The 56144-nt window shown below is 41.1% G+C and overlaps 2 protein-coding genes across 16 annotated transcripts; one reads left to right on the top strand and one right to left on the bottom strand.

Moving 5' to 3' along the window:
* The first annotated feature begins 6331 nt into the window (after positions 1–6331).
* rhobtb2.L (Rho related BTB domain containing 2 L homeolog) lies at positions 6332–50976 on the top strand. Of its 9 annotated transcripts, none has more exons than XM_018253536.2 (11): positions 6332–6489; positions 6771–6860; positions 35310–35511; positions 36678–36781; positions 37090–37275; positions 38186–39090; positions 39263–39381; positions 44199–44349; positions 46486–46574; positions 48553–48658; positions 49384–50976. In XM_018253536.2, exons 2-11 carry the CDS (start codon positions 6811–6813, stop codon positions 49587–49589), a joined length of 2118 nt encoding a protein of 705 aa, XP_018109025.1. In that variant the 5' UTR covers positions 6332–6489; positions 6771–6810; the 3' UTR covers positions 49590–50976. The 9 variants fall into 9 exon arrangements, with proteins under 9 accessions (XP_018109025.1, XP_041442956.1, XP_041442957.1 ...); XM_041587022.1 differs by lacking the exons at positions 6332–6489; positions 6771–6860 and adding exons at positions 27765–28644; positions 33372–33401; XM_041587023.1 differs by lacking the exons at positions 6332–6489; positions 6771–6860 and adding exons at positions 27765–28624; positions 33372–33401.
* LOC121401588 lies at positions 17914–24667 on the bottom strand. Of its 7 annotated transcripts, XM_041587028.1 has the most exons (4): positions 24001–24659; positions 23111–23394; positions 19784–19787; positions 17914–18451 (listed from the first exon to the last, which is right to left on the bottom strand). In XM_041587028.1, the coding sequence occupies exons 1-4, from the start codon at positions 24306–24308 to the stop codon at positions 18193–18195; spliced, it is 855 nt and encodes a 284-aa protein (XP_041442962.1). In that variant the 5' UTR covers positions 24309–24659; the 3' UTR covers positions 17914–18192. The 7 variants fall into 7 exon arrangements, with proteins under 7 accessions (XP_041442962.1, XP_041442959.1, XP_041442964.1 ...); XM_041587025.1 differs by having other exon boundaries at positions 17914–19787; positions 24001–24666; XM_041587030.1 differs by lacking the exon at positions 19784–19787 and having other exon boundaries at positions 24001–24665.
* Positions 50977–56144: the final 5168 nt, after the last annotated feature.

A 56144-nucleotide genomic window follows, 5' to 3' on the forward strand; every position in this document is an offset into this window, starting at 1 on the left:
TATTTTGCACTTGCTTGTTAATTGAACACTTAGCCATTTTAGCTTGGCCGTGTCCCACTGAAAGACCGAGTTAATATTTAATGGCCGTTTGTCCCGGAAGCATTAGTTTAGCTGCACAGTTATAGATTTATTGGCACTCGTAATGTACAGAAGAGGATCACAGACGGATATAACAAGTACTTGAAATAAAACAATGTAAGTTAAAGGTTGAGTTGTCCTTTTCCGTATTATGACTTGCAGATGTTCTGCTTTGAGCTGTCTAATGTGTAGATCAGGGGAAGGGGGAAGAGTTGTTGTTCACCTTTGAATTTACTTTTAGTATGATGTAGAGAAGGATATTCTAAGACAATTTGCAATTGGTTTTCATTTATGGTTATTTATGTTTTTTTTAGTTATTTAGATTTTTAGTCAGCAGCTCTTCAGTTTGCAGTTTTGGTTGATAGGGTCGGAATTACCCTAGTAACCAGGCATTGATTTGAATAAGAGACTGGAATATGAATAGGAGAGGCCTGAATAGAAAGATGACTCCGATTTGAAAGCTGAAAAGAGGCAGAAAAAGAAGGCATATAATTAGAGAACTATAAAAAATAAATAATGAAGACCAATGCAAAGTTGCTTATAATTGGCCATTCTATAACGTATTAAAAGTTACCCCTTTAAACATTTACATATGTTATCCAGAATGATCAGGGTCTGGGGTTTTCCGGATAACGGATCTTTCTGTAATTTGGATCTTCATTCCTAAAGTCTACTAGAAAATCATGTCAACCCAATAGGCTTGAAAATTGGTTTTGCTTCCAATAAGGATCAATTATATCTTAGTTTGGATCAAGTAAAATGTACTGTTTTATTATTACAGTGAAAAAGGAATAATTTTGAAAGATTTAATTACTTGGATAAAATGGAATCTGTATTTTAGTAATGAGGAGAATAATGATTGGTTTGGATGGGCTTGGCCTCCCCTAAAAGAACATATCTCCTGTTTATCATTGTATCATTGAACCTTTCCTATAGAATGCGACCAGTTAATAATAAGTGATGTGTTGTTTGACATTTGCTATACTGCATTACTCTAGAAATGTCATTCTGAATTTCTTCCGTTTTGCTTTTCTGCTATTTTTAGATGTCGATGATTAGAAAATGGACCGCACCTATGCAGAAAAAAGTTAAAATCCAATTTTATTTATGGCTGGACCGCAGTTAAAATCCAATTTTATTTATGGCTATTAAAAGAACACAAAGATAAATAGACGCATCACCTCCTGACGCATTTCAGACACATCTGGTCCTTGATCATTTTTTTTTTTATTTTTAGATGTCACCTCCCCTGCAGAATATAGAAATATAATTTTCCATAGCTGTTCTTCACAGGGAAATAAATGTAGGTCGAGTGGGGAAGTCAAGAACTATTGTGACAAGATCACCCCAGTCTACCCTAAGGGGCAGATATACATATGGTCGAATATCGAGGGTTAATTAACCCTCGATATTCAACTGCCGAAGGTAAATCCTTCGACTTCGAGTATCGAAGTCGAAGGATTTACCGCAATTCGTTCGATCGAACGAAAAATCCATCGATCGAACGATTTTTCTTAGACCAAAAAAAGCTTGCAAAGCCTATGGGGACCTACCCATAGGCTAACATTGAGGTTCGGTAGGTTTTAGATGGCGAAGTAGGGGGTCGAAGTTTTTTTTAAAGAGACAGTACTTCGACTATCGAATGGTCGAATAGTCGAACGATTTTTAGTTTGAATCGTTTGATTCGAAGTCGAAGTAGTAGTCAAAGGTCGAAGTAGCCAATTCGATGGTCCAGTAGCCAAAAAAAACATTCGAAATTCGAAGTTTTTTTTATTCTGTTACTTCACTCGAACTGAGTAAATGTGCCCCTAAATGTACCATGGTATATGGTTCCCATGGATCTGTCATTATTCATCCGCTGCAAATTCAGCAGGCTCTGGCCGTAGCCCCCAGGCAATGCCGGGTCAAGTCTAAGGGGTGTCCTAGGTAAGCCAACACCCCCTATTGCCCACCACAGTTAGGTGGTGAGAAAGAGAGAGAGTTGGGAGAAGAACAGGAACATACAGGTGACCATTAGACATTACATTGCCACACTGGGGGGGGTTATTTACTAAACTCCGAATGCCAAAAACCCCTAAAAATTCTGTTTTATATACTATAACATACCCTTTTTTACTGGAAATAAAACACACATTTTTTGGGATTTATTACACCCCGAGGATGGAAAAAGTCTGAATCCGAAAATCCGCCATCTCAGACCTGCCAAGGTTGCATATAAGTCAATGGGAGAAGTCACAAAGATATTTTGACTGCGCTGGGTTTCGTGCAAAAATCCGAAGATGTGGTTTTAGGGCAAAAAAATAGAAATCGCACGTTTTCAGAAAAATCGTTTTCAGAAAATATTGAGATAAATTCGGAGTTTGATAAATGGGCCTCCAAGTGTAGTCTAGCAGATGAGCAGAACTATTGGTAGGCAGGTAGATGAGGCACATGCTTCTTCTGCCTACCCCTAGTTCTGCCCACTAGAATTATATAAATTGACCTTTCATAAAAGGGACTTTGCACTATGTAATCTTTCAATATTTCCACAAACTTCTGATTTGACCTAAAAAAAAGGCAGTTCTATGCTTTCTTGGGGGAACCCAAGGGGGGGGACAACCCAGAAATATATGGAGACTGGAAGGGCAGAATCAGGTGATTATAGGATTGCTTTACTTCTTGTTATATACAGCAGCACTAATGTATGGGATAAACCTATTTAGACCGTAGTTTTAAGTAGTGTTTTCCATTTGTTATGTAACGTTCAGGCTGGGAGTTCACCATCTAAGGTGGCAGTTAGCCAGCTTTCGGTGGTTTAGATGTCAGCTTGATTTAAGCTGGAGTATATAACAAGCCATCTCATAATATTCAAAGCCTTAGAGAAAAAGCTTTAGCATTGCAGAGGGTTTCATTAAGTCTATTGTGGTAAAACAATGTACTATGATAATCTCTATTATGAAGCAATAGAAGCACTTAACAAACACAACAACATCGGATGCCTTTCTTTGTTGACCTGGACAGTCTGGTTTGGAGAGGTTCTGGCAAGTGCTGAGATGTCCACTTTTGGAAAACAGACAGGATTGTAGAAAATCTTTGCAATGTTCTTTCCTTCCTTGTTGGGGTTTTCCCTTATTAATACATACCTCTCTTCTTGTTGGTCCATTCCCTCAGGCTGGAACTTGAAGAACAATTTGGAATGAATAAACATCAGTGTAGGATTGTTCCATCTTTTCTCCTATAAATGTGCCTGTAAATTTTATATGAATGGGAGTTGCCCCTTTCTCAGATGTAAAAATGAAATACCTACCCCTATTTTCACTAATCACATCAATCCTCTTGCCAAAATCTGTCACATAACATCAAGACACTCTCATCCTTTTGACTAACACTTGAAGGGGCCCATTCACTAAGTTCGAGTGAAGGAATAGAGGAAAAATAGTTCGAATTTCAAATGTTTTTTTTGGCTTCTTCGACCATCGAATTGGCTACTTCGACCTTCGACTACGACCTTCGAATCGAACGTTTCGAACTAAAAATCGTTCGACTATTCGATAGTCAAAGTACTGTCTCTTTAAAAATTTCTTCGACCCCCTAGTTCGCCACCTAAAACCTACCAAGGCCAATGTTAGCCTATGGGGAAGGTCCCCATAGGCTTGCTGACAATTTTATGATTGAAGGATAATCCTTCGATCGATGGATTAAAATCCTTCAAATCATTCGATTCGGCAGTCGAATATCGAGTTAATTAACCCTCGATATTCGACCCTTGATACATCTGCCCCCTCATTTGTGCTCTCATAAAACCCCAATATCTAGAACACCTTTTTAAATAGGTTGTTCCCCTTTCAATTAACTTTTCGTTTGATGTAGAGAGTGAATAGGAGAGACCTGAATGGAAAGATGCGTAATGAAAAGTAGCAATAACAACACATTTGTAGCCTTACAGAGTATTTGATTTTTAGAAGGGGGCCAGTGACCCCAAATGGAAAGCTGGAAAGAATCACCAATCACCAATTTGAAAAGAAAATTTTTTGTGTCAATATCACTTTAAGGTTGTGGACACAATAAACTGTTTCACTTTGGATTTGAAATATTTTATTTGGTTTTCACAATAAACCATAAAAATCAATATGATAACAAATAGTATCCAGTATAAGAAGATTACTGTTTCACGTTGATTCAACTGCGTGGTGGAATATTGCCTTTATTTGAGAGCCTCCTCCAAAGAATTTTCGGTTTGTCCGCTCCCCGTGCTGAGGGCTCCGGGCGGTGCACCTGGGCCTGTTCCCTTATGTGACGAGTAATCATCTTACTACTTGGAGACCCCTCTTCAAGGTTTATTAATCCTAAAATAAGGTAGGTGTTAATGTGGACTGTACCCCTACCTGTGGATTGTACCCTCACCTTCAATTACAGCCAGATGGAGAAAGAAAAATAGAGGCACTGGAGATCTTAGCTCCCATGATGGCATTTAGTGAATACCAGGGCTTGATTACACCAACAATTTTGATTATGGTGGATGTTCAATATTTTATGTAAACCCACAGAGAGCCATAAATGGTTCAAAAACATCCCCAAATCATTTCATGCTTTGTATTCCATTAATTCCTTTCTATACAATTGGCCATAAAACATAATGCGACCCACAGAATAGAATAGGCAAAGGGCTGGGTGCATTTTCCTTCCATATACCCTAAGGGCTATGTCTTTTTTAGGCAATGTCTTGCCTAAATAGGGCATTGCGCCTTCAGCTGCTGCTTTTTGTGCTGCACAAATTGTTGTACCGGTATGGGACCTGTTATCCAGAATGCTCAGGACCTGGGGTTTTCCGAATAACGGATCTTTCCTTAATTTGGGTCTTCATACCTTAGGTCTACTAGAAAATCATATAAATATTAAAAAAACCCAATAGGCTGGTTTTGCTTCCAATAAGGATACATTATATCTTAGTTTGGATCAAGTAAAAGGTACTGCTTTATTATTACAGAGAAAAAGGAAATTATTTTTAAAAATCTGGATTTATTTGATAAAATGGAGTCTTTGGGGGACGGCCTTTCTGTAATTCTGAGCTGTCTGGATAACGGATCCCACTCCTGTATTTGTCCCTACATGTTTGGCGTCACACAGGACTCTTTTGAAACACGGAGTAACAAATACATGACTTGCGGTAAAGCTGTGTGTGATTGTGTGCTCCTTGTGCATATTTATTAATTCTGTATTAGTAGAGTAACTAGATGTTACTGGGCCCCACAGCCAATGGCGGAACTACCGGGGGAGCAGGGGGTGCGAGAGGACCAGGGCCCGCACGCCCTAAGGGCCCCCCTACAGCCCGCTCACCAGTGAAATCCGTTGTGTAGGGAGGGGCGGGGCCCGGCTGTGCGTCACACACCAGGGCCCGCCCCCCTCTAGTTACGGCACTGCCCACAGCAAATTCATTTTAGGGGCCCCAACATACCCAAATATATGTTGAAATTGTTCATTGCTTAGGGCCTCATGGGGCCCTCTATAACTTCCTCTGTAGTAACACCCCTGCTCTGTATGTGGGGCTGCCTGGGTTGGCTTCATCTAAATGCTGGATGGTTGGTAGACATGCAGGATGAGGGCTTTCTGGTCAAGAGCTATCAGTGCGCAGGACTTCTGGGCATGGAAGTCAGCATAAAAGTTTGGAATTAACATGTTAAAATTGGTTTATATAATCCCTCATATATCAGCCAAACCTAAGCCCTAATATGACACTGGGACAAACCCATTCAATAAACCTGCCTTAGCTTCATCCTCTGTACAGTGTCCAAATGTAACTGCCTTCAAAGGAATTGATCAGGGTAAACACTGAACTGTTCCTTTAAAAAAACGATGCACCTAAAATCAACTGAAGAGCATTTGAATAAACAACCTCATAAAAGCAGGCTAAACACATTGTGATCGTATTTGTTAAACTGCATTTTTTCTTGGATCTCAATTTGCATTGTGTTTGAGGAGGAGCAGCAGTGCTCTTGCTAATGGCAGTGGGTATTTAGCTGCTGCACATGCCTATTCCTGAATGCTGACAGGAGGGAAAAGTGGCATTGCTGTGCAAAGCATGGCAGATCTCTCTTCTGTCTATTAATAAATGCTGTGTACTTGAGGTGTCCTGCCTTCTCTCCTTCGCAGTTTTGTAGGGCAAAGGATTGCAGCAGAGCAAGTTGGGTATGAGTGCTCCACACGCCCTCCAAACTGGATTGGTCCGGAGGTGTAGCCCCTACCTGTGTGACACAAGGGAAAAAGGTGTGGCTGAAAAACTTTCCAAACCACCTGAAGTTCTCCGCTGGCTACAATTCTCACCGGTATACAACTTCTCAGCATCTCCTGTATCCAGGACACCAGCAGAGGATACATATCTAGTTCTGCACTCTGGGTTTGCCCATCGTCTGTCCTGTCTGTTTGTTCTTATAAGTAAGTCCAACGCTCAAGACTGACATTACTACATGTTTGGGTGTGTGTTTGTTTTGTACTTTATATAGCTAATCGTATTTTGGGTATGTGCATTTAAAGAACTTCACACGGGGCTATTATTTGAATGCATTTAGAAGGCTTTATGTTACACTGTTTGGATAAATAGTACACAGCAAGCCCACGGCCACATTCATGTTGCACTGAAATTAATGCTGTGTTTAGTGTAGTTTGTGTACCAGAAAGCATTAATAAAGTCCCCTCCATCTGCATTTATGTTACAGGGCCATCGTGCTGTGAGCTGTCCATACTGACTGCAGGAAGATGGAGGAAGAGGTGAGAGTCCTGGAGTTAACTGACTTCAACTATGAAGAGTAAGTACAACATGAAACTGGATGCCCATACACATTTTCCAAAATAATCAAATACACTGGTAAGGTAATTAATACATTTGCTGTGTAGGGAAGTGCAATTAAATACAGATACGTTTATAAAGAGATTTAGGTATTCAAGTATATATGATTACAGGCTTCAGAATAAGCTAAAGAGGGAATGGCAAAAATATTGGGTATTGTCCACATTCTGCTAATCATCAGACACTCAACCAGAGCACCAGGCAAGTGAGCAGACATACTAAACATTGTGCACATTCTGTTGCTCATTATGAGAGTAAGCAGACATGCTGGGTATTGCGTGCATTCTGTAACTCACCAGACACCCAAACAGAGCACCATGAGAGTGGCCTGACAATTGACATGCTGTGTATTGGGCACATTCTGTTACTCACCAGCAGGTCTGGATTGAGAATTAAAATAGGCCCTGGCATTTCAGGTACACAAAGGCTTAATCAGCCCACACAGAGGCCCAAACAGCCCCTACCAGCCCACTATGGCACCTTATAGCAGCCGCTCTGGCATTTGCCAGAACCCACAGATTGCCAGTCCAGGCCTGCTCACCAGACACTTAACCAGAGCACCATGAGAGTAAGCAGACATGCTGGGTATTGGGCACATTCTATTACTCACCAGACACCCAACCAGAGCACCATGAGAGTGGCCTGACATGCTGGGTATTGGGCACATTCTGTTACTCACCAGACACCCAACTGGAGCACCATGAGAGTGGCCTGACATGCTGGGTATTGTGCACATTCTGTTACTCACCAGACACTTAACCAGAGCACCATGAGAGTGGCCTGACATGCTGGGTATTGGGCACATTCTGTTACTCACCAGACACCCAACCAGAGCACCATGAGAGTGGCCTGACATGCTGGGTATTGGGCACATTCTATTACTCACCAGACACCCAACTGGAGCACCATGAGAGTGGGCAGACATGCTGGGTATTGGGCACATTCTGTTACTCACCAGACACCCAACCAGAACACTAGACGAGTGGGCAGACGTGCTGTTACTCACCTGATGCTTGGCCACAGCACCAAGAATGGTGGACAGATGTGCTAAGTAGAAGTCAGTACAGGAATGCATTCTCAAGTCTTAGTGATGAGAGTGGAGTAGCCAGGAAATATGTTATATTATTTTTTTCTTAAGCTGTCACTAACTGACAGATATACACAATTATACAAAAACAACACATCTCATTAATAGCTAATTGTTCTTTAAAGAACGGCATGTGTGGGTGCATTGTCTCTAGTAATTGGTTGACTTGCAGGTATAGTTGGCCAATGAGTGATTCATACTGTTTACTCTTTGTGCATCCGCTGCAGCTCCGTTCATATATAATGAATGGGAGAATCTACTGAGTAAGGTATAGAAATGTTTACGATAATAATTATAATAATAGACAGAGAGAGAAAGAGGATGAAGTACCAAGGACAAAAGGGGACACCGGGGGAAATGGATGGAGTGTGAAAGAGAAATTATAAGAAGACTTGATGTATAAATGGGTTATTGGAGAACTTCTGTTGTGTATTTACAACATTCTTTTTTTCCATTCTTCCATTTTATAGTCCAGTTTAGAGAAATAAAGGGGGACAGAAACAGATTAAGGGGCAGATTTACATAGGGTCGAATATCGAGGGTTAATTAACGAATATCGAAGTCGAAGGATTTACCGCAAATAGTTTGATCGAACGATTAAATCCTTCGAATCGTTCAATTCAAAGGATTTTAATCCATCGATCGAATGATTTTTCTTCGACCAACAAAAGGTTGCAAAGCCTATGGGGACCTTCCCCATAGGCTAACATTGAGGTTCGGTAGGTTTTAGATGGTGAAGTAGGGGGTCGAAGTTTTTTTTAAAGAGATAGTACTTCGACTATCAAATGGTCAAATAGTCGAACGATTTTTAGTTCGAATCGTTTGTGTCGAAGTCGTAGTCGAAGGTCGAAGTAGCCAATTCGATGGTCGAAGTAGCCAAAAAAAAACATTCAAAATTCGAAGTTTTTTTTATTCTATTCCTTCACTCGTAAGTAAATGGGCCCCATAGTAAATTTCACCACTCTCTGTTCACTTATATTAAATTTTTTGGGACATATTTCTCAATGGGTAAAAGTGAGAGTTCACGCTTCGATGAATATGACCCTACAAACCCTATACAATTGAATCTGTGAAATTTCCTTTTGTCCAACTGTGGTGAGCTCCCGACCCATTGTGCTTTTTTTTTTTTTTTAGGGTCAGGGGACATGCTCAGATTCGGGGAGATTAATCACCCGGCGACCAATCTCTTCTTCTTCGGGCGACTAATCGACAAATCTCTTCTTCTTCGGGGCAACTAATCTCCCCGAACTGCCTCCCGCCTATTAGAATGTAAATCGCCAGCAGGATGGCATTTGGAGTGCTTTGTTTTCCGAAGTCGAGGAAACTTCGGGCGACTACAGAAAACAAAGTGCTCTGAGTGCCATCCCCGAAGAAGAGGAGATGTGTCGCCTGGTGACTAAACTCCCCGAATATGAGAGTATGTCCTGACAGAATTTCAGTACTATCTCTACTACTGCATTTTAGACGCTACTCGTTTTGTTGTTATAAGCTATCTGATTGGCTCAGGTGAGCAGAAGGTGTCATATGATCATTTACACTAAGAATAATAGCTTGAGGTAAGCAGGGTTTGGACCATAACTATTGTCTCAGCAGACTTGTTGTGATTGGATGTTCAATAAAGCTTGGTCTTCCAATGTGAGTTGGGTACATATGTCCCCTAAAATGAACTAGGGGATTTTTTATTTAAGGGTTGAATTCTCCTTAAAGGGAATACATTGATAACGGTAATGATTTAATATCATTTTAAATGTAGTAAACTTACAGATCTAAACTGTGCTTTTCTTAAATTTGTTGTCCCATTATTATTTAGCTTTTTACCAATCAGACTTTTAGGGGGTTATTTATCAAAGGTCGGGTTATGTTTTCCATGAGAAATTCATATTTTCAAGGGTATTTTTTGGTCAAAAAATTTTCTGGGTAAAAATATTTTTTCTAAGATTTATTATTCCCCAAACCTGGAAATAGCTTGAATCTGAAATGACACCATCGAAAATCTGTTGAGGTCATGTAGTCAGTGGCAGAGGTCCCTTGAACCATTTGAAAATGTTAATAGTCTTCATGATGTTAGAGTTTTTTTGGTGGGTTTCACTCGAAAACTCTATAAATTCTAGCGCTTCAGGGGTTTTTTTTACCGTTTTTTTGGTGGGTTTCGCTGAGTGATCAGGGCCGGATTTACATAGTGGGCGCCCCTAGGCCCACTGCCGATCGTTGCCCCTGTCCCCTCCTCTTTATTCGTGCAATTTTTCATAAACTGGAATGGAGCAATGGGGATTGGCGTATGGGAAATTAAAAAAAATTATTGTATCCCCAGTGTTTTTGGACCAATGTGGGTGTGGTTTGGCAGCATGCCGCCCCCCTAAAATCCTGCCACCCTAGGCCTGGGCCTAGGTGGCCTTTCCACAAATACGGGCCTGTGAGTGATTCAAGGTTTTTTTTGCTGAAAACTCAATCAGTTCAAGTATTTGAGATTTTCACCCCAACTGCGCTGATTTGAGTTTTTAACATTCAAGTTTTTTTCTTAAATTAGAAACCATTACAAGTTGATTGGGAGTTCAATTGAGATCTAGAAAAGCTCACAAAGCTCTAAAATTCGACCTCTGATAAATAACCCCCTTAAAAATGTGTGTTAGAAATCTGTCCTCCTCTTAGTAACCCTGTCAAACTGATGACTGGAAGATGACCTTGTGCGTAGATGAAGAGCAAGTAGAACAGGTTGTATCTGTTACTGTTATGTCACTCTGCTGCTTCTCGGTATGGCACAATTTAGCTCTGGGCACAAACCTTCATAGGGTCTCAGCTCCATGCACTTTGGTCTTTGCTCTTGTGCTGCACAGTTCACTAGTCCTGAGGCTAGTATTAGTTTCTGATGATACAGGTATGGGAACATTATCCAGAATGCTTGGGACCTGGAGTTTCCTCAATATTTTACCTTTCAGTTATCAGGAACACAATGCTTTAAAGGAGAACTAAACCCTAAAAATTAATATGGTTAAAAATGGCATATTTTATATACTGAACTTATTGCACCAGCCTAAAGTTTCAGCTTGTCAATAGCAGCAATGATCCAGGACTTCAAACTTGTCACAGGGGGTCACCATCTTGGAAAGTGTCTGTGACACTCACATGCTCAGTGGGCTCTGAGCAGCTGTTGAGAAGCTAAGCTTAGGGCTCGTCACTAATTATCCAGCAGAAAATGAGGTTGGTCTGTAATATAAGCTGATGCTACAGGGCTGATTATTAAATTCTGATGCTAATTGCACTGGTTTCTGTGCTGCCATGTAGTAATTATCTGTAGTAATTACTAATCAGCCTTGTATTGCGACATTTCTATTCTAGGGGGCAGATTTATCAAGGGTCGAATTTCGAAGTTAAAAATACTTAGAAATTCCAGACCATTAAATTGAAATACTTCGACTTCGAATATTGAAGTCGAAGTTTTTTTCAGCGAATTTGGGTATCCTGCGGTCGAAGTAAAATCGTTTGATCGAACGATTCGAAGGATTTCAGCGATCCATCGAATGATTTTACTTCGACTTCCAAAAACTTAGAAAAATGCTCTAGAAGGTCCCCATAGACTAACATAGCACTTCGGCAGGTTTAATTTGGCCGTTTTTTTTTTAAAGAGACTTTCGATTATTGAATGGCCGAATATTCAAATTATTTTACTTCGAATCGTATTCGAAGTCGAAGACGTAGTATCCTATTCGATGGTCGAAGTATCCAAAAAATTACTTCGAATTTCAAATTTTTTTACTTCGAAAATTCCCTCTAATTCACTTCGACCCTTAATAAATCTGCCCCTATGTGTACTGTATACTGTGAGTAGGTCCCTTAGCTCAGTAAGTGACAGCAGCACAGAGCATGTGCAGTGAATCAGCAGAAAAGAAGATGGGGAGCTACTGGGGCATCTTTGGAGACACAGATCTTTACTGCTAAAGGGCTGTGGTTGCCTTAGGCTGGTACAGAAGCCCATTACATAATGTACAACATTTATATCCTACTTTTTAAGTTAAGCTTTAGTTTTAGTTCAGTTTAGTTTATTTAGTTAGCTTTAAGATAAAATGTCAGCATTGTACATAGACATAGACCTCAGCTGAAGCAAACAGTATTGTAGCTCCCTGTATGTGTAAAGAATTCAGAGAAGTAATTTTCTGTGCACGCAGTACAATGTGCCTCATGCCGTCACCTTGAATGGAATGGAAATTATAGTTTTGGTGAGTAAAATAATTTAAGATTTGTCTGTAGAGGAAACTCTCCAGTGTTTTAAATGTTAATTAATTCTCTCCTCTTTAAATTCAATTTGGAAAATCATGTTAACATGGCACATTACAGAAATATTGTTCTACGAAAAAAAAAGCAACAAAAACACTGCAGAAAAAAGAACTCCAAGAAAACGCCCGTTGTTCCGTTGCATTTTACATGAAACATACTGACTTCAATGTATTTTGGCGCAGATAAAAAAGCTTCAAAAATGCACATTGACTGCAACGCATTGTGTAGATTAAAATAAATTCTGCGAAAACCACATTGACTTCAATGCGTTTCACAAATTTTGCGCTCCTTTATCAAAGATTAACTAGGTGGGACTATTGTATCTCCTTGCTTGGGTCACCACATTCCATAGTAATTCAAAATGTACACATGCCCTCTTTATGCCTAATATCAGAAAAAGAGACACAAGTGACAGTAAAACTTGCAGAGAAATTTACTGTCACGGGAAAACATGTTTTTAATAATAAATAAAAATGCTGCTCCAGTAGAATTCTGCCCTGAAGTCAATTTTTTAAAAGAGCAAACAGAATTTTTCATATTTAATTTCGAAATTTGGCATGGGGCTAGGCATATTGTCAGTTTCCTAGGTGCCCTTGGGTCATGTGACTTGTGCTCAGCCACTCTTTACTGCTACACTGCAAGTTGGAGTGATATCACCCCCTCCCTTCCCTCCCCAGCAGCCCATCAGCAGCTTATCAACAGAACAATGGGTAGCGAACCAGATAGCAGCTACCTGACACCTCTGCTGAAGGATTTGTTTTCATTGCTTAAAGGGATACTGTCATGGGAAAAAAAAATTCTCAAAATGAATCAGTTAATAGTGCTGCTCCAGCAGAATTCTGCACTAAAATCCATTTCTCAAAAGAGCAAACAGATTTTTTACATTCAATTTTGAAATCTGACATGGGGCTAGATATTTAGTCAATTTCCCAGCTGCCCCAGGTCATGTGACTTGTGCTCTGATAAACTTCAATCACTCTTTACTGCTGTACTGCAAGTTGGAATGATATCACCCCCTCCCTTTCCCCCACCAGCAGCCAAACAAAAGAACAATGGGAAGGTAACCAGATAGCAGCTCCCTAACACAGAACAGCTGCCTGGTAGATCTAAGAACAACACTCAATAGTAAAAACCCATGTCCCACTGAGACACATTCAGTTACATTGAGAAGGAAAAACAGCAGCCTGCCAGAAAGTATTTCTCTCCTAACATGCAGGCACAAGTCACATGACCAGGGGCAGCTGGGAAATTGACAAAATGTCTAGCCCCATGTCAGATTTCAAAATTGAATATAAAAAAAATCTGAGTAACATTATTAACTGATGCGTTTTCTGATGACAGGATCCCTTTAACCACCTAGTGGTAGCCATGAAAATGGAACCATAACAATAAAACCCTGCTTTTTTCCCTGCTAGGGAGAACGACCTAGGTTGTATTAAAATACAAAGGGAAGGGGAGAAACAATAGCTGTCTTAACGCCGTTCTATTCTGAAGTGGTGGCTCCTTCTCAAAGCTCAGAATCAGGCACAATGCACAATGAGATATTACAATTAAAATAATACATTTGTTGGTTCAAGAATCAAATTTTAAATATGTAGAGTGAATTATATGCAGTGTAAACAGTGTAATTTAGAAATAAAAAGTAAACCATAAAAATCATGACAGAATCCCTGTAATCACTATATTTTGGTTAAGGTTAGGGCTGCCACCAAAAAGTGTTTGATCCATCCTAACCTGGTCCTCAAATTATTATGATCTCAAATTATTATTAGATTATGATTATCTGTAAAAAACATAAACAATTCTGTCTACATACTATCTGTAGAAATAAAATACAATAAAATGTCCATATTCCGAATCTTCAAAGAGCCACAACCAAATAAGCATACTTTAGATTGCAAAGTCAAAAATGCCACCAACAGTAAGTTTAACCCAGAAAACCATTTTTTTTAAAAAATGGATAAATAAGTCTTTATATTACTATAATAATGGTTTACTATGTCAGCATTTTATGGATCTTCTGAAAATCAATTCAAAACTTCTATCTCACTGCACCTTATGTCCTACATAAATATGAATTCCAGGGGCAGATTGATGCCCCACAGACCAAATCATGTGACATGTATGGACCCTAAAATGAAAACAGCGCATATGAATTTTGTTGGCTGACATTTCATCTACAGCAAAGTCATCATACAGCAATTACTGTATATATGGGCGGTAAAAGCCCCAACAAGTAAGTTGACCTCAAAATATATATTTTAAAAAAGTACACGTTCTGTCAAATTCAAAAAGAGAACATTTTCTAATCCAAGCTACGAAACTGCACCGTAAGAATTTTTTAAGGGAATTTCTGAAAATCTGCTTTCACTTTATAGCATCTTTAGGTACAAAAGTAAAACATAAATCCCCTGAGGCTGTTGAATGCAATATGAATAGGATTATCAAGATACATGACATGTCGAGATCAAGATAAAAATAATGTTTCCAATATAATTTTTCATGGCTGGCACTTCACCTACATCAAGATAGTCCCATTGTCTGCAATTAAGGGTTGCGCCGAATCCAGGATTCGGTTGGGGATTCGGAAAAGATTCGGACTTTTTCAGCAGGATTTGTATTCGGCCGAATCCTTGTGCCTGGCCGAACCGAATCCTAATTTGCATATGCAAATTGTGGGGAGGGCGTGATTTCAGGTGACTTTTTGTTACAAAACAAGGAAGTAAGCCAATTTTTTTCCACTTTTTCCTTCCCCGCCCCTAATTTGCATATGAAAATTAGGATTCGGATTCGGTTCGGGATTCGGCCGAATCTTCCAAGATGGATTCGGGGATTCGGCCGAATCCAAAATAGTGGATTCGGTGCATCCCTACTGCAATTTATATTTTGTTAGAGCCCCTAACAGTATAATAACCCCAGAAAAACATATATTTTCCATGTACACAGTCTTAGAAATCCTAAATGTGTAGATTGTTAGTAAACCAAAGTTGGTGGTATTTATAATATGTCTAATAATAATAAATTATTTTAAAACTTGCATTTTGCAGCATATTATCCTCCACATGTCCTTTGGTACGAAGATAAAAATATGAATTGCAGGGGTCTTCTGAACAGATTGATACCCTGTATGCATAGGTTTATAAAACCTCACAATTAAAATATTCTGAAGTGTCCCTGATAGGAATCCCATTTACTTTGAATGAGGAGCTACAAACTCCACAGCACTGAGGGAAATCTCATAGTGATCTGCCTCCGAAAATTGTACTTTGCACATTGCACTGTTGTATTAAATGAGGCAAATAAAAAACTCTTTATACATAATTTCTCATTTCCAAACCACAAGAAGCTTAAATCTTTAGGTAGTAGAATAAGCTTACCCCTCTCTACGGTGGGTCCGGGTACTCATGCCCCAGACCTTCAGCAAAGGGGGGTAAGTCACAAAAATTTGATTGTAGGCAGGCATCAATAGTCCGGAACACCATATAGTAGAATCCAGGAGTAAAACGTTTAAATCATACAAAAAGTTTTATTTTACATTATGCATAAACATAAAAAAGGCTTTTTTTTTATTTTTATACATAATGTAAAATAAAACTTTTTGTACTATTAAAACGTTGGGCTCCTGGATTCTACTTTATGGTGTTCTGGACTGGTGCCTCCCTACAATCAAATTTTTGGTACATGATTTCTCAACATTGTTTTCATATTTAAATCTTGATGAGAGTTTAGCCTTCACATCCTCTTCAGTTCCCCTCCATCCTAAAGCCATGCTTCCTTCTTCACCCCAACCGTCCTCTCCTGCTACTGACCATCCTCATGTCCTCATCCTCTTACCATCCTTTGTGCTTTTATTTTCACCCCTCTCAGACTCTACCCATTTGCTGCCTCCCTTGCACCTTCCTTCGGTTCTCTCCTTTACCTTCCTATCCCTTCCTTGTCCTCAACATCTCCAATTTGTCTTTCAGTTTTTCCAATTTTTCTCTCTGGCTCCTCTTGGGTTCTTGCTGTGTTTTTCCATTCCTACCTCTGCTCTTTCTCATTTGCTCTCTCTTCCAATCCTCTCTCCCCCCTCCACAGTCCCTGTGTTTGTTTCACACTGGCTCAGACTGGGAGAGTCTGGAACAGGCAGGATAGGGGTGTGGGGAATTATTTGTGCTCACCGGAGGAGCCGCAGGATACAGGCAGCAAAGGGGATCATTACACCGTCTGATATTTCTAAAGGGCAGGTCAGCTCAGGTGTGTGTGCCAAATATAGCAAGTGTTTGGAGTGGGCTACCAAGTGCCCTTTATAGGGCTACGTCAGGGTGTAGTAGCAGTGTCCAGAGCAGGTGACTTGCAAACTGACTGTGAGTAAAGAAAATGCCTATTGCAGAGAGAAGACAAGGCAGTGGCCAGACAGAATTAGCACCCTTGCAGTAAGGATCAGGCTCTGGTCACTCAGGGTCATTCAGGGATTCTGACCATCTTGCTATTTTCCGAACAGCTTGTTAGATTATCGACTTATGTTTTTTTTTTTTGTAGGCAGTTTAATATAAAGCAACAGTAAAATTGTAGCCTTGCTCGTTATAGAAACAAAATCTGATGCAGACAACAGTAAATGATGTGTTTATTAAAGGGGAAGTTGGTCTTTATTGTTAGTGTTCTGCTGATGGAAATAATGTATACTAGATTGAGGTTGGTCTTAATTTTATTTGTGTTTTTTTATTAATTCTGGTTGCTGGGGTTTGGCCACCCCCCACTCTCCATTCTTGTCATGTACCCTGCCATTCCCGTGCCTTGCCAACTTAGCAGGGAGTATACAACATGGGCAATGTATTAATGGTTCTGCAGGGGTGCTACATATGGCAAGGAACAGCTCATGCTGGATGCTGTAGTTCAACAAGACCCAGAGGGCTGCAATGTACTTACCTTTTAGTGTTATTATCAACTTGACCTCATCACCACTTTCCATACCCACCCCGCAAATACACACACACAGATTGCAAGTTCCTCGCTTAAGTATCCCATGCATGAGGCACTTATTAAGGTGGCAGCGTTCAACACCAGTATCCAAAATGATTGATTGCCATGTTTTTAGCACTAGTGGCATGTTCAGAATGTTTGTTATTTTTGGCAGGCGAGAATCTGACAGCTAGAAATTGTTATGGCCCTCAAGCAAAATTCACAGGGGCCCTGACCAGTCCTCACAACTGGAAGAAATCACCGGGCCAGTCACTTCTAACTGACTAGTACATATACTAATGAATGATAACTATAGGCGGTTTCATAAGCCGCTGTCCCCAGTCAGGACTGGTTTTAGAAAAGAACAGAGAGGGAATCTACCCTGGGGCGACATGTTTGACGACAAAATTTCTTTGTTGAAAGTACAAATTAATTGAGGTTAAGAGACAAAACCAGCGACTTTAGTGCCCATAGTAATAATCTTATATAACTAATAAATACATACATGCAATTGGCCTTTTCAAGGTACAATCTGGACTTTAAACATACCCACTAATTTCATAAATACTAAAACAACCTCATGAAATCTTCTGAACTGAACAGCTCATATCACATATACACCCGGACTATTCATTCTCAGCACATTAGGCCAAGGATCCCCCTATCCCCTGGGGCATCTCTCATCCCCCTCAAAAATGACACAGAGACTTAATTGGTGCAAAATATGTGTGGAAGTCACTTTCTTTATTTATTACTTTTTGCTAAAAAGGACTAGGTACCCCCTGACCCCCAGCTGCGGCTCCTATCACCAACCTGGGCATTGTGCCCACACCGTAATAGACAACCACAGGGAGCAGGGATCATGGGGCCAAGCGCCCTCTGTGACCAATCAGTCGCCCATCCTCCTGCTCCCAACCGTGTGCATAACTGGCGCTAACCCCAGCCCCTTGCATGACTCAGACAAGACCGTGCAGTCAAAGTCTGCTCCACACTAGTGACTCTCCAAAGGGTAGGCCTGCACTGTAACCGTCTTTTCTCCTGGAGCCGCACTGCCGCTGACCCCCACACATTTGTAGCCGCAGCTGATTTCAGGGAGTACCTTTGACTTCACATATAATAATGCCCCAGAGGAAGGCGAAAAAACCCTTCGGTGTGTTTTTCCAATTAGCACCGCAGGGGAAAATTCCTTCCTGACCCCATCTAGGCGATCGGTCCGAAGACCCTGGAGCACCTTCTTAGCCTCCATCCACCTACAGGGTGGGAGGGTGGGAAACAAAAACAAAAATTAGTCTGCTGCTCCTGGCTTGGTTTCCTCCTTAAGCATCTGTCCCTTCTCTGCACCAGCCCCCTTTACCTCCCCCAGCCCGCCCCCTTTTTTCCCGCCACCAGGTATCTCTCCCTTTGTTCCCTTTGTATGTGTCCAGGGGGAGGGAAGGGGGTCTGGGGTGGCAGACAGCCCCAGCTACGTGACAAACTACCTAAAGCCCTGGGGGAAGGGGTCCCTTGCCTAAGTCCCACTCTCCCCTATACAGGTTTCGTTCCCTCTAGGCCAAGGATCCCCCTATCCCCTGGGGCATCTCTCATCCCCCTCAAAAATGACACAGAGACTTAATTGGTGCAAAATATGTGTGGAAGTCACTTTCTTTATTTATTACTTTTTGCTAAAAAGGACTAGGTACCCCCTGACCCCCAGCTGCGGCTCCTATCACCAACCTGGGCATTGTGCCCACACCGTAATAGACAACCACAGGGAGCAGGGATCATGGGGCCAAGCGCCCTCTGTGACCAATCAGTCGCCCATCCTCCTGCTCCCAACCGTGTGCATAACTGGCGCTAACCCCAGCCCCTTGCATGACTCAGACAAGACCGTGCAGTCAAAGTCTGCTCCACACTAGTGACTCTCCAAAGGGTAGGCCTGCACTGTAACCGTCTTTTCTCCTGGAGCCACACTGCCGCCACCCAATGGAAAAGGGGGGAGGGGTACCATTTGTCCTTTTCCATGGCCCACCTATACCTCCTGTGACTTCCACCACTCCTGAATAAATGACCCGATGTTCCCTAAAAACAGATCCAAACCCTCCCTTGACAGATGAACTCCATCTTCCCTAAAAAACTGGTGTTGCTTACTTCTTATGTTGTCGTGCCTTATGATACCTTTCCCAAAGGAACACATGAATTTATGCATGGCCCGGTTCACTTTCTTTCTAGCTTTCTCCACGCCTTTGGGTGAAATTGCCCCCCTCCAATTGCTCCTCTGTATAATGTCTGACCAAGCTAACCCCCCGACCTTCCTGTTTTCCAGCATCTCCGCCAAGTCGGCCCTCATGTTCTCTATGAGTGCTGGAGTCTTTTTTGACGTGAGATCGTTTCCCCCTGTAATTATAACTAAATGCACGAAATTAACTCGATGGAGCGCGTTATAGAACCTACCATTTAGTTGCTCCCATCTCATACCTCTCCAACCCTGCCATGCCAACTTCATGTGTTCCTTTGGTAACCCCAGCTGTTGCCCTGCTGCATGCTTTATGGCCCAAAAAATAAATGAGTGCCCTATGACCAATATGTTGACAGCAGATCCACACCTTGCTGCGAAGTAAATACATATGCAGGGTTAGCTTCCTTTTCTCATTTTTTCCACGGGCCGTATATACTTCCTATATGCCTCTGATTTCCATCTCCCCATCTTTTTTATCTTCTCTATACACTCTCCCCTCATTGCTGCCTCTGTTGCTGCACCTATTCTGAAAGAATATGAACTAAATTTCTTTGGGTCCCAACCATTGACTATTACTGCCTTCTTCAGCACCTGGCTAAACTGGAAAGCAGAAAGGGGGGATGAGTCTTTGTGCAGTAGTAGCAGCTGCCCACCCCCGGGTCGGACTGTCCTATAATTCACCAGTGCCTTGACCGTACATGTTATTTTACCTGTGGCCTCTATACCTATCCACCTCCCTTTCCCTTCCTGATCAGTCTTAGATCTACTAACATAGTCCAATGCTTTCCCCTCTTGTATAACTACGTGCTTGTCCATTAAACCTTTCCCTGCTGCCTTTTTTGATGGGGGGACCAATTCACTTAACCGCAACGCCCCCCCAAATGCTAATGTGAATGCCGCCCTGAACAGCATATATTCAAATTGATCAAAACAGACCTTTTTTAATGCCCTTATGACCAGAGTCAGCCTGCTTTCCACTATTGGTTCTCTCTCATCTACTCTAGGGCCCTCCGCTCTTGCCCATCCTTTTATAACTTTACTAATTACTGGGCTGCGTACTATCTCAGGTCTACCTTCTGCCACTGAAAAATGGGAAATCGCCGCTAGCGTGGCGCTGGCGCCTGCTTTTGATTTTCCCTCCCTATACATTAACGCCAGAAATGACAACAAATCCTTAGTGCTGCCCTCCCTCTTACTGCTTTCGCAGAATAGTTGCCATCTTTTCCATGCCTTTTTGTATGCGGCAAGAGTTCTCTCGGATACAGATTTCCCGTACAGCTCTTCTAAGAGAGGTTCACCAACTGCCATAAATTATCAGGGCAATTATGAGGTGTTTTTGCTGCGTTGGGTGCCAATTTAAAGAAAAGATCCCATTTTTCCCTTGACAATGCGTCTGCCAATGTGTTTTCTACACCTGGGATGTGCTGCGCTCTAAATGAGATGTTAAATCTCATGCAAATTAAAACTAACTGTCTCAATAGATTGATTACTGGATTACTGGGGCTGAATCCGATGATAAATTATTAACTGCACACACCACCCCCATATTGTCTGATATGAACCGAATTGCTTTATCCCTAAAATCCCCTGCCCATAGCTCCAGTGCTACTACTATTGGGAATAACTCTAGCAAAGTCAAATTCTTAGTTAAACCCAACTCCCGCCATGCTTGCGGCCACCTGCCAGCACACCACTTTCCTGCAAAGTAAGCTCCATAACCAATGCTACCCGACGCATCTGTTAACAATTCCAATTCTCTGTTATTCTTTGTCTCAGATAACCATAACCTTATTCCGTTAAATTCTGTCAAAAAACTATCCCAAACACCCAAATCTGCTCTTAACTCCTTAGTTATCCTTATTTTGTGAAATGGTTTTTTAACCCCTGTCGTAGCCTTTTCCAACCTTCTCTTAAATATCCGACCCATTGGAATTATTCTACATGCAAAGTTCAGCAGCCCCAAAGTCTGTTGCATTTCTCTCAACGTTACTTTTTTAGTCCCCATTAAATTATGTATTGCCTGCTTGCTTTTTTCTACTTTATCCCTTGGCAACCTGCACCTCCTGGCTTTTGTATCTATCTCAATTCCCAAAAAGGTCAACTTTGTAGTTGGCTGCACTGTCTTTTCCTCCGCGACTGGGACACCTAACTCTTTTAGCATCTGTAAAAATATTATCAAGGTTTCCTGGCACTTCCCTGTTTGTTTGGGCCCTATGATTAAAAATCATCTAGGTAGTGGGCTATGGCCGCATTCCCCGACCTTTGGCATATAAGCCAATGCAAAAATGTGCTAAACATCTCAAAATATGAACATGAAATTGCACATCCCATAGGTAAGCATAAATCCACAAAAAATGCTCCCTGAAAATAACACCCGGTCAACTTAAAACTCTCTGGGTGTAAAGGTAAAAGCCTAAATGCAGACTCTATGTCCACCTTTGCTAACAATGCCCTGTCCCCTTGTCCCTTTACGATTTCTAAAGCTTCGTCGAAAGACTGGTACTGCACCTTGCACTGTTCTTTATCTAGTGCATCATTCACTGACGCCCCTACTGGATATGAAAGGTGCTGTATCATCCTGAATTTACCCTGCTCTTTTTTGGGCACTACGCCCAGTGTAGATACCACCAGGCCCTCTATGGGGAGGACTTCAAATGGCCCTGCCATCCTACCTGTTTTTACTTCTTTTTCAATTTTTTGTTTTAAAACATCCTCATGCTGGCCAGCTGATTTTAAATTTTTATAGATTTTACTAGGGGGGGGGTGTTTGCGATACTGGAATCTTAAAACCATCCAAAAAACCCTTTGCTAAAAATACTGCTGCCTCTTTATCTGGGTAACCAACTAATGACTCAATTAACTTGCCCATCTGCACTGGCGTTGCCGCTCTTTTGTTGAGCGCCTCGAAAGGGCTGCCTGTTTGCTTGGGTCTCCCTTTTCCTGTTACATTCACTTACAATATGAGAAGATCCACATGCAGAGCATGCATGCCTGAATTTGCATGCATACCCTCTATTACATCTCCTCTCGTTGTATGCGAAACACACGTTCCTTGGTTTGACCGTATAGCTCCCTTTGTTCACATTATTGCTTGTACTACTCTCTTTAGACACCAATCTTGTCCATAAATCTATGTCCTTCTGTCCAAAAGATAACATTTTACTATTTACAATCTTTTTCCTGAAAGCCTGGTCATAATCATACCATGAAGTACCCTTGTAAAACAGATATGTGTCAATTATTGTATCAATGTACTTTATGATATTCAAACTCTGCTCAGGCTTTTTAACTAGATATACGCTTGAAAAAACCAAAAAACCTTTCAAACAATCAAATATCGATTTTCGCCTTCTCTCTTTTTCCTCCTGTTTCACCCCTTCTTCCTTTTCTTGAACTGCTTCCCTAGTTAAACTGTAAATATCCACAAATTTACCCTCCTCTATAGACTTTCTCGCTTTCTTAGGTAAATGTGCTGCTGTCTCTGTAAGCGCGCATGCATATGTATCCCCAGCCCCAGCTAGGACCATTACCGGAGTGGTTTCTTTTGAATTTTTCTCTATACCCCCACTTTTCTCTTTGCCTTTCAGATACCTCTTAAGTATGGCTACCATTTTTCCCCCTTCTGACTCACTATCTGAATCCTCTGAATCAGAATCCAAATCAATTGGTATGTCATGTTGCACATTCAACTCACCCATAGGTGCCTCCTTTGTAGCGGTTGCCACGATTGGTCTCTGTGTGCTTGTATCCTCTTTCTGCTTTTCCTGCACCCTTGTATTTGTTGGATAGGCTTCTTTTTCCCTCCTTGTTGATGGGCCAGCCTCCTCCTCTTGTCTTTGTGTTCTTTCTTTCCTCCACTGCAACCAGCTCTCCTCTTCCTCCCTGTTTCTAAACTGGAGACTCGGCACCCGATAACCATCCCAATATGGAAACTCCTGTCCCACTGCCCATCCAGGTATCCTCTGGTTATACCATTGCCTAAGTGCAGGAAAAAACTCATAATTATTGTCATAACCTCCATACTCAGTATTACAACCATCCCCTCCCACATGGCATTAGAACCGTTTCCGTTCCACTGTTGGCAGCCTCTGTGCCCCCATCCCCTCTGGGGGTTCCGATGCTCAAAAACAGGTCTGTTGTTTCCCCTAAATCTGAAACTCCCCCCTCCCCTGGTCGCTGGGGCTTGGAAATGTTCAGCTCCCCGTGCATGGCCATGTTCTGATCCTCTGTGTCCCTCCTCCTCAGGGTTGGGGGCAGCTTCCCTCCCCCAATCCTCTTCCCCTGGAAGCTCCTCTTCGCTTGCTCTGCCACCCTGCAGGGAACAGGGGTCGTTGGTGCTGGATCTGCCCCTTAAACCTGGGCCTGAGGGTAACTGTGGGGCCCTATTGACTATGCCCATCTTGGCCCCCCCCCATCCCTTTGGTGGTGGCTGGTGCCTTATTGCTGGCGGAGTGTAATACATTGGTGGCCGTGGGGGACTCGTTGGTGGCATAGTGGGGGGCATTGGTGGCCGTGGGAAAAACATTGGTGGCAGTGGGGACCCCCTCCGAGCCCCCCACCCGCCTCCCCCTTGAACCTCCAAACCTCTTCCTTGGATGCTCCTTGTTGTGCTGCTCCTCGATCCTCTGTGCGCCTCCAAACTTCTTCCTTTTCCGCACCACCGGTTCAGCACTGTTCGTCGACCCAGAAGTGACGTCATCTTGATCCGGTTCTCGTTCTCGCGATGCTTCCTCCTCTTCGCCGACGACGCCGTCTCTTCTGCCGCATCCACCGCTCGCTGACCGACTCCTGACCTGCATGGAACAACTTACCCTCTTCTTGGGCCTAGCGATGTCCCCTGCCGAGCCTTCTGTCGCTCCGATTTTCACCCCTTGGGCCGCATTCACCTCCATCTCAGCGATTACCGGATCTCTTCCAGCAGATATCCTGATGAGTTCTTGCCGCACAGCTCTTAGAGATCTACCTGAAACAAAAACAAAAATTAGTCTGCTGCTCCTGGCTTGGTTTCCTCCTTAAGCATCTGTCCCTTCTCTGCACCAGCCCCCTTTACCTCCCCCAGCCCGCCCCCTTTTTTCCCGCCACCAGGTATCTCTCCCTTTGTTCCCTTTGTATGTGTCCAGGGGGAGGGAAGGGGGTCTGGGGTGGCAGACAGCCCCAGCTACGTGACAAACTACCTAAAGCCCTGGGGGAAGGGGTCCCTTGCCTAAGTCCCACTCTCCCCTATACAGGTTTCGTTCCCTCAAATACTAATATAAAAGGGGCATACAAACCCCCTCCTGCACCCCATTTGCTTTGACAGAGTAGTAAGAACAGGGCTACCTTTGCAGGGCCTCACCCCATGTTCACCCAACTTGTGCACTCAATTTACTAACCAATACTGATGGTGGCACCCCTGCCAGGGTTAAATTCTTGCTAAAACAGAACTTGTGGTCTTCCCACCAAAGCTGCCCTTCTCCTCTATCCATCAATACTATTGATGGCATGACCATTAACCCTATTAACTCAACACGCTATATGGGGTTTATCTTCAATCTGTCCTTTTCCTTCTCTTATCATATTTATATACTACCGAAACCTGGCACTATTTTCTCTGCAATATTGCCAAGATACACCCCTTTCATTCACAAGTAATGGGTAAAACACTAAACTATGCCCTTATCCTATCCTTTTGAGACTATTGCAATCTGCTACTCCCTTACTCCCCTCAATCAATTTATAACTCTTCTGCTCTCTCCTAAGTGGGAACCCAGCATCCATGCATACAGACACCCACACCAACCCCTCCATACACTCACATCAACAATATATATACCAATTGTATATTTTAGAATCACAATAGCCTATGATATTATGCTCGTACATCATGGCTGCCTGTTAAGCAAACGATAGCATACAAAATCCTTCTGCCCTTCATACAAAGTCCTTCACTTCTCTGCTCCTTACATTTCTTCAATTGTCTGCTTGTGTGTTCCTTGTCTGTCTCCTCTGCTCCTCTCAGAGCCACCGTCTATCCACACCATCCACTTCCCACTGCCGTCTTTTAGCTTAAACCTTTCTATCTCGCCACTTCTTACCTCTGCAATTCTATCCCTGAATTCCTCCGTAAGGAACACTCTTTCAATCTTAGCTTATGCCTTGTGGAGCACTAGAACATTAGTCCAATCTATTACTAGCACTTATTTGTCAGTGGCCAAACATTTTGCTTCTTTTGCTCTCCAATTTGTGCCTGTATGTTATCCACCCACTAAGACTGTAAGCTCTACAGGGCAGGGACCACCTTCCTACGGACTCTCTTACCACATTAATCGTTGTGTATTTATATTTATTGATTGTACCTATTATAATATTAGTCCTACCTGTGTGTGATTCGGGCGAAATCCGAATAAGTCATACGATTTGAAATTTTCATTTGATTTTGTCAAGACTTTTCCTGCACCGATCTTTTTTTTTTCTGAGCTGATTATATGATAAATGAGTTAAATTCGTGGATGGGAGTTAGGTTGACTTTGTTTTAATAAAAAAAATGAGATTAATTTGAGTTCTAGTAAATACCCCCTATAAGATTGTACAGTTAGACATACCCATACCCCTCAGATTGTTTCAGGAACATGAACAGTTGTGAACATTATTCCTGCTGGGCCTGCTTTTTCTTTTGTAACACCCCTACTGGAGTTCTTGTACTTTCCCTTTAGTACTACTCACTGATCACAAGACACTGGCTTATGGAGCGCTGGATTGGAACCGGCAGGTTTGTCTCTACTCCCTAGGGTTGCCACCTGGCCGGCCTGTAAAAACAATGGTTGATCCCAATGTAATTAATAGGGAAAAAAGATAAATATATAGGAAGGCCGGTATTTTTTTTCAGAATATGGGGCAACCCTACTACTCCCCTGTCTTGGGACAAGAACATACCTCCCAACATTTTGGAAAGAAAAAGAGGTACAAAAAAAGTTGCTACGCGTAGCGCGACGGTGTTTTTTGACCACGCCCATTTTTGTAGTCCACACCCACAATTATCATGTTCATTTTACAAAATTTGTAATTTAACATATTTCTGTGTTTTTTTTTATTTAGTACAGTTTTGCTAATAAAAGTGAATTGCCCTTTAAGCTGTCTTAAATTTTCCCAAGAGACCTGTTATCTTATATTGTTAAAATTACTTATTTGCTTATTTAGAAATTGTTACAAAAGTATCGTATCTGCTGCTCTGGCTGTTCTGGGCTCTCTGCCAAAAGCCAATTAAGTTAGAAACTTTTTTTCTTTTTCTGGCTGTTCAGTGCAGAGAAAAACTGGACTTTCCAGTACAAACGAGGGACTGTGGGTTGAGCTGTCAAAAGAGGGACTGGGCCTCTAAAAATGGGACATTTGGGAGGTATGCAAGAGTAAATGTTCCAACAATCACCAGACAGGGAAGGGCATGGTTAAATATATTGATACAAATACAAGAGGTCCTCTGCACTCAACCCATTATCAATATATTAATATCAATATATTTAGGGCAACCAAGTTTGTAAAATGTATAATGAAGCAATAGAATTCTTAATGAATCAGATGTAAGTTGAGAGTAGGACTGGCCAGATATGGGATGACTTTGACGAAGTTGGCCATCTTAAATATATTGCAATATATGGACAAACAATCCCTGTTTTTTTTAAAGGGTAAGGCATTTTTAGTAGCACAAGCTATCAGATTAGATTTATTATACCCGAGGATGTAAAAAGTATAAATCCAAAAATCCTCCATCTCAGACCTGCCAAGGTTATATATAAGTCAATGGGAGTAGTCCCGATTAGTGATATGCGGGTCGAGTTTTTTATCCAATCTCCACTCGCGCCCAACCGAGCTTGACTTCTGGGTTCCTTTTATAGACCCGCGCTGCCGCGACGATGATGTCATAAAAGTGACGGGGCGAGCAGGCCTTCGTCTACAGTAACGTAACTAGAGGGGGGCAGGCCCTGGTGCGGAACGTGCAGCCGGGGCCCCCTCCATACGCAAGTAACTACACGGAAATTGGCGGGGCGCGAGCTGCCTTGGGGCCTTGAGGGGGTGCAGGCCCTTGCCCAATTGCACCCCCTGCTCCCCCTGTAGTTCCGCCCCTGTTCGTCTATAAAAGTTGAACCCAGAAGTCGGAAGCAGGCATTGTAATGACCCGGAAAAGGGGGTGTGAGGTCAGCCAGTACCCGCCAGAACCGTCCCACGGGTATTGGACTAGCCCACACATCACTAGTCCCTATCCTATTTGGAAGTTTCTGTGGTCTGAGCTGAAATTAGCCCAAAAACCCGACTATTTCGGGCTTTGTTATTAGTTTATTTATTAGTTATTTGTTATTATTGCCAGGTGGCAACCCTATTTGTAGACATTTTTTTTTTTTATGAAAAACGGACGCCTTGCTCCTCATTGGATTTCCAGGTGAGTCCGACAAGTGTGGATAGGCTTGATGGTGGATCCACAAATGCATCTCGGCTTGTGCTATTGAAAAGAGGCAGTAGATGGCACTGGAGAATTTCACTAGTGGTTTGAGCATGATTTTTTTTTATTCCACTCCCCCCTCCCCACACACACTGCCTGATGAGATTCACACAGACGCACACACACACACCTCACTGGAAACCAGGAATCACAACCTGCACCCATCACCGCTACACGGAAGCCCATAATACTGATATTTTACACATTATGATACAGACACAGTAGTATTCACAATGAAACCGTTACATGCTGTCTATACTAGCTGATATCTACACACATACACACATATACTGTATATACATAGAGAGAAAGCGAGAGAGATATTTCTACATATGCGTATATATATTATATATATCTAGAATTTCACACTTGCACAATGAGACAAACAGGGTAGACATCTGCAGCCACACTGATAGCCCAGCAGTAACACCCACATAGAGATGACACTGACACACAACTGGATATTGCAGCTATAAAGATATACACATGTCCACACAAACACCTATTCACAGATATACACAAACCCTCCTAGGCAAATATATACAGGCATGCCCATGTAAATACTCACAACCTGACTGCATACAAATACACCTGCAGCACACGCTTGCACCCAGTAGATTTGGCTTAGATGGGTGCCAGCACAACACTCCCTCGTCTCAATAGAAACCGAAGCATGAACTGGATCTTCTACTCTGCGTCTTCACTCAACGATCTCTGAAGGGAAGAGAAGATGCGAGGGTGATCATCATGGCTGCCATGTATGGGACCAGGCCCTTGTATGGTTTGGGGTATATGCCAGTTGTTGGTTTTGGAAGGAATGGGGAGGGGGTTGGATGGATATAAATGCATTGGGCTGTGTGAGAACTCTACAGAGACCGGCCTTGTTGATTTTCAAAAATGAATTGATTGTGAAGTTGTATGAAAAGTGTTCCTTTAAGGGGAGATGGAAAATGTGGTGTGTCTGCTCTGTGTGCTTTACATGTGTCCTGTTACATGTTTGACAGGCTGAGTCCTGTGTGCGTGGGAAACACTAGTATTTTAGGGGGCATGTTTATTGTACAGATTTGGGGACCCCGTTTTGAAGTTCTTATTGTATTGTTTGCTCTTAGATATAGCTATTTGGCCCCTCTATACATTGTGGGTGGTTGGGTGGACTCCTCTATTTACTGTCTGTGTAGGGATCCTATTTTATTTATATGGGCTCTTGATTTTTATTGGTGGGGTAACTCTTCTTGGTGGGACTTTTTCCAGCGCTATTGGGGTGGGGGATATAAGAGAAATACAGAGTCTCTGTATGTACAACTTCTTGTCCTTTATGGGTTTATGTACACGGTGCACCAGATTCAGTTGCAGATGTTTGTGTGTGTGTGACTCCATGATTCTTTTTGTAGGAACCCTGGTGGTTCTGTGTAAAAATGGTTTCTATGGGCAAGTAATGCAGAATGGATAGATGAGGGGTACACAACAGTCTTAAAGAGGGGTACACAAGGGTCTTTAAAGGGGTTGTTCACCTTTGAGATAACTTTTAGTATGATGTAGAGAGGGATATTCTGAGACAATTTGCAACTGGCTTTCATTCTTTATTATTTAAGGTGTTTTGAGTTATTTAGCTTTTTATTCAGTAGCTCTTCAATTTGTAATTTGAGCAATCTGGTTGCTAGGGTCCTAATTAACCTAGCAACCATGGATTGATTTAAGTAAGAGAATGGAATATGAATAGGAGAGGCCTGAATTCAAAGATGGGGAATACCAAGTAACAATAACAATACATTTGTAGCCTTACAGAGCATTTGCAACGCCCATTTGAAAGCTGGAAAGAGTCAGAAGAAAAAGGCAAATAGCTATAAAACTATACAAAATAATGAAAACCAATTGAAAAGTTGCTTAGAATTGATCATTCTATAACATAGTAACATTTAAAGGTAAACCACTCCTTTAAGGGGAGTTTCCACTTTAAGTTAACTTTTGGTATGTTATGTAATGGGCAATTCTAAACAACTTTTCAATTGGTCTTTATTATTTATCTTTTAATGTTTTTTTTAGTTATTTGCCTTATCTTTTAATGTTTTTTTAGTTATTTGCCTTCTTCTATCAAATGGGGGTTAAAGACCCCATCTAACAATAAATGCTCTGTAAGGCTACATATTTATAGTTCTTGCTACTTTTCATTCATCTTTCTATTCAGGCCTTCTCCTATTCATATTCCAGTCTCTTATTCAAATCAATGCATGGTTGCTAGGGGAATTTGGATCCTAGCAACCAGATTGCTGAAACGGCAAATTGGAGAGCTGCTGACTATAAAGCTAAATAACTCAAAAACTATAAATAATGAAAAATCAAAACCAATTGCAGAATATCACTCTCTACAACAATAGAGGGTAAACAACCCCTTTGAGCCACCAGCCCTATTGAAGCTTTTTCTGTAGAGATGCTTTGGTCGGTTTTTGTTCTCTTCCACCCACATCAATGAAGATGCCTACAAAAGGCAAGATATTATACACTGTACATGAAATTGGCACTGCATTTATGCTGCTATAAGTTCTTCACTTATTATAAATGATATATGTGACTGTTTGTTCCATGATTTGGGATTTTCATGTATTTATATATTTATATATTCTGGGGATATATTTACTGGCCCTGGGATACTATAGAGATATACTGGCTAGGAATCTGCGCAGAAGATATTATTCTTGATCTTGATTCAGGGAAGCAGCAAAATAACTTTAAACTCTCAGTCCTGAGTTCTTTAAAAGGATGGTTTACCTTTAAGCTAACCTTTAGTATGTTATAGAATGGATGATTCTAAGCAACCTTTTAATTGGCCTTCATTTTTTCTTTTTTGTAGTTTTTGAATTATTTACCTCCTTTTTCTTTCCAGCTTTCAAATGGGGACCACTGACCCCATCTAAAAGCAAATGTTCTGTAAGGCTACAGATTAATTGTTATTTCTACTTTTTATTACGTCTTTCTATTCAACCTCTCGTATTCATAGTCCAGTCTCTTATTTAAATCACTGCATGGTTGCTAGTGTAATTTGGACCCTAGCAACCAGACTTGCAAACTGGAGAGCTGCTGAATAAAAAGCTAAATAACTCAAAACAAGTGCAAATTAATTAAAAGGGAAAACCAATTACAAATTGGCTCAGAATATCACTCTTTGCATCATACTAAAAATTAATTTAAAGGTGAACAACCCTTTTAATCTTGTCTTTAAAAAGTGGTCAGGTTTATAAACTGTCATTAAAACCACCTTGCTCATTCTCATCTTGTTGAATCTGGGCAAATGGTGGCATTTTTCTTTTTTTTTTTAATTTAAGAGGTTGACTTGGCCCTGACGTTATTACATTCTTGGTTGCTTGGAGACCGGGTCGGAAAAAGATTTTGTTGCCTGGGTGATAACAGATTAGGGCAGCTAACTATTAAGCTCTGTATGGTTGTGTGCTCACAAATTTAATTCAATTATTTGTATAATATGTATATACTTGCCTGTTTGTATTTCCGTGTGTGGCTTTTATCCAGAAAGCTAACAATTACGGGAAGACCATCTCCCATAGACTCAATTTTAAACAAATAATTCAAATTTTTAAAAACAATTTGCTTTTTCTCTGGGTTTTTTTTCTATTTTTTTTCTCTATTGGAAGAAAAACCAGCCTATTGGGTTTCTTTAATGTTTAAATGATTTTTCAGTAGACTTTAAGTATGTTGATCCAAGTTACATAAAGATCGCTTATCCGGAAAACCCCAGGTCCCGAGCATTCTAGATAATAGGTCCCATACCTGTATTGTATTCAGATGTGCCCCCTCCCCACCAGATCAGGCAGTGCCAGTCTAGATCCATTATCAGGGTGCAATACATTCAGTCCCACATGTGTAGTCACAGTTTGTAGCTTACACTTTCATTGGGTTTTCAGCAACTGATATTCGGCTGACAAGGCAATTTTTCAGGTTCTGGCAGTTGCTCAAAATGCTAAAATTGGAAGTTGAAGAATTTTCCTACGGCATTCTGCGCTAGAAGTGTCTGTAAATCTCCCAGGATTTTCTAGCTCAGCAAACATATACATCAATGTATAGCAGAGCAATGTCAGCCCACCAAGTGCTCCTGAACTACAACTCCCAGGAGCCCTACTTAATTTGGCACAAATTGTTGGGTCTTTCTTCCTTTTCTGCATAAAGGGGAAATATATACATTATTAGCTTTACAGGGCAGAGATGTTCTTTCTCCTGTGGTTAGTGATGTGTGGGTCCGCACCCGCCCTCCCTCCACCTGCAGCCACCTTTTATAGACCGGTGCCGACCCGGCCCGCTGATGATGTCACAAAAGGGGCTGGGTGAGCAGGCACGCGGATATAAAGCAGGAAGTTGGAAGCCGGCAGTTGAAGGTGGGGCGAGCTGGACCCGGACCTGCCCGCCACCCGCAAAGAGGGGTGCGAGGTTGACCTGAACCTCAACGACCCACGGGTAAACACCCGGGTCCCGTGGGTATCAGGCCGGCCCACACATCAGTACTGGCAATCTGTGGGTTCTGGCAAATGCCAGAGGGGCTGCTGTAAATTGCCATAGTCAGTCACTATTTATTGGGCTGGTGGGGGGCTGCTTGGGCCTCTGTGTTCTTGGAATGCCATGGCCTTTTGTGAATCCCAGTCCAGACCTGGTTCACATTTAATTTAACTTTTAGTATGTTATAGAATGGCCAATGCTCAACAACTTTTCAATTGGCCTTCATTTTATATTTCTTGTTTTTTTTTAATTATTTACCTTCTTCTGAATCTTTCCAGCTTTCAAATGAGGGTTACTGACCCCATCTAAAAAACAAATGCTCTTTAAGGCTACATTTATTGTTATTGCTTCCTTTATATTACTTTTCTTTCTACTCGGGCCCTCCCCTGTTCATATTCCAGTCTCTCGTTCAAATCAATGTATGGTTGCTTGGGTCATTTGGACCCTAGCAACCAGATTGCTGAAATTGCAAACTGGAGAGCTTCTGAATAAAAAGTTAAATAGCTTTAAAAAAAACGTAAACAATAGAAAAAAATGAAAAGCAGAAAATCACTCTCTACATCATACTAAAAGTTAAGTTAAAGGTGAACAACCCCATTAGCACATGGTGTGTAAGCTTTGTAATTGTGTATCCTTATTTAAACCCCCCTCGTATTATTCATTTATTTAGAAAATAAATCACCGTCGAGATGCCAAGATCTACAATGGAGTCCCAATGAAATAAATTGAGCATTGTATGCATGGTACCCCATGACCCACCACAACCATGCCTTTTATGACCAACCACTGCCCATGATCCACCCAAATCCGGCCCACACATCCACAAGCCCCACCCCTTTTGCAGGCTGCAAGTTAAGCTTTTACATCTCTTGGGACCCACTCTGTCAGGGTAACCCCCTAAAATGAGACTACTATGTATATAATAACATGATGTTTTCAGCCAAAGCAATGATGTCTAATATGTCTTTAACTCTTTCCCCACCAGCCTTCCGGAACACTCTGAGCCAACGCACTGGTGGGCAACGTGCTTACATTTAAATATATAACCTGAAAATGTAGAACCTACTTGACTGGCTTGCTGCACTTCCCTGGCCAGGGACATAAATGTCATATTGCTGGCAGGGAAAGGGTTAAATCAGCAGTAGAGTTGCCATATTAGCAGTTACACAGTATGTGTTTAGTTTATTCATTTATTCGCCAGTGTTTTTCTGCAGGAGTCTCCCTCTCCTATTATGGCCGATCTTTGCCCCCGAACTTTGCTTTGTGGCCTCTGTGCTTTTACGCCCTGGTTCCAATTGTGCATTAATAGGGTCAGTGTTACTTCTGCACTGAATCATTTACGAGGCAGCCTGAGATTTTTCAGGGACAGTCTGAGAGAAATGCAGACATTGAGATGGTGAGACAGTCTATGCCAGGCCCGGAGCACCAACCATTTTCATTTATAGGCATGATGAGCAACGAGTATTTTAATCTGCCTTCAAGGGGGTAAGTGACGCCATGAACAAGTGGTTCTGTTATTGGTGCAATTCATTACTGAACAGTTCTCCTTTAAGTTACCCTTTAGTGTGTTCTACAGTGGCTAATTCAAAGCAACTTTTCAATTGGTCATCATTTTTTTCTTTTTTATAGTTTTTTGAATTATTTGCCTTCTTCTTCTGACTCTTTCCAGCTTTCAAATAGGGGTCACTGACCCTATCTAAAAAGCAAATGCTCTGGAAGGCTACACATTTATTGTTATTGTTACTTGTTATTACTCGTCTATTCCAGTCTCTTATTCAAATCTGTGCATAGTTGCTAGGGTAATTTGGACCCTAGCAACCAGATTGCTGAACTTACAAACGGGAGAGCTGCTGAATAAAAAGCTAAATAGCTCAAAAACCACAAATAATAAAAAATGAAAACCAATTGCAAATTGTCTCAGAATATCCCTCTCTACATCATAAAGTTAATTTAAAGGTGAACAACCCCTTTAAAGGGAATCCAGCTAAAATCAGTTTTGCCACGTTCCAAAATACATTCATTTTTCAAACTGCTCTGGTGTTATTGTTATGTTTCTGTTATGTACAAATGCACCTGAAAGTAGAATTTGTTCCTTTCTGTTCTCTGGTTCTGCCTTGTGAATTCAGTGTAGCCAAAGTCAGTTCGTAATGGGCTGGCTACACTGTTCCAGGAGTAGGGTTGCCACCTGCCTGGTATTTTATTAATAGGGAAAATGCATAAAAATATAAGAAGGCCGGTATTTTTTTCAAGAAAAGGTGGCAACCCTATCCAGGAGTCAGAGAAGACAAACAGCTGCTTTCAGTAGCCATGCACGTTTTTTAATGAATGTATATTGGAAAGTGGCTTTGAATTACATGTTCTTGAATTATACAAATAACAGTTGTAGTCACAGCGAGACGCAGGAGAGTCCATGTGAAACTTCTCATCCTTATGTAATATTTTAAAGTGGTTTCTGGGACCCGGAACATTTTTAGGTACTTTGGTGCCCACTACTTGTCTGATTGTCTGATTGTCCAAGCACTTTTTGTCATTGTCCCATGCAACAGTCCAGTGCCCTCAAAAGCATTTTTTTCTTATAAATGTTTCCCTGAAGCTAGGTACCTGACACTATACTCCATCCTTTATTATCAATGGGGATTGGGTTTCTCTTCTCTATTGCACCTTTGTGCAGAGACTGTGAATCCTCTGATCCTCTCTGCTTTACATCCTTCCTTCTACACCTCGTGTTACTGCTTTTCCCTTTTTTTCACTTTTCCTCCTCCTTCCACCTCATTCCTACTGACCTTGTTTTGCTTTTCCTTTGTTATTTCTTACTTTGCTCAGACTCTTCTGTTCATTTGTCATGTCCTCGTCCCTCTCAGTTCTGTCATTGGCTTTATCTCTTGAGTATAACCCCGTTTCATGTACCCCCTCCTCTGATCAGATCCCAGCTGCTGGACACGGATATGGATTATGAGCGCCCCAATGTTGAGACAATCAAATGCGTTGTGGTTGGAGACAACGCGGTGGGGAAAACACGACTGATCTGCGCTCGTGCCTGCAATGCCACCCTGACTCAATACCAGCTCCTTGCCACCCACGTGCCAACCGTCTGGGCAATAGATCAGTACAGAGTATGCCAAGAGGTGAGTACTGATGGAAACGCTCAATGGCTGATAGAACAGTGTTTACTGTACAGGCCACTTTCCTTTTGTTTTTAGGGCAATGACACATGGAGCTACTAGTAGCCAGCTACTTGCCCCGGCTACAAAATAAACAATAGTGATAATTGTCTCTGCTAAGACACTACATGTGTTTTAGCAGAGGCAAATCTCAGCAATGTCTATGGCAGGGTATTTTTTTTGTCATTTTGTAGCCACAAGTAGCTGCTACCAGTAACTCCGTGTGTTATTGCCCTTAACCAGCTGTTAAACAATTTAAATTATTAGGTGAGTAAGTCTGTCAGTCTATATTGGGCAATAAGATAACGGGATATTGCCCAAGTTCCCAAGGTGCAAGTCACTTATTCTTACAGGAGAACTAAAGCGTAACTAAACAAGTAGCTAGAAATGTTGTACATTATGTTTTGTGCTTCTGTACCAGCCCAAGGCAACCACAGCCCTTTAACAGTAAAGCTCTGTGTTTCCAAAGATGCCCCAGTAGCTCCCCATCTTCTTTTCTGCTGATTCACTGCACACACACAATATACAGTACGCATAGAATAGAAATATCACAATATAAGGCTTATTAGTAATTAATACAGATAATTACTACATGGCAGCACAGAAACCAGTGCAATTAGCATCAGAATTTAATAATCAGCCCTATAGCATCATCTTATATTACAGACCAACCTCATTTTCTGCTGGATAATTAGTGACGAGCCCTAAGCTTAGCTTCTCAACAGCTGCTCAGAGCCCACTGAGCATGTGAGTGTCACAGACACTTTCCAAGATGGTGACCCCCCTGTGACAAGTTTGAAGTCCTGGATCATTGCTGCTATTGAGAAACTGAAACTTTAGGCTGGTGCAATAAGTTCATTATATAAAATATGGCATTTTTACTCATGTTCATTTTTAGGGTTTAGTTCTCCCTTAACACAAAGTATCCCGCAACTCAAAATCCATAAAAATCCATATTTATACAATTTACACACCGACCCCATGACACTCCACCTTAAGTGTTTAGTACGCTACGTTACTTAAGTACCTGAGGGTACGAAAAGCATAAGGTGGACTCTCATGGGGTCGGTATGTAAAGTATTTTAATCATTTATTCACTAAGTATCAATGTCTCATACACCCTGTGGCAGGTGCTTGAACGTTCTCGGGATGTTGTTGATGATGTCAGTGTATCATTACGACTTTGGGATACATTTGGCGACCATCACAAAGATAGAAGATTTGCCTATGGGAGGTGAGTGATGGAGTAATTAAGGGAAAGAAATAGTAGACAACTTCAACTTTAAGTATGATATTTACAGTAGAACCCCCATTTTACACACTCATTATACATTGTTGTTTTGTGGTCCCACCTATATATTATTCATAATACATTTCCCTGATTTTACACTTTCCTGGATTTTAAAAAACTTAAAATGGGGGTTCTACTGTATTCCCATATATGTTTTTATGTATTATTATACTATTCTGCTTTCATATGCTCTTTTATCCTTTCACTTGCATATTTGTAGTGTTTAGTCTCTATCTTTAATGCATTTGCAGGTCTGACGTGGTGGTCCTCTGCTTCTCTATTGCTAACCCCAACTCTCTCCAGCATGTCCAGACCATGTGGTATCCAGAGATTAAGCATTTCTGTCCCCGTGCTCCTGTTATCCTTGTGGGATGCCAGCTAGACCTCCGTTATGCCGATTTGGAAGCCGTGAACAGAGCACGTCGTCCGCTGGCCAGGTTAAGTCTTCTTCATAAACTTGAGGTCCCAAAAGCACTTACCAACTTTAATTACTATGTACTAATGTAGACAATAGGGGAATGTTAAAATTTCACATGGGTAGGAGGAGTTTGACTAGAGGTTAAGTGATCAGCCATTGATGTGAGATCTCATATTAGAGACCCTGGTTCTACTCCCAGGGTCGGACTGAGAGGCCCACCGGGGCTGTAGTGTCAGGGTCCCCCGCTGCTGCTCGTGTGCACTGTGTTCTTGGGCTTCAGGCCCTTCTTCGGAACAGTGGCGGCAAGAAGAGGAACCACAGGGCGCAGATCTGGGTTGGTGGGGCCCACAAGAGCAGGGATCCCATCGGGTTTTGTCCCGCCGGCCCAGTCCGACCCTGTCTATTCCACTTGGCAACTCCTTGTGGCCCTGGACAAGCCAGGATCTGGAGTCCCGTGGGAGAAAAGCATTATATAAATGATTCCCCTTTCCTTCCCATTTTACAACCCATGAGAGCTAGGCTAGGTTCATGTTAGAAACATAGTTCAGTATGTGACCTACCAGCAATGTTTTTGCAAATTTTTTTTGAAGGGGCCTGGCGCAGACTACAGCCTCAGCCCCACTCACCCCACCTGCTCAAGTGCACGGGTTACATTTTTGGGCTATAGGTGAAGCAGATCTTGATCTTAGCCCCCTTTACCCATGAGCACAAATATATATATATATATATATATATATGTATATATACTATATATACGCAATTATGATCTACACATTATTGTTGATTCAAGATAAGGAGTTACCAGCAGCAAACTCAGATAATTGAAAATTCTTATTAACAATTAAATATCTATAATCTGCTCTAATTTCAAGCCGTTTGTTTCATTTAGCACTATTAGCTGTCTAACAGGTGAACCTTTTCTATACTAGGCCAATTCGCCCCCAGGAGATTCTACCACCGGAGAAGGGCCGCGAAGTAGCCAAGGAGCTGGGAATTCCCTATTATGAGACTAGTGTAGTAGCGCAGTGTGGCATCAAAGAAGTCTTTGATAATGCCATCAGGTCAGCCCTTATTTCTCGGCGTCACCTTCAGTTTTGGAAATCACACCTACGCAGTGTGCGCAGGCCTCTGCCTCAGGCTCCATTCCTGCCCCCGCGACCTCCTCCTCCAGTTATCATAGTGCCTGACCCACCAACAAAGAGTGAAGAACACCCGGCACGGTTGTTGGAAGAGGCTTCCTGTGCTGATGTGATGCTGGTGGTTCAAGAGAGAATTCGTATCTATGCTCACCGCATCTACCTCTCAACAGCCTCCTCCAAGTTTTGTGACTTGTTTCTAATGGAGGATGGAGACCCACCTACCCAAACCAGGGATCCTCTATTGAGAGCCTCCAGTTTTGATGCCTGTGAGGGTTCAGGGGAAGCAGAAGGAGGGGGTATGAGAACATCAGCCAGTGATGGGACACTTGGCAGAGAGTACGGCAGGGACTTGTCCAGCTGGAGCAGGGCTTTTGAGAGCATCCACAGTGGAGTTCTAGAAGAGCCTCCGGGATACAGGTCACGCCGTGTAGCAGTGGTAAAAATGGACAGCTCAGTGAGGCCTGGGCCTTTCAGGGCAGTGTTGAAATTTCTCTACACTGGACGGCTGGATGAGAGGGAACCAGATCTCATGGAAGTAGCACATATTGCGGAGTTGTTAGAAGTGTTTGACCTTCGTATGATGGTGGCAAATATCCTGAACAGAGAGGCCTTCATGAACCAGGAGATCACAAGGGCCTTCCATGTCAGAAGAAGCAATCGTGTCAAGGAGTGTCTGGCTAAAGGAACCTTCTCTGGTGAGGACTAATAAGGAATGTCCATAGTGAGGGTCATAGATCCTGGGCCAGTCTAAAGTAAGAGAGGGTGGAGGTGATAGGCTAAGTATATGGGTTGGCTGTTTGATTGTAAAATATGGAGTCTGTATCTTCTCTGCTTCCTCCTTTTTCTCTTTCCTGCATTTCTTATCAGACGTCACCTTTATGCTGGATGATGGGAGTATAAAAGCCCACAAGCCTCTGCTTATCTCTGGCTGTGATTGGATGGCAGCCATGTTTGGGGGTCCTTTTCTGGAGAGCAGCACCACTGAGGTAAGAAACAGTATTAGCGAACCTGAGCATGGTTAGAAAAAGGTGCTAACAGCATCTGTAAATATCAAATAAAGGGATTGTTCACCTTTAAATTTAGTGTGACGTAGAGAGTGGTATTCTGATACAATTTGCAATTGGTCTTTTTTTCAGCATTAGTATTTTTTGTTCAGCAGTTTAGCAGTTTGGAATCTCAGCAGCTATCTGGTTGCTAGGGTCTGAATTACCCTAGCAACCAAGCAGTGGTTTGAATAAAAGACTGGAAGACCTTAATGGGCTAAAATAATATTAGAAATTAGTGATGGGAGAATTTGGGGCATTTCACTTTGTCGAAAAATTTCGAGAAGTTCCTGCGAAATTCGTGAAAATTTGAAAAATTCGCGAAATGGCACCAGCATCTCGTTTTTGATGCCGGCGTCCATTTTTGACGCCAGCGTCCGTTTTTTTGACGCCGGCGAAAATGCGCAGGCGTCCAAAAAAACGGATGCCACCAAATTTTCGCTCCAGTTTCGCTAATTTATTCTCCAGCTGCGAATCACGGTAATTGGCCAGAAATTCTCGCATCACTATTAGAAATAGTTCTAATAACTGCTGGGGTCAGTGACCCCCATTTAAAAGCTGGATCAGATGAGGAAATCCAATAATTTAAAAATGTATACAAAATGAAAGACCAGTTGAAATGTTTCTAAGAATTGGCTTTTATATCACATACTAAAAGTTAACTTGAAGGTTAACTACCCCTTTAATTAACAGTATCTGTTAAGTATAAGTGCAGCTTATGTAGAAAATTCTGTCTCTGCTCATTAGGATAAGTAAACCTTAAAAATAAGTGAATGTAAAATTCACGAAGGTGCTATTCTAAGCACTTTTGCGATGTACATTTAATGTTTTGTTTTTTTATTATTTCAAGATATTAAAGGATACATGTACTATTAATATGAATGAATTTTGTTACAACAGCGCCACCTGCTGGTCATTTTCCCATTTCACCAAGTAGTCAAGGAAGTTGTCAGGAGAAAGAAAGAAGCTGCTCTGATGTTCTTCTGGTTAGGAAAGATTTGAGAAAGGTTTCTAATTGTCTTCCTAAGTAGAAGAACATCAGAGCAGCCTCCTTCTTTCTCCTGACAACTTCCTTGACTACTTGGTGGTCAGACTGGTGGGAAAATGACCAGCGGGTGGCGCTGTTGTAATAAAATTTATTCATATGAACAGGACATGTATCCTTTAATATCTGAGAATTGAACATAAATAAATAATGAATGCACACTTAAAAAGTTCTTAGAATAGCACCCTCATCAATTTTACATTCACTTATTTTAAAGGTTTACTTAACCTTTCACAGTTGTAGAAATATGAGCTGACATGCAATACTGCTTGCTCTTTTTTTTTCCATACATGAGCCTCTATTCTTTGAAAATATGTATCCTGCAAAGACAGAATAGTTTAATAAACAGGTCATATTTTCATTTAGAAAATTATTAGATCATATCTTTACTTTGCCGTTTTTTCTAAACAGTCATATTGCATTCCTCGGACAAAAGACTTGTGTTAAAAAAAAAAAACTAAGGGGAAGAGTGGAAAAAAAATGTAGAGAGCACTTTCTTTCAGCCATGGCAATAGTTGGTGCAGGCCAATTAGCAAAGTGCCAATCGGACAATGCAGTCCCATACTTATTACCTGCTATGGAGTGATCTCCAGCCAACATGCTCCCCTATATTCAAAGCAAGTTGCAGCTATTTGCGCTCCATTCTACTTGTTTATAGTCTTCTGGGCAATATTCAAAGTGTAAAAAGCGATATACTTTGCACCTTTGCCACTGGGTGGTGCTGTTGTATTTTCTTCCTTTGAGACTGCCTAACACAAAGGTTGTACAGTATGTCTCTCCTATTAGTCTTGAAACTTAAAGGGATACTGTCATGGGAAAAAAAAAAAATTCAAAATGAATCAGTTAATAGTGCTGCTCCAGCAGAATTCTGCACTGAAATCCGTTTCTCAAAAGAGCAAACAGATTTTTTCATATTCAATTTTGAAAATGACATATTGTCAGTTTCCCAGCTGCCCCAAGTCATGTGACTTGTGCTCTGATAAACTTCATGGCTCTTTACTGCTGTACTGCAAGTTGGAGTGATATCACCCCCTCCCTTTCCCCTCCCCCCCAGCAGCCAAACAAAAGAACAATGGGAAGGTATCCAGATAACAGCTCCCTAACACAAGATAACAGCTGCCTGGTAGATCTAAGAACAAGACTCGATAGTAAAAACCCATGTCCCACATTCAGACACATTCAGTTACATTGAGAAGGAAAAACAGCAGCCTGCCAGAAAGCATTTCTCTCCTAAAGTGCAGGCACAAGTCACATGACTGGGGGCAGCTGGGAAATTGACAAAATGTCTAGCCCCATGTCAGATTTCAAAATTGAATATAAAAAAATCAGTTTGCTCTTTTGAGAAATGGATTTCAGTGCAGAATTCTGCTGGAGTAGCACTATTAACTGATGCGTTTTGAGAAAAACATGTTTTCCGATGACAAGATCCCTTTAAGTGAACAGTATATTGTGCCTGTGGCAGGGTTAAGATGACATGCCATTGAGAACTGCCATTTTACAAGAAGCCAGAGGCCCTGCGGGTCATCAACAGTGATGTTGCCATAATTACATTGTCATAGAAGTGTTCTGTGTCAGCGCTGTTACTTTATATTGAAGAATTGCACTCAATATCCTGACACCATTATGTTTGTGACCCGTCATGCTACTACGTAAGAGACGTTCAAAATGAAGTTCCCATCAAAAGCAGCAGAACAGTATCTTTCATTCCTATGCAGAATGACCTTGATCCATATGTTTTACTTTATATTTATAAGAAATGAAAAAAAAGAAAGCACTCTACCTATAATGGGAGTATATTTCCTCTTTAAAATAAGATGTAGCAACTGATGACTCTCTCTCAAACCAGAAACTGACCTATCTGGCTAGAGGCTGCCCAGAAAAAAATTGGGGTACCTGGCTAAATGTTCAAACTGTTTAAGTTTATCTAAACTCACATAATGAGTATGGCAACTTGTACCTCTAAAAATGGCGAAGAAGTACGCACTCCAAGAGTCGTTTAAAGCATTTATTCAGAAACGCATTTCGTATCCGAGGATACTTACTCATAAGTAATGTATCCTCGAATACAAAACGCGTAAGGATCGTTTGTTTTAGCTGCTTCTGAATAAAGGCTTTTAACGACACCGGTTGGCTCTTGGAGTGCGTGCTTCTTCGCCATTTGTTGAATTACTCCCCCAGGTACGGGTTCGGGGTGCTGCACCCGGGCCACCCAATATCATCGGTGAGTTTTCTACTTCATGAGATTGCTGTGAATATTTATCGTATGCTATATACTGGTTAAAGCCACACCCGAATACGATAGACCCAGGGTTTGTACACCTGGGTCCTATTCTGCACCGGGTGAGCTACTATTTGCATTATATACAGCTGGGGATCAAGCCGCCATTTTTTCCTTGTAACTTGTACCTCTACCTCCCCTCTCTACTCTCTCTTCCTTTTTCTCTGTTTTTTGTTGATTTTGTAAATGTTTAAATTCAAAATTTAAAAAAAAAACTTTAAAAAAAATAAAATAAGATGTAGCAAATTATTATCCAACTTTTTTAAGAAATAAAGGGATATTCCAAACCCTTGGATTCTGGGTTTGGCCCGAATCCTATACATTTGATCTGGCCAAATAACCAAACAAAATCCGACCCTCACTGTGGGTGAACATAGTTGAATAACGGATGGAAATATTTCATGTTTTGTTGGGTATGGATTCGGCTCTTGAATTTGTCTAAATTCTGTTGAATAAGGCTTGGATTTGACCAAATCCTGGATTTGGTACATTCCTTGAAAATATAGGCAATTATTGTTGCTTATATCAGGACTTTGTGGGCTACTTCATAGTGATTGGCTGCTGTGATGTGTAAGAAATCAGTATCTTGAGGGCTGAGAATTAGATTGGTCAGAGGGATGAAGATACCAGGCCCTGGGCTTGCTTCAGTATTGGTGGGGGCTCATCTTGAAGCCAATTTAGGGTGAAAATTGGAGAGAAAGAATGACCATTTGCCCTCCTGAAAGCCAATATTTGGGTGGGTGAATATGTATTGGCCGTTCTAGATATTCTTGGATATTCTTGGAACTATAATTGAATGACTGATATATTACTCATTTTATAAGATACTAATCTAAGAATACTCAAGGTGTGTTTGAACTGAAAAGGTTTGACTCGCTTCATTCAGCATTATTACACACCTCTCCTTGTAGGGGTATTCAATAACCCTAAATAATACATAGACCAACACGATGGAGAAGCCTTAAAGGGGTTTTCACCTTTGAGTTTGCTTTTAGTATGACGGAGAGATGGATATTCTGAGACAATTTGCAATTATTATTTGTGGGGTTTGAGTTATTTACATTTTTGTTTAGAACCTCTCCAGTTTGTAATTTCAGCAATCTGGTTGCTAGGGCCCAGGTTACCCTAGCAACCATGCATTGATTTGAATAAGCGAATGGAATATGAATAGGAGAGGGCCTGAATAGAAAAAAGAAATAATAAAAAGAAGCAATAACCCTAAAAGTGAAGCCTTACAGAACATTTGGTTTCAGATGGGGTCAGTGACCCCCATTTGAAAGCTGGGAAGTCAGAATAACTATAGCAATAAATCAATAATAAAGACCAATTGAAATCTGCTTAGAATTGGCTCTTCTATACCATACTAAAAATGGGACTTTCCCTATAAAAATGGGACTTTCCCTACTTTCCTCTAAATGTTCTTTCCCTATTAAACAGGTGGTGATTCCATATACCTCTCGAAGCAGCATGCGAGCTGTACTGGAGTATCTGTATACCGGCCAGTTTAGTACAGGGCCTGACCTCGATCCATTGGACCTCATCATTCTTGCAAACAGGCTTTGCTTACCCCATCTTGTAGCACTGACAGGTAAGGCTGTAAGATACATGTGCTTCTGTCTTTCATGAGGAGAGTGCTCCTTTCTTCTTTAACGTTGGCGCCTCGGGTTTACAGATGAGGTGGAGTTCATTATTCATTATACAGAATAATGAGGAGAGTGGGTCATGCCTTCTTCTTCTCCCACAGTTCCTCTGAAAAACAAGGCAAACTGCAAAATGAAATTACAATTTCACTTTCTGCACTCGTTAATTATGTCAAACAGAAGCCTTATTTAGTGAATTTGTGCTGAATAAAGGGATTTATGCTATATTTTGGGATTTACTATGTGCGGCAGCCACCTGACTGCATCTGAGTAATTGATAGTGGCTTTGTGCAGCCTACAGTCCTTCTGCACCAGCTACTCATCCATTCACTGAGAAAAAATGATATATACATAGTCCTGCTTGTATAGCTAGTATAGTATAGGTATGGGATCCTTTATCCGAATTACAGAAAGGCTGTCTCCCATAGACTCCATTTTATCCAAATAATTCAAATTTTTTAAATTGTTTTCCTTTTTCTCCGTAATAATAAAACAGTAACTTGTACTTATAGATAATAAGAAGAGTGCACTCTACTCGTGTAAAATCTTCATAAACCATTTATTAAGTGGAGATAAAATGCACTTACAATATTTGCAGGCCTCAATAGCGTATAACAACACAATTGGAAGGTTCCATCAATGTGCTTTCCAAAGATTCAAGTCCCAATATCAACGCGTTTCGTCACTCAAGGTGACTTCTTCAGGGTTATAAAAATAAATATAATGCCTCTTGACTTTCTAGAGGCAGAAAATTCCTACCGCTATTCAGCAGTGATAGAGTCACACAGTGGATTCCATATAAATAGTGCTCCAATCAGGTGAATTTTGCCCACAAGTAAAATGGCTTCTATTACCTCAATTTAGCAAATGTGCATGTGCCAGAAATTACAACCAATCAGGCTTATGATATGTATTTAATTCAAACTAAGATATAATTAATCCTGATTGGAAGTAAAACCGCCTATTGGGTTTATTTAATGTTTATATGATTTTCCAGTAGACTTAGGGGCACATTTTTCAAGGGTTGAATATCGAAGTAATGGGAGTTTATTTTTTTAACTCCCATAACTTCAAAATTCGAATAAAAAAAAGACCAATCAAAATTTATTTAAAACTTTGGGTGAATAGGCTGTATTCGAATAGTGCGAAACAAAGTTTTAGCGCATTCGAAATTCGAATTCAAAAATAGTATTTGCCCCAGAACACTTAGATTTTTCAAAGTCCACCAAATGACTCCAAATAGGTTCTAGGAGGTCCCCATAGGCTAAAACAGCAATTTGGCAGGTTTTAGACGGTGAATGGTCAACGTTGACGTTTAAAGAGACAGAACAAGATAAATTTTATATCCGAATAGTCGAATTTAATAGTCAAAGTACACAAGAATAGCTCAAATTTTTTTACTTCGAATTTTCACTTCGACCCTTGATAAATCTGCTCCTTAAAGGAAAACTATACCCCCCAAACAATGTAGGTCTCTATTAAAAGATACTGAGTAAAACAGCTCATGTGTAAAACCCTGCTTCATGTAAATGAACCATTATCATAATAATATACGTTTTTAGTAGTATGTGCCATTGGGTAATCATAAATAGAAAATTGCCATTTTAAAAAATAAGGGCCGCCCCCTGAGATCGTAAGATTCACTGTGCACACATACAAACCACATGTAAGGTCACATGAGCCAATTAACAGACAGAGTTCTGCCTTTTGCTTCCTCACTTCTTCCTGTTACAGTTAGTGTTGTAGTATTTCTGGTCAGGTGATCTCTGAGGCAGCACAGATAGAGTGACGAAATGGTGGTTCAAGGCAAGAGATGTAAAAGGGCAATATTTATGTAAATATATATTCCAGTTTGGTAAGATTCTTTAATATGTCATTCAATTTGATATAAACTATCTGTTGCTTAAGTATTCATTTTGGGGGTATAGTTTTCCTTTAAAGTCTGAAGATCCATATTATAGAAAGATACATTATCCGGAATACACCAGGTCCTGAACATTCTGGATAACAGGTCCTATACCTATACCCTTGTGGGTGCAATTGTGATTCATTGTCCAGCCATTGATTTTTGTATTCTATTTCAGAACAACACACGGTGTCAGTCATGTTGGATGCATCTCTGAATAACAAGGACATTGATGGAGAAGCTCTTATGTTACTGGAGGCTGCTCAGGTAATTCAGAATAAAGTAAATAGTAAATAATTTCTAGCTGATCCAGACTGAAGGAGCCAAAAAACCAATGTGAAGCATGATCTGTATTTTCTTATCCGCTAAACAAGGCATCCAGCCCTTTCTTGAAACAATCTAATGTCTCTACCTTGACAACCACTTTAAGGATGGAATTCCACAACTTCCACAGCTCTCGCTGTATCAATAAATCCTTTTTTCTACCTTGAAGGAACCTCCTTTTTTAGCTTAGTCTCTTCTTTGGACATTGTCTCTTTTAGTAATATTGTTGTCTCTTTTAGTAATATCATATAATATGAGTAATATTATTGTCTCTTTTAGTAATATCATAATAGAAGTAAGATTATAGTCTCTTTTAGTAATATCATATAATATAAGTAATATTATTGTCTCTTATAGTAATATCACAATATAAGTAACATTATTGTCTCTTTTAGTAATATCATAAGTAATATTATTGTCTCTTTTAGTAATATCATATAATATAAGTAGTCTCTTTTAGTAATATCATAATAGAAGTAAGATTATAGTCTCTTTTAGTAATATCATATAATATAAGTAATATTATTCTCTTTTAGTAATATATAATATAAGTAAAATTATTGTCTCTTTTAGTAATATCATAATAGAAGTAATATTATTGTCTCTTTTAGTAATATTATATAATAGAAGTAATATTATTGTCTCTTTTAGTAATATCATAATAGAAGTCATATAATTGTCTCTTTTAGTAATATCATATAATATAAGTTATATTATTGTCTTTTTTAGTAGTATCATATAATATAAGTGATATTATTGTCTCTTGTACTAATATCATATATTATAAGTAATATTTAGTAATATTTTAGTCATATTTTAATAATACCACCAAGTACTGCATATTAAAACTGTGCAGGATTTGTGTGTCATTTGGGAGTATGTCCCCCACTCCACAAGGGGTGGTCAGTTTTAGATTCCTCAGACATCTCAGTAGGTCACTGTAGTGATCAGCAGCAATTTTTGTACACAGATCCACACTTACTCAATTCTCAGCAGTTGGGGATGATCCCCTTTTTTTATTATAATATCACCAACAGTATCAACGTTTCGGGGGAGTTTCACCCTCCCTTCATCCTGACGAGACAATTATGACGCCTGCAACAATTACGACACCAGCGACAATTCGACGTGCAGTAAAGTCAATGGGCGTCTTTAATTGTTGCTGGCGTCAGAATTGTGGTGAAACGCGGAAATTCGCTGTGAATTTGCACCTGTGGTATTAATTCACCTATTATTGATCCTGATGAAGGGAGGGTGAAACCCTCCTAAAACATTAATAATGTTGGTGATATTATAATAAAATAAGGGGATTATCCCCAACTGCAGCGAATTGAGTGAGTGCAGATTTGTGTACAAAGATTGCTGTCGCTAAGGGATCTAGCTAGATCAGTGATCCCCAACCAGTAGCTTGTGAGTAACATGTTGCTCTCCAACCCCTTGGATGTTGCTCCTAGTGGCCTCAAAGCAGGAGCCTATTTTTGAATTCCAGGCTTGGAGGCAAGTTTTGGTTGTAAAAAAAACAGGTGCACTGCCACACAGAGCCTCAATGTAGGTTGACAATTCACATAGAGGCTAAAAATGGCCAATCACAGCCCTTATTTGGCACCCCAGAAACATGTTTCATGCTTGTGTTGCTCCCCAACTCCTTTTACTTCTGAATGTTGCTCACAGGTTCAAAAGGTTGGGGATCCCTGAGCTAGATCAACATAGAACCAGCACCACCACCACCAGTGAATTGCCGGAGTGCGGTAGATACAACACATTACACTGTAGTGATCAGGCATGTTTCAGCCATATTAGGCTGTAGATATCAACATATTGATCAGAGGGCCCCAGTAGTGACCCCAGGCATCAAATTATAGCTGTAGCCAGTGGACTGATCAACGACAGGAACTGTAACGGACTCATTATTTCATTGCAGTTTCATGGAGCAGATCAGTTGGCGGCATGGTGTATGCACCACATCTCAACCAACTATAACCGTGTCTGTAGGAAATTCCCACGTGACATCAAAGCTGTGTCTGCAGGTCAGTAATACTCACCCTATTGCTTCTCTATGTATCTCTACTCCGCACCTAAATATCACAATAGCACCAGCTCCCCAGATATCCAGCGTTTCCCTTGTATATCAGAGAGCAACTCACACCAACCAGTCACAGATTTATTTTCATTAAATCAATGGCAGTAGACTGATAAAATATTAGAGTCCCCTGTGCCTTTCCACTGCAACTTACAAGGGGTCTACCCCCTTAAAATTATACCCCCAAAATGAACACTTAAGCAACAGATAGTTTATATCATACTAAGTGGCATATTAAAGAATCTTACCAAACTGGTCTATATATTTAAGTAAATATTGACCTTTTACATCTCTTGCCTTAAGCCACCATTTCGTGATAGTCTGTGTGCTGCCTCAGAGATCACCTGACCAGAAATACTGCAGCTCTAACTGTAACAGGAAGCAGTGTGGAAGCAACTTCCTTGTTTTGTGATAAAATGTGATTTCCCTTCCCACCCCTAATTTACATATGAAAATTAGGATTCGGATATGATTCGGCTAGGCACAAGAATTTGCCCGAATCCTGAACCGAATCCTGAATTCTGTGCATCCCTAGTTTCTCAACCCATATATGTCGATATATACAAATTGATTAAGCCACCAATTGTATTCTATGTAACCAAGGTCAAACTTGAACTTAAACAACACCATAAAAATCATGACAGAATCCCTCTAATCTTGCCCAATCTACAGAAAATCAGCAGGTGCTTGAGACCCAACGCTGGCCCCCTGTTTGGTACCTTAAAGAAGAAGACCACTTTCAGAGAGCACAGAGGGAGCGTGAGAAAGAGACAGCCCTGCACCAGAAGAGACAGCCAAAGAGGCGCTGGTTGTTCTGGAACAACTCCAGTGCAGGCTCCTCTGCAACCCCGACTCCCTCCTCGTCTGCTGTTGGCTGAGTCCTTCTCTCAAGCCTCCATGTGTCTTCTTCCCCCTGAAAGCAGTGTGTGCATGTGCATAGAACAGGGGTCGGCCTTGGTATGTGGGCTAAACTGTCACTTTATAGGCTTTTGCCATTTTGTACAGATTCTGTTAATGATTCATATTTTTCAAGCTGAAATTAATTTTCCCTAAATGTAAAAGTGATACTTCCCCTTCACAAAGACAAGAGCATCACCAGGCGGGGCTTCAATGAAGAACTCTGGAGGCGCCATTAGATGGTTCAATACCTCTGCTGAGCCCAACAACATGGCAGCTCCAACTCCAATGCACCAATACAAATACGCACAAATTGTGCTCCACTGTTTTGCTACAGCCTGTCTTGTGAAGTAAAAGTGACTGGAAAAAGAATTCTTAACTTTAAACACCTATTTGGAATTCGGGCAGTTTGGGCAATATATCCTTGGCATACATGATCTAAGTGCTAAATCTTATTTGCTGCCGGTCTGATCTGCACATTAAAATGTGAAGTTCAATTGTGTGAAATACAGGAGGAGAGGAGGATAGTGGGTTCTGCAGTTTATACACCTTCCTAATTCTCTGAATTATAGCCAAGGGAAGAATGTAGGCTGTAGCAGTCATTCCTATGCCCGTGTACCTACACCAATAGAAGCGCTTCTGGTATAACAACCAATATATATATATAAGACAATCAACTTTTTGAACTGGTGTTTTTCAGGTTATTTTCTTTTCTCTTAGACACACAAACAAACAGAATAATCAGAGAGAAGCCTGGCGTTGGTGCATGTATATCTAGCTATAGGGTGACTGCAGAGCTGGTTGGTTGCATCTGTTATGTAAGAGGATACAAGGTTTAGCTCCAACTCACTCTACAGGTAGTAGATGTAGAAGCCTCCTTGGAACACTGGCAATAGCTTACAAACTGGTTAAGGTTTAAGGGTAGGACTACATGGACGTTTTCGGCGTGATCTGACCAACTGTGACAAATCGAATGCGACAGAAATAGGTAAGAGATAGAAATGTCGGATGAAGTCGCAGTGTTGATCCGATGCGACACGACTGTCGGATGCAGATGCTGCACTCGTGTCGTGTTTTGTCGCAGTGCGTCGGATCGCGCCGTGTAGTCCTACCCTAACACATAACATAGTGGACTGTGTTGAGAATGTATTTTCCATTATGGCTGCCTTTAGCAAATGTGAAGGATTTATAATCAGAGTTTATACATTGCTTTCCAGCTGCCAGACCTGGAAAACTTGTGCATAAGGTCTCTTATAGACTTGCGTTTTTAGCTGCGATCCCCTGCGTTCTGGTTTCAAGCGTTCAGCCGCAGGGGATCGCAGGAGTAGACGCACTGAATTCTTTTCAATGGGGCTGTACTCACACAGATCACTGAGGAAGGGCCATGCGGTCCCGAAACGTTTGAACATTGAAGTGTTGTGAGCACCATGGAATAAAGTTTGGGATTCACCCGTTTGTAGCAGACAAGGTATTGGCTTTCCATTTATTTTTGACTATTTCACTGGCGAGTGGCTAGGCCAGAGCCTCTACCCAATTCCCCTATTTGGACTTTAATGTGTACTCACACAGACGCATGTAAGCATAGAATGCAGGTTGGGACGCAGCATGTTACATTTTTCCTTTGTGCGTCTGTGTAAGTACAGCCCCATTGAAAAGAATTCAGTGCTACTGCGCTCCCCTGCAGCTGACTGTTTGAAACCTGAATGCAGGGAGCAGGCTCACCCCTACTCTGACGCAACTCTTGCGTGCACGCATGGAGCCGCTCATGCACGTACGTCACCACGCGGATGCGCTGACGGCGGGCCTGAGCTGACGCATTTTTTATAGACAGGGCTTGGCAGGAGAAGAGGTCTGACCTGACGGGGGCCCACCGGGTTTTTTCCCAGTGTCCCGCCAGGCCAGTCCGACACTGCAGGGGAGTGCAGCTAAAAACGCTTAAAAGTCCTTAGAGACACTGGGGCTCATTTATAAATACTGGGTATATTTGCTCTGGGGCAGTAACCCATAGCAACCAATCAGTGATGAGTTTCTATTCAGCCAGCTGCAGGTCGAACAGTGAAAGTAATCATCTGATTTTGCCCAGTGTTTTATAAATGAGCCCCACTGTCCCCGAGGCTGCCATTTGGAAACCCTTGGAGGGTGGCACAGTATTCAGTAATGGTTGGTTAAAAGAAGGGTGGTCAAGTGTTGTTGTTAGAAGAGGTGGGGGTCATTTATAAACACGGTGCAGCTTTGCACCTCGGCAGTAACCCACAACATGGCATGGTTTTTTTTGTTCCACCTGCAGCAGGCTGGGAAAAGCTAATCACTGATTGGTTGCTATGATTTACTACCCAGGTGCAAATTTGCCTAGTGTTTTATGATCCCCTGCTGTGGCTGGTAAAAAGCTTGTTTGGTCGTATTATTGCCATGAGGCCAGATCTGTATCGTTACTGTCTGTTTAGGTGAGGACAACTGGTCTTATACACGGGACATTATTTTACACTGTACATATGTACACACTAAGCCCTGTCTGTCTGTCTGTCTGTCTGTGTGCCTAATATTCTATATTCCCTGTTGAATCTGTGCTGGTTTGGGGACAGGGGGGAAGAGGATGTGTATATAAAAGTCACTGGGGCTCATCTATAAACTTCGCGCAGGGCAGATTCGCACAGTGAATATATTTGCCCTGCACATGGTTACATTTATAAAGCCGAATAAGAGTGTGTAAACAGAATTGCAAATTTTTTTCCGCACTGCGAATGTCTATAAGAGCTTTTTAAATATATCGTGAATATTATGTGCACACTCTGCGTTTGAATTACGCCACAGCTTTGGTGGCGGAGAAAATATTCACAAAACAGTTTCGCAAATTGCTAATTTAAGTTACAGCAGTGCAATATTTTAGTGAAAAAACATGGGCAATACAACCATTTGCGATTAAATATGCGTTGCGCAAACTTTATAAATGACCCCCACTGTATATTTTGGGGCTAGTCTGACTGAACCTTATGTTTACAGAAAAATGAACATTTTCTTTTTGTAATAAAATGGCGAAATTGCAAACAATTGTGTCTGCATCATTTCTACACATAAGTGCATGGGATTGCCTGTATTCACTTTACTAATGACATCATATCTCTATAGGGATACACAAGGAGAAACCACATCTGTAATAAGAGAACAGCTTCAGTATTATAGATAAAGCTGATAGGTGCACGGGTTTGTATGAGATCATATTCCTATAAATTTGCATACATGCGACTTGTACGCTATTTGTGTGACTTGTACACTATCTGCACTGAAATCCATTTCTCAAAAGAGCAAACAGATGTTTTTATATTCAATTTTGAAATCTGACATGGGACTAGACATTTTGTCAGTTTCCCAGCTGCCCCAGTCATGTGACTTGTGCCTGCACTTTAGGATGGAATTACTTTCTGGCAGGCTGGTATTTCTCCTACTTAATGTAACTGAATCAGTCTCAGTGGGACTTGGCTTTTACTATTGCTATCTCGTTACCTTCTCATTGTTCTGTTGTTAGGCTGCTGGGGGGAGGGGGAAAGGGAGGGGTGATATCACACTCCAACTTGCAGTACAGCAGTAACGAGTGATTGAAGTTTATCAGAGCACAAGTCACATGACTGGAGGCAGCTGGGAAATTGACAATATGTCTAGGCCCATGTCAGATTTCAAAATTAAATATAACAAAATCTGTTTGCTCTTTTGAAAAATGGATTTCAGTGCAGAATTCTGCTAGAGCAGCACTATTAACTGATGCGTTTTGAAAAAAACATGTTTTCCCATGAAGTAGCCCTTTAAGTTAACTTTCAGTACGTTAAGGAATGGCTAATTCCTACCAACCTTTCAATTGGCCTATATTTTTTATTTTTTTATAGTTTTTAATTTATTTGCCTTCTTCTTCTGACTCTTTCCATCTTTCTAATGGGACACACTGACCCCATCTAAAAACAAATGCTCTGTAAGGCTGCGCATTTATTGTTATTTCTACTTTTTATTACTCGTCTTTCTATTCATATTCCAGTCTCTTATTCAAATCAATAGGGTAATTAGGACCCTAGCAACCACAGTTCTGAAATAGCAAACTGGAGAGCTGCCGAATAAAAAACGTAATAACTCAACAACCACAAATAATAAAAAATCAAAACTAATTGCAAATTGTCTCAGAAACAGAGGCCCCTAACTGCCGGGCCGCGACCCAGAACCGGACCACGGACAGGCCTGAACTGGGCCACTGAGCCTAGCCTGCAAGTTGCATGCAGTTGTCACTGGCCCCCCTGACCCCTCCTGACCCCCCCCCCCCCACCCACCTGGTCCTTGCAAAAAAAATTATTTTACACCGGTCCCTGGGACAAAAAAGGTTGGGGACCGCTGCTCTACATCATACTAAAAATTAATTTGAAGGTGAACAACCCATTTAAAATATTTATAATTACTTTTGTGCAATGTGTAATGTTTATTCTCCTTCATTTCTCCCAATGCCGTCTGAATTCTTCAACTGAAATCTATTCTTTACATCAACGCAGGAGTTTGTGCCCTGGGCAGGGGCAATTAGCAACCTGAATAAGAACACTTGGCAAGGCAAAGTAAACCACTCCATGGCAGTTGTTTGAAAACATGTAATTATGTGAAAACTGGATACATCCAGCGAAGAGATACTTTTCGTTTCTATTTAGTAGTAGCGACTCGGCAGAAAAGTTATTTTTAGCAACTCTACTGTTTAGTAGAAACATTGTCTGTGGCAACTGTGGAATAGGGAAGTAGAGAGAATACAGAGATTCTCAGAAAAAATCAATCAATCAATATTTCCTATTTTTAGTAACCGCAGCAACTTTTAGTAGTCAGTTTATGATCCTTAGACTGAAATAACGAGGAATCCACAAACTGGTTTAGGGCTTTGCAGTTCTTCTGGCTTCTAGTTCAGCGTTGGCCGGACAATATCTCTAGGGGTTCTCTCATTGGACTTTTTGGGCCACTGAATGGGGGAATTTTTTATTTTGATCATAATAAAAGTTTTGATTGTTGCACTGACATTTTAATATGTAAAGAAGGATTAAGTTTATATGGGCAACTGGTTTCTAAGGAGGATTCTGCTTTAATGGGATCAAACTCAATAAGAGAATTATTACAGGTAATGAATCCGTTATCCGGAAACACGTTATCCAAAAGTTCTGAATTACGGGAAGGCAATCTCCCACAGACTCCATTTAAATTAAATAATAAACATTTTCGAAAAGGATTTCTTTTTTCTCTGTAATAATAAAACAGTAGCTTGTACTTGATGCCAACTAAGATATAATTAATCTTTATTGGAAGCAAAACCAGAGTAAAACTGTTATCTGGATTACCCCTGGTCCTGAGCATTCTGGATAACAGATCGAATACCTGTATTATGATGTGATTATGCAACTCGTCAATGACTTATAATATCCTTATATTTTACAATAGGGGCTACATTATTCACTATATAATGCCTAGGTGCTCAAAGCTAAATAATGCGAAGGATAAGGTTTGTCAGAGCGGTGCTGCCTCTGCAACAGAAGTTAAAAAAATCATTTTTTGATGCACTGATTTAATAAACAATTGCTTGGTTTACTACTTACTCTCTAGGGGTCATTTATTATGTGCAAGGCATGGTGCAAAATGCAAAACTGTGTGCACAATTTTAGCACTCTGCACCCTGCCCATAGAAGGATTGCAGATAGGGTTGCCACCTTTTCCAGAAAAAAATACCGGCCTTCCTATCTATTTATCTTTTTTCCCTATTAACAACAATGGGACCAATCATCATTTTTACTGGCAGGCCTTTAAAATATGAGCCAGGTGGCAACCCTACCTCATAGGTCCCACTACCTCCTGGGTCCCCCGGCAGCCGCAGGGTCTGTTTCCCCTGTAGTTACACCCCTTAGTGCAGGTACAGCAAGTTATAGACCGTGGAATGTGGAACTCAAGTGCCAAAAGATAATCCTCCTGAAAGTGACTGCCCAGCCCTTCCTCTACTTTGAGACATGCAGGTTTCTTCAGAATCCGGTCACAAACCAGTTAGAACTGAATCAGACACAGAATGGAATTTAATTTGCACAACAAGGCAACAACCCAATGTTTATATTGTACTTGTTATCCTTCCCCTCATTGCTGCGGCACTGTAGAAATGGGCCTGAGTGTCTATAAGTGTGTTGCTTTTATTATAGGAAACCACCTTGCCTTGTTTAAATGAGAACTAAAGCCTAACTAAAGAAGTAGGTAGAAATGTTGTACATTATGTTTTTGTGCTTCTGTACCAGCCCAAGGCAACCACAGCCCTTTAGCAGTAAAGATATGTGTCTCCAAAGATGCCCCAGTAGCTCCCCATCTTCTTTTCCGCTGCTCAGAGCCCACTGAGCATGTGAGTGTCACAGACACTTTCCAAGATGGTGACCCCCTGTGACAAGTTTGAAGTCCTGGATAATTCCTTTTCGTACCTCATCTTTTTTAGCCAGCAGATTTGCACTGTCAGAGCCTCGTTCCTTAAATTTGTTTAGCATCAATTCTGCTTC

The sequence above is a fragment of the Xenopus laevis genome, chromosome 3L, assembly GCF_017654675.1.
Source record: "Xenopus laevis strain J_2021 chromosome 3L, Xenopus_laevis_v10.1, whole genome shotgun sequence".
NCBI lineage: Eukaryota > Metazoa > Chordata > Amphibia > Anura > Pipidae > Xenopus > Xenopus laevis.

What these genes read in the sequence shown, in the direction of transcription:
- LOC121401588 (XM_041587024.1), bottom strand. Translation starts at nt 24,308, where the DNA reads ATGGAGGTGAATGCGGCCCAAGGGGTGAAAATCGGAGCGACAGAAGGC. An exon ending in AAGGAGCATCCAAGGAAGAG is followed by an intron (nt 23,395 to 24,000) that starts GTTTGGAGGTTC and finishes TCCTGCACTTAG; the next exon opens with GCAATGGTATAACCAGAGGA.
- rhobtb2.L (XM_018253534.2), top strand. Translation starts at nt 35,017, where the DNA reads ATGGGGATTGGGTTTCTCTTCTCTATTGCACCTTTGTGCAGAGACTGT. An exon ending in TGGAGAGCAGCACCACTGAG is followed by an intron (nt 39,382 to 44,198) that starts GTAAGAAACAGT and finishes CCTATTAAACAG; the next exon opens with GTGGTGATTCCATATACCTC. An exon ending in TGTTACTGGAGGCTGCTCAG is followed by an intron (nt 46,575 to 48,552) that starts GTAATTCAGAAT and finishes ATTTCATTGCAG; the next exon opens with TTTCATGGAGCAGATCAGTT.